The 60,948-nt window shown below is 33.8% G+C and overlaps 3 protein-coding genes, 2 long non-coding RNA genes and 1 pseudogene across 6 annotated transcripts; 5 read left to right on the forward strand and 1 right to left on the reverse strand.

Moving 5' to 3' along the window:
• Positions 1-1,798: 1,798 nt before the first annotated feature.
• Positions 1,799-2,769, forward strand: LOC145587538 (uncharacterized). The gene has a single exon (XM_081644272.1). It carries the CDS (start codon positions 2,006-2,008, stop codon positions 2,534-2,536), a length of 531 nt encoding a protein of 176 aa, XP_081500398.1. The 5' UTR covers positions 1,799-2,005; the 3' UTR covers positions 2,537-2,769.
• Positions 2,770-4,317: 1,548 nt separating this feature from the next.
• Positions 4,318-10,916, reverse strand: LOC145587539 (ABC transporter A family member 2-like). Its single transcript, XM_081644273.1, has 16 exons — positions 10,314-10,916; positions 8,915-9,146; positions 8,644-8,813; positions 8,353-8,538; positions 8,095-8,190; positions 7,804-8,004; positions 7,494-7,653; positions 7,120-7,346; positions 6,636-6,753; positions 6,472-6,548; positions 6,270-6,359; positions 5,960-6,103; positions 5,574-5,879; positions 5,417-5,497; positions 5,131-5,310; positions 4,318-5,014 (listed from the first exon to the last, which is right to left on the reverse strand). The coding sequence occupies exons 1-16, from the start codon at positions 10,680-10,682 to the stop codon at positions 4,745-4,747; spliced, it is 2,907 nt and encodes a 968-aa protein (XP_081500399.1). The 5' UTR covers positions 10,683-10,916; the 3' UTR covers positions 4,318-4,744.
• A 5,184-nt stretch (positions 10,917-16,100) lies between these two features.
• LOC145587540 (ABC transporter A family member 7-like) lies at positions 16,101-27,680 on the forward strand. Its single transcript, XM_081644274.1, has 18 exons — positions 16,101-16,489; positions 17,237-17,600; positions 17,693-17,769; positions 17,849-17,993; positions 19,790-19,909; positions 20,024-20,148; positions 20,575-20,733; positions 22,193-22,355; positions 22,464-22,589; positions 22,679-22,762; positions 23,702-24,069; positions 24,803-25,003; positions 25,583-25,692; positions 25,797-25,881; positions 25,966-26,094; positions 26,166-26,271; positions 26,411-26,499; positions 27,201-27,680. The coding sequence occupies exons 1-18, from the start codon at positions 16,412-16,414 to the stop codon at positions 27,498-27,500; spliced, it is 2,829 nt and encodes a 942-aa protein (XP_081500400.1). The 5' UTR covers positions 16,101-16,411; the 3' UTR covers positions 27,501-27,680.
• A 9,523-nt stretch (positions 27,681-37,203) lies between these two features.
• On the forward strand, positions 37,204-43,081 carry LOC145589466 (putative phosphoribosylformylglycinamidine synthase, chloroplastic/mitochondrial; annotated as a pseudogene). Its single transcript, XR_014101683.1, has 4 exons — positions 37,204-37,419; positions 37,520-37,575; positions 37,767-40,553; positions 41,151-43,081. The product of XR_014101683.1 is annotated as a putative phosphoribosylformylglycinamidine synthase, chloroplastic/mitochondrial (transcript).
• A 249-nt stretch (positions 43,082-43,330) lies between these two features.
• Positions 43,331-46,070, forward strand: LOC145587541 (uncharacterized). Its single transcript, XR_014101295.1, has 6 exons — positions 43,331-43,754; positions 44,463-44,522; positions 44,641-44,702; positions 45,554-45,645; positions 45,745-45,798; positions 45,996-46,070. It is a non-coding gene; the product is annotated as an uncharacterized LOC145587541 (long non-coding RNA).
• Positions 46,071-46,175: 105 nt separating this feature from the next.
• LOC145587542 (uncharacterized) lies at positions 46,176-49,375 on the forward strand. The gene is made up of 6 exons (XR_014101296.1): positions 46,176-46,232; positions 46,491-46,627; positions 46,725-46,856; positions 46,935-47,001; positions 47,887-48,284; positions 48,777-49,375. It is a non-coding gene; the product is annotated as an uncharacterized LOC145587542 (long non-coding RNA).
• Positions 49,376-60,948: the final 11,573 nt, after the last annotated feature.

Genomic DNA, 60,948 nt, shown 5'->3' on the forward strand with positions numbered 1-60,948 from the left:
CTTAAAAATGTACACAATTATAAATTATTTTTATAATATCCGTGCATCGCACGGGAGCTAATCTAGTTTATATTAATTGTGATATTTGTGCACAAAAATAAAGAAGGAAAATTTAAGAATTCCTTAATTGTAATTTTTTAAAAAATCATCTTAATTGTCATAATTTCATAGTTGTAGCTTAATTGAGGTTTCTTAACTGATGACAGATATATAAAGATTCAGTGTCAAATTTTAGCTCAGAAAAATTTGTGTGGACCCGAGATTTATACACACACAACTGACATTATATTGAACATAGTGATCCTTATTTTTAACATAGTAACCTTATTTTTAACATACCACCCTTTATTAAAACTTGAATAACGTTTAATATTATTGTGAACTTGAATACGATGTTATGACCCTAATTTTAACATAGTGACCTTTATTTTTCATATTGACCAGTATATAAAATATTTCATTAAAAAAATTAACTACTTATAGCCTTGCTATTATTTCAACATAGTGACCTTATTTTTATTAATAGTGACCTTTTTTTTATTAATTAAACAACCATAGTTTCTCTAATATTAGTGGTCCACGATAAATTAGTGTGAACCAGGTTCATTTAAGAATTTGTGATTTTAGCTTGTTAATATTAATTGTAATGTTATGACCCTAATTTTAACATAGTGACCTTTATTTTTCATATTGACCAGTATATAAAATATTTCATTAAAAAAATTAACTACTTATAGCCTTGCTATTATTTCAACATAGTGACCTTATTTTTATTAATAGTGACCTTTTTTTTATTAATTAAACAACCATAGTTTCTCTAATATTAGTGGTCCACGATAAATTAGTGTGAACCAGGTTCATTTAAGAATTTGTGATTTTAGCTTGTTAATATTAATTGTAATTTTTTTAGGGCAATATTAATTGTAATTGATTTGTCAATAATTATTTTATTTCCATTTGAACTGAATACAATCATTATTCATTTATCTTTTCATATGAGGTAAATTACAGTGTGTATTATTGCATGTTAAGGAAACACCATTAGTCCTTCCGTAAATAAATACTTTCTTGAAATAGAAAATTCTCATAAATATATTTATGATTTTTTCACAATAAAATATACGTACGAAGGGCCTATTCTGATTTAGTGAACTGAACTGAACTGAATATTTTATGAGAGAAGCAAATTAGGAACTGAACTGATTGAAGCTAAATTGAACTGAGTTGAAATTAAGCTGAAGAGAACAGGCCCGAAGTATCAAGGATATCTAGTAAAAGAAACTTGCTTTAGTGTTAACTACGGAGTTAAAAAAAAAAAAAAAAAAAAAAAGTGAGGGATACTTCTAGTGGTTAGAGCTTCCTTCCTGGTTTCAAAAAAACTAAGGATCTGTTTTCGATTTACTGAAAACAACTGAATAAAATTAATTTGGGTTGAACTGAACTGAAATGAATAGAGTTGAAATGAATTGTTTACGAGAGAAGGAAATTAGAAACCAAACTAAAATAAAGTGAACTAATTGAAGTTGAAATGAACTAAATTAAAATTAAGCGGAATAGAATAGACCTTATTTTTGATAACTTTATTTGCTGAATTGCTCATGAGTTTTTGTTGAGAGTTGACAAATCATGTGTACCCATAATTCCAATATTTTAACAGTAATTGTACAACCGATACATGCAAAATCACCCCAATTGAAAACCTCGTTGGTTTGCATCGAAAGAAAAGGCAAACAATATTATAAAAATCCCGAATTAAGCGCCGCAATTCTATTAGATTTTGGGGTCTCTTTTTTCTCTCTCTTCATCTTTAAACCCACCACCGACTTCAATTGCAGTTCAAATTCCCCCAGAAACTTCCTCTTCCTTCATCTTTCACTCTCACACTTTCCTTCTTCTTCAATTCATTGACTCTCTTTCTCTCTCCTATAACAACAACCAATCTTCACTCTCAGATCTACTTCATTCCTTTCAATTCATTCTTCCAGTTTTACACAGATCTACAACAATGGCGTTTCAATGGCGACCCCTCTTTTTCTCTCTCCTCTTTCTCTCTCTTCACACCCACTTCGCTCTTTCCTCAGATCCCCCTTCTCCTTCTCCTTCCCCTCAACTCGCTGATTCCGACATTCTCTCTCCTCCTTCGTCTTCTCCTTCACCCACCATCTCTCTTCCTCCATCTTCCAACATTGCTTCACCTTCACCATCTCCTGCAAACGACGTCGTTTCCGATAACATTTCGTCTTCACCATCCCCCTCGCCGGAAACCTCATCGGATTCTCTCTCCTCGCCGGAAACATCCCCATCCACGTCACCATCTCCGTCAACCGGTGCCGCAGATGACGTTGCGAAAGTACAGAGTGAAGAAGCGAAGGAATCCTCTTCCGGCGGAATGAACGGCGGTCATAAAGCCGGAGTAGTCGTCGGAGTAATGGTTGGAGTTGCGGCGGTTGGTTGCGCTGGGTGGATTTACAAGAAGCGTCAAGATAATATTCGAAGAACTCAATATGGGTACAATGCAAGAACTACCATGATCTAAGAAATAGTATGAATATTATTCTTTGGATTTGATATTTGAAATTTAATTGTTTTTTTTTTAATATTGTTGATTAATATACAGTAGTAGGAGATTTTTGTTGTTCGTAATAGTATAATTAGAAACATTTATTTGATTTTTGGATTTATTAAATAAATTGTATGTTTCTATGATTGGATTTGGATGAATTATTATTGAACAGGGAGTCAAATATTATTAGATTTTGTTCAGATTATAGTCAATGTAGTGTATCACTGAGTATCTGTTTTTTGGTTTTTAGAATTATTGAATTAATATTATACAAGTAATATTTTAAATACTGTTTCAATGTTTTTTTTTTTTTAATTCCAGTGACTATAAAAAGAAAAATAATTAAAACATGAACTTTAGGTCCTGTTTGGCAAAAGTAGCGGTAGCGGGTAGCTTTTAGCGGTCGAGTAGCGGGTAGCTGTTAAGGTATGAGTGTTTGGCAAAAATAGCTGTTGCAATACCAAAATATATTAAAATTCATATAAATATTATATAAAATTAATAAAAATTTACCAAACGCTACCCGCTACTTCTAAACGCTACTATTTTTAACGTTTGAGAAAAGCTGCCTAAACGCTACCTCTATCGCTAACCGCTACTAAAATCGCTACCTTGCCAAACACTCTCAAATTTTTTCTAGTAGTGTTTTGACTGGTCAAAATGCTACCCGCTACCTCAAACGCTACTACCAAACAGGGCCTTAGAGACGAAGGTTTAACGAGAAATATTAGCGGATTCATATGAACATGTGAATTCATCCTTATCTTATTCGTTAAGTATTTCGTGAAGTGTAAAAGAAGTTTTGCCTGCAGTGTTTTTTTTTTATTTTTTTATTTTTTAATTTTTTTTAACTCCAGTATTTTTGATGGGGTTAAAAATAGAACCATAGAAGTAATGAACAAGGATTTTTGAATCACATGAAATATAAACATTCTCCGAAAAAAAAAAAAAAAAAAAAAAAAACAAAAAACCCTAAGAGATGGTTTATATAGTTAAGTGTAATTTTCAATCCTTTAAATTCGTTAAAAAAAAAAAAATCCTTTAAAAATCACCAATGTATCAATGACAGTTAAAAAGAGAGAATCATGATCAGTTAAAAAGATGGCAGTCTTGGAGAGAAAGGTAATAAAGTTTGATAATCAGATTTAATCACACATTTCCTTCATCATTTCTAGTTTAGCTCCAACTCTCCAAGGCCTACCCAACCGCCGTCACCACTCCCACAGAAGGTGCATTCCACACCTAAGTTGCTGTAAAACGCTCCAACACATGGCGTCTATCATATACGAGTATGCACTGACTACATTTGTTGTAATGAATCAATCAAGGGAAGAACATGGTCCATGACTTCCGGAGATCAGAGTTTCTTTGAAATCATCAAGATTAGCACTTTTAGCAGCATCCACCAAATTCTTGCATCCACATTCTCTTTGAAGGTCTCGTACAGCTGGGCCAAAATATAAGGCATGGTTCACTGTTTCCGGCGTATTTGAACACCAAGGACAATCGTCACATTCCATCAGGCGGCGCAGCTTGAGTAATGCACGAACAGGTAGAGATCCTGTATACACTTGCCAAAGAAAGTGACTTGACATTGACTTTAATTTGCTCAAACCCCCATGACAAATCCAAGAACAACAGACTACTTTGTACTGTCCAATGACAAATCCAAGTATTTATAACAGCCTACTCTGTACTCTTCGTTGTCAAATCAGAAATAAGGCTACAGATGATATGCAGAAGCTTTTTGTTGCTGGGTTCAAATAAGAAGCTATTATGCAAAATCACAATGTATAGCTAAAGTGGTGCCTAATGCCTAGGTATAAGGCCATAGGAGATGATCAATTCGCAAGCAACAAGGCATGGCCGTCGCTATGCATCTAACAGGTTAAAAAAGCTTAATCATAAAGCAAAACTCAGCACTAGCAGCAAAACTCTTACTTCGGTTTCTAGAAAACCAAACTTTTATATCAGTACAAGCTACTGTATTGGAGACTTTATGTACAATGTATTACAATCCAATAATCCAACTGGGGGGTAGTTTAAGTGGACACAAACATATCGTAAGGTCAAAATTTGTTAATCCACATTCTCATATACAGAAGTGTGTATGTGTAAAAAGAATGCATACTTAGCTTAATCACAGTATATTATGTAAGCACCACAATGTATGCGACTATTTTATCTTTGGAATGTTGTTTCAGGAATCTGATCAGGATTAATAACATGACCATGTATTTTCCCCCTTCGACCCAAGACACCTTGGCGAGATGTAGTGTGTGGTGCTGTCGGTAGCTGTATATTTGAGGGTATGGGGACTTCGCGAGAGTGTCCTGATATGCACAAAGCACCATAATCGTCTTGTTCCCAGTACACTTCTACCATCACACCTCTGGGATTTTCTGCTGATTCTGTTTCTGGTATCCCCACATATCGAGCCCCAACAGGTATCTGTTATATATGAAGCGAAAGGGTAAATAAGGTTAGGGGTCAGATTAAAAAAGCCTCTTTTGCTTCATATTATTAGATTTCCATGTGAATCAGACACAATTCGTTTATGGACATACCTCAACTGAAGTCTCGGATGTTGTCAGGTTTAAGGTGACCAATTTTCCCTCAGCAGCAGCACTTTCCATCTCTGCTTGTCTTGCAATATTTAAGAAAACTTCTTCCAGACTAGTAAGAGCAAGCTGGATATCAGCTATTTGAAATTCTGCTTCTCTTTCTTGTAGTTCTTCGAAAAACATCTGGTTAAATGAATAAATCAAAGGGGCATTAGCAACAAAGTAATTGCTGCAGCAACATTAGAAGAAGAAAGGAACTTGATGACTAAAAAGAAGAGAGGAATTTTACCGTCAATTGCTCCTCTTTTTTATGAGGAATTACAAAAGTCAGGAAGGATTTGCTCTCTTCTTTAGGCACTACACCCAGGTGCTGCAACAAAACAAGTAGAAATTTAGACACTAATAAGATCAACCATAGACAAGGAACTTTTGGATCTGTAACATACATCCTTAAAAAACCGCTTGACAGCCTCCTGGGAGTGATTCATATCACTAGAATCTCCTTCGATAGGGGTTCCATTAAGGTTCCCAACAAAGCTCACATTGGCTATGAAACCAGTTCCAAAGCGTGACTTCAATCTGATAGAAGTTCCAATGCATCGAAGTCTTCCTTTGGCCATGATTCCAATACGGTCACCCAGTATGTCAGCTTCTTCCATAGAGTGTGTAGTTAAAATAATGGCTCGCCCTCGTTTTGCATTTTCTATTATGTCCCACACATGCCTCCTGCTAATAGGATCCATACCAGTTGTCTGCATAAAAAAGAACTAATATATAGCTTATGTTTCATTCAAATATATGAATAACAAGTTCTGATGAATTGCATACATACAGGTTCATCCAGAATGATTAATTTAGGGTCACCAATAAGTGCGATTGCGACACTTAGACGGCGTTTCATTCCTCCACTGTAACTTGAAGCCCTCATTTTTGCAGCATTAGTTAGCCTCACTTCTGCTAACGAATCCTGAACAACCTGCATATCATATTTAAGTTGAAACTCTTATGAGTGAGTGACATCATTACCCTAATTAAGACCAAGGAATCAATCTTGGAGACTTATCATTGGCGGTGGATAGAATTTCATATCTAAAGTCTAGAGAAGTAAAGACAATGAAGTCAAGTTGGTTTGGCAAACATACCGTCAAAATTGTAGCACTGGGAAGACCTTTTATATTTGCAAAGAGGTTGAGGTGCTCTTGACCAGTCAATTCATCCCAAAGAATATCAAACTAGAATGCAAAAAAAGGGGGCAATCAGTTGCTTAACTAGAGCTTAATAGATTTTAGCTGTCATCCTGTTTGACTACTCAAATTGTAAAATCATACAGTATCAGAAGACTACCTGAGGACACACGCCTATTATTCTGCGAATATTAGACATGCCAACAGAGCTTCGAATGGAATTACCATGGATCAATGCTGTGGATCAACAATAATTGTGAGATTAATATAGTTATAGAAAAGAAATTTAAAACAGAAAGTACAGATTCTCAAACAAACTGTTACCATCTCCACTGGTCACTGGTGAAATTCCAGTCAAGCAATTGATAGCAGTAGTTTTACCAGCTCCATTGGGACCCAAAAGACAAAATAGCTGATCCTTAGCAAGATTCACCCATAAGCCCTGGAAAAATCGACATATAAGGTATTCTTGTTTTGTATACAAATATTTAAACAGCAAAATATTTTTATCAGCAGCAACTTGACAATTCATGGCCTCCTCATAAAATGACACTATGTAATTTGAACAAAATTATACGGAGTATTACTGTAAGGTTTTCAGACCAAGGAACACAATGGAAAAAGTTAAAATTAATAGAAATTTCAGCTCAAATTTCCTAGTTCTTTATGGGACACATTTCCCTATTTAAAGCAGGCAAACCTTAATGAGAATAATTAATATAGCATATGCTTTGTTTTGTCTTTTGTCCATTCTGATGTAGCATACTGGATTAGTTTTGTCTAACAAAGCAACTGCAAGATTGTTTACCCTGAGAGCATGGTAAGGAGGAGTCCTTTTGCATTTACAGCATCCAAGACTTGTTGATCCGGGATACACCTTTGCAAGGCCACGTATTTGGACTGCAACATTTGAATCAACAACACCTTCGTTTGCTTGCTGTTTAACATTGTTCTCCTCTTGAAGAACATCCTCATCATCAGGAGTTACATGCTCAAGCTGTGAGGACGAACTAAAGCAGGTACAGATGCCACCCTCTGATGCATCCATGTTAAGTGCAGTAATTAGTTTATTGAAAAAAGCTACTAGTCTGATATATTTTTATTTTTTTTAGAAAACTAGTATGATATATTAAATTAGGAGAACTTGAGAAAAGAGTAAAAGGAAAGGACATGACTTGCTACCTTGTGCCTTGCTTCCACCTTTGCCTGTCCAATATCCAGGATACAAGAAGTAGAACACTGATTTCCTTACTCCATAGGGGTTCGGAATAATATTGTCAAAGTAAAGAGCCAAAACAAACCACATAAAAAACGTCCCTGACAGCCATATGAAGACATCGTTCTGTCACGAGATGGCAGTACTTAATGATTAGCAGTCCACTAAGCAAGGATGGGAATATTTGAAAATGACAAAAAGGATAAGAATCACATTAAAGGATATAAAAGGGAGATAAATTTAATAGAATTTATAAATATGTAGGATAAAACTCACCATTGTTAAAATACATTCATCATCGTTAGGTGGACATTTTGTCCTTCCACTCCAGCTCATTCCAGGGTCTTGAGGTGTACTAGTTGCATCTGTGAGCATCTGGATACCCTTGGCTAGCAAATTTGGAGGGTAGAAGGACCATATGACTCTGTATGTTTGTGAGAACATTTTACTGTATGGGAACCCAAATGCTGTCACAATCTGCACAATATGAAATAACGTCAGTAAACAAGTCTATTGGTTTCCCTGGCTTTTAACCAAGAACTCTCAAAAGAAATTAGAGAAACTAGCCTGGGTGATTAAGCCGATAATAAAGTTGTAGAATCCTATATTTGTAGCTGAAGATGACCGGCTAATGAAGGCTGATAGCGCAAATGCAAAGGCAGTCTGAAGTAAGTTTAGCAAAGATCAGAGAAGAGGTCAGTGGATGAAAAAAAAAGTAGTATAACAGAATGACGCTACAGAGTTTTTGAACATTTTATATTATGTAATCCAAAATCAACTGTGAATTTAAAACTGGTCAATCAACAAAAGAAACAAAGAGCTTACCATGTTCAATTGGAAAAGAAAGAACACAAGGAATAAGATCGCAAAATTGTTGTGCAAGAAAAAATCAAACTGAAACATCATCCCAAATAGTACGATGAAAATTGATGAAACAACAACAAGAAGTCCCTCCCAAGCTAGCCATGACAGCCAGTACGCAGTATCATACAGACCCATCATACTCATCACCTGAAAAGGCACAAAATGTATTAGACATAGAATCTTCAGTGTACTGCAAAAATGTTCCTATAAAAATCTGTTTCATTTAAACTGCAGAAAATAAAGGGAAATAACCTCTCTAAGTTTTAATTCTTTCTCCATCACCAGGGAGCTCAATTGGAATACAAAACCAAACATGGCAACTGCAAGGAAAAAGACTGGACCGATAGTGGCAATGGTGGAGAAGGGGTCATCTGGAGGATGAGCAAATTCTGTCAAGCCTACTGTCCAGCTAAAGTTCGGATCTGCCCAAGCAAGAAATCCAGGAAAAAGGCAGCATTGGTTAAACATAAAAAGAATCAGAAAAGAGATAGGATCCTGAAGAGTATCAGAAAATAGAGGATACCTCCAATAAGAAACCTTGCTATCTCTCGTTCTGCAGCAATCTGAAGTGGAACCTGAAACTTGAAGGTAGGATCTTCATACCTCCCTCGTTTTTGTACTTGTGTAGAATTAGTTTGAACACCATAGCTTATTATGGTCGCATTTTGTTCTACAAAATGCAGTGCTCCTGGGCAGTACATTGGGTTGCTAAGAAGCCATGCATCAACCTCAGCTTCTGTTGCAAAGGACTTAACCTGCATAAGCAAGCGCGAATCAGAGACTTTATCATTGAGCATGAATGGGAAAGTTTTTTGATTTGCAAGTTTCATTTCTCTCTTCAGCTGTCCTTTTTCACTTCATTTAATTAATGTAAATTTCAGACTGCAGCATCCATGCTTTATAGCGGAAAAGTCATATGCCAATAAATTATACGAGTACTATCTTGAGCTTAGCATTTTGCTTCTGCTACATACTGCAGAAGCCTGTATTCCCATGTTATAATCTTTGATAATACTTTAGCTTAAGATCTCAGATAATTCAACCAGCAGTAATCATGATGCAAGTGCAACTGAATTCATAAGAAATAAAACAAGGCGAGCTCAATGTTACATTTCTTATGTTAAACAGCCACAGCAATGCCTCTACCAACTTGCAAGAAAAAGAAAAAAAAATCCCTTCTCTGATCAAATTGGTCTAGAAAATGCCAGTCAACCGATTCTTAAATCTTAATGCAGTCATATTGAGGGCCTATTGTCGATTAACTTATTATGATAAATTGATTGATTTTATTTAGCTCGAGTCAAGTAATTTCGAGTGCAATAAGGTTCAATGTTTTATATCATACTTCGTATCAATTAAATATTAATACGACGCTATTTGTTTATATCTATGAAGTATATTATTTTAAAAAGAATTATGATCAACAAGAGACCTTGAACACCTCATTCATTTCTTAAGTTACATCCACTTAACAATTTTAGATTTAATATCTTGAAAATTGGAACAAAAAAAAACTAAAAATAAAGAATGATTCATAAACAGTATCACAGTAGCATTGTGAAAGTGAGGAATAGATCAAGTAGTTGGAGCTTCCCTCCCGATTCCAGGTGATCCTGGGATCGATACTCATCACCATCCTTGTAGCTTTCTAAACACAAAAAAAATATACAGTAGCATTTTCTAAATTCTTATGCATAACCTTTAAAATTGTTAACCACCAAAGGTAAAAAAAATAAGGGCATGTATGACATTTTTTCACTCTATGCACAATGTAAGATGCAATGTATGTCATATTTTTACCAAATCAACACATCATCACGCCAAAATACGTAGAAGAACTACTCCTAACCTTCTACCAATTCAATAATCGGTTAAATTACACTATCAACGTAACTATCAATTCCGAAAAAAAAAACCCGTACCTTAGAAGGGGAAATAGGACGGCCAGGATTATTAGCCATGATTCTGGAAACAATACGTCTGACATTAGGACTTGAGTCACCGCTATAAACGAAGTCATAACAAGGGAGTTTGATGAAGAACTTGTCTTCACAAGGCGGAATCGGTGGCGAAACAAGGGGCTTCGGATCGAGAAGATTCTGGAAATTAGTGGTGTTCTTGAACTGGGCATCGAATGCTTTTTGGATACAGAACATCAAGAAGATGAAAACTAATGAAGAAAATAGTTGGAGAATTGTTGCCCATTTATGACGCCATGAAAGCAATGCGTTTTTACAGAATAATGATTTCAATTGCTGTAATAATAATGGAATCCCCTTTTGTAATTCCATTATTATTACTCCGTATTAGTAAAACGGGGTCGCGTTCGTGTTTGTGTTTTGTTTAGAGGATTTGGATTGGTGTAATTAGCAATGAAATGGAATCCCTTTGTAATTCCGTTGATACTGTTCTGTATTCGTTCTGTGTGGTAACAGAAATTTGATATTGGATTGTTTTGTTTGGATTGGTTGGGATTTTGAATAAGTTTGGGTTTTAACAAAAAAAAAAAATACAGATTCGGATTGACTTTTTGACTGTAGGAAAGGAACGGGGTACCATAGAAATTTCATAGGAAGGGAGTTGCGTGTTTTCCTTTGTTTTGTGAAGGCGCGTTGGAATGGCTATTTTTAAGGTTGTGAACTCTTTTTTCTTTTTGAAAATTTTGTCTAGAACTACTCTAAAGATAGGATAGGGTCATTTGTAAATAATTAACCCTTTTTTTGTTCTTTCTTTTTTTTTTTTTAAAAACTACCCATAAGTTACAAAACGTTTGGGTAGTACTATTTATTAACGTTTTTCGTCCAATTATGACGTTATTGGGTTTACTTTTTCCACTTAATTAACTCCCCTAATTACCTTCTCTCTCCTCCCTAATAAACTTCCCCTCCATTTTCACTCAAAAATCCAAAAGAACATACTCAATCAATTGAACACAAATTCTCAATCATTCAAGTAATGTTTCACACTTTCCTTTTAATTCATTGTTTATTGTATTTGTTTACAAGTTTTAATTGAACGCAATTATCATAATTAGGGTGTTAATTAGGGATTCATATTAGGGTTTATGGGCTCAAATAAATTTGGGGGTTTTAATTTCTAGGGTTTAGGGGTTCAATTGAGTTCTAGGTTTCGGTTATTTTGACTTTGAGATTGAATTCAATTGCATTTCAATTACTAATTGGTCATTGTAATTAGTAGGATGTCTAATTGGCCATTGTAATTGATAGGATGTCTAAATTTGGGGGTTTTAATTTCTAGGATTTAGGGGAAGTTAATTAGGGAAGAGAGAGAAGGTAATTAGGGGAGTTAATTAAGTGGAAAAAGTGAAAAAGTGGACCCCATTAACGTTCTTTTGGACGAAAAACGTTAATGTGTAGTGTTATCCAAATTTTTCTTAACTTCTGAGTAATTCTTAACAAATTAAAAAAAAAAAAAAAAACGATAGTTGTTCACAAATGACCCTATCTTTAGGGTAGTACTGGACAAAATTTCCTTTCTTTTTTTATGGTAAAGGTTGTAAACTCAAGAATAATGTTTTTATTTATATATTTTTTTTTTTTATTATTTTTTTTAATAAGATCAGGAATAATAATGTTGTAAGTATATACAATATATGTTTTCAATTGTGCATATTTGTGCCATTTGACTATATTTTATTAATGAAGTTTTTTATACAAGTGATTTTCAGTTGTGCAAATTGAGAATAAAAAAATCAATAGGTGTAAAAAATAAAGATGAATGACAATGTGTATAGAAGGAATATAAAATTGAAACGATAATATGTAGGGGTTTTGCCAAAATAAAATGTAGAATTGAATGAAGTATAACAAAATGAAGGATGTCAATAAGCCGATACGCTCGTGAACTAGCTCGATCAAAGTTTATTGATTAGTATATAAACGAGTTTGAACATTAATTCGATTGTTTCCCAAGAATGTTGGGTGAGCTGAATGGCTCATGAATTGACTGGTTCCAAGCAGATTATTTTAAACCTCGTTAAGTAAATTAATCAAGCTCGAACAACTACGTGCTCGACTTATTTAGGGCCTGTTATAATTACCCTATTTTCACTAATATATATTAGATCTAGATCTAATAAGTTCAATAAGTTTAGATATAAAAAGTTTTGTAAAAATAAGTTCTTGGTAGGGTTATTCAAGTTCAAAATACTACTAACATTGGTTTAATAAGCTCCAATAGATTTAGATTAGTTCATATAAATATAAGGAATAAAAGTTTCTTGAACAAACAACTACCAAAAGAATTGGCTCAACCTCTCAAGTGGTAATAAGCACCTTGATACCACTTAAGCTAAGGAAGGTCGATCATAGCTCAAGCTTCACCGCTGTATGCAGAAATTTTTGTTGGGAGACTTACCCACCATAAACTAGGTGTATACATATAACACGGGAGCTAAGCTTTGATAAACCAGATGGTTTTTCTAAAAAAAGGTGTTGAACAAACAAAAAAGGATAACTCTACTTATTAATAAACATGCATGTATGGTTAATTTGAACTTTTATCCCATTTATAATCAACTCCAAAACTAACAAAACCTAGCTAATGTAAAGAGTTAACTATATAGTTCTAACTTCCTATACTTCCCTTGTAATATTGAGCACCTCCCCTTCCCTTGTATTCCTATATTTTCCTTGTAATATATACTCTAGTATTTAGCTTACACGAGTACACCGCTACACCACCAAACATAGAAAGATATGCGCAACTTGAACCCTTCTAAAGAGGTGGATGGACATTAATACTAGTATTATCCTCATAACACTTTGAAGATTATCATTAAATTAAAGCAACCTATGCAACTTTGCATTGTTCGGAGCTTGAACTTGAGTTAGTTAGCTAATGGAATTTCTTCTAATTAAGACTCAAAAAAGTGAACAACTCTCTTTCCATTCTAAGTCCATTTATTAAATTCTTGATGTCGTCAATCAAATTATTTTCTTCTATTTCATGGAAAGAAGATTCATTATAAATTCGTTGCAAAATTTTGTGATACATGAGCAAGCAAAAGACCACGGACCTAATGTAATTTTAAATATATATTCAATAAATTTTTAATATTTATTTTAAAAAAAACTAGTCGAAAGACCTTATAATCATCATTATTCATTAGTTTGATTATATATATACAATATAATAGAACTTTAGAAGTTAAGCTAATGAAGAACATGAAATTTCGGGCTATGCTCATCATTCAGAATCATCATGCAACTTTGAGTAAAGTTTGATTTGTTTGAACAACATTAGCATTACACTTTAACATGTCACGTAACAAAATTGAGAGCAGGAAACTCCAACCCTGGAATATTCTCGCACATGTAACTGTCACAAAACTAACAACGAGGCTGAAAAGATACAATTTTTAATTAAATTAAGAAAGAAACTACTGTTTGTTGTTTTCTCAAATTAGAACGCATTTCAGAAAATAAATTAATTTGTAGTACGCGGAATTATTAAGCTGTGGAATAGCACTATCCTTCTTGTTCTCGTAAAGTCTTACACTCTTATGTAGTACGATTATATAATAATATTGAATTTTGGTCTAAGTCAAACTAAGATCTCAATTTAATAAAATACTAGTTGGTAGTACAAAGTTGTTCTCAAAAATAGTTGGAACTAAAATTTTAAATTTATAATTAAGGCCTGTGCTTAGATATGCTCATAAGCAAAGTTCATGTCATTACGCAATGACTTACGTAGTTGCATAGTCGTGTCATTTAAAATATATGTTTAATTAGATATTCATTGAATCGATTTAGTGAAATTTTATATGATACAACTATGCAACTTGTGTGTTGATGAAGGAATATGGTGTATCATCAAAGTTATTGGGAGTTCGATCCTCACCCCTACCCCCCACCCCAATTCTTGTGATAGAGTGGGAAGACTCTCTCGTATTATACCGATTAAATTTTTTTTTTTAAATTCATGCAATAAATCAATAATTTAAAATCATACGTCATAAACTCATGATACACTATTACATACATTGATATCTCCTTCATCAAATAGTATTTAGTTTAGTGGTGAAAATAAATTATATCTCATAACTTAATATTTTGGGATCAATCCCTATTACGAGCGCTTAATTTGGAGTAGTGATTCTTAATCCTCAAAGAACTTTATCTGCTTAATCCGATTTGAGTTGATTTGGGTAAAATTATGATATGCTTTAAAACTTTTTTTTGGAGATGATTTACTCGTTCTAAAGTTGTTAACATGTTTTAATTTCATGGTCAATGATCACGGAATTGTAATAATCTTTCTATCGTCATACTTAATCAGTGAGTTTGACTTCAACTTAAAAGGAAAGTTCCTTCGTTTCACATTCCTAAGTAATAAGATAACAAATTAATAAATCGTTAATAATTCGATAATAGGACAAAAAGAAGAAGCCCCGCCATTATTCAATACGAGTATTCGTTTGTGCAATGAAATGTTAACGTATGAATATAAATAAAGTGAACATGAATATATTAATAAAGTTAGTACGAGTACATTTAATTATATATTCATGTGAATCATGTCGTTTTACAATAATACAGCGCGTTTAAATTAATAATGTAGTATATTGATTCACACTATGAGTACTCTAATCAAATTCAACGTTTATTGGGTTGAAAAGATCGAGGAGGTATAGGTCAGAACAATGAACTATGAAGATTCATCTCAGAAATTAAGGATTTGTTCTCTTCGCCTTAATTTCAGTCTAGTTTAATTTAGTTCAGCTCCAATCAGTTCAGTTTATTTAAGTTCCTAATTTCCTTTTTTCATAAACAATTCAGTTCACCTTAGTTTAATTCAGTTCAGTTCCACCCAATTCAGTAAATCAGAACAGACCCTTAAACATGTTTCTTTCCTTATTATTATTATTATTATTATTATTATTATTATTATTATTATTATTATTATTTACAAGAGCAATGTCCAATTTTTAGTGACTATTGATTTTTAATTGTAACAATGAAAACCAAGGATATGAGAAATGAAGAGAACATAGCGTTATTAACATTAAAGAGTATGCATTTGCTACATCATTGGTTTTTTTAAATTGATTTTCTCTGTTACATCAAGCTGTTGAAAATTCCTAATTAAGTACTATATACGTAGTATATTGTACACTACGTATATATTAATGTAGTTGAGACTTGAGAATATCTTTTTTGTATGAAAGGGTGTGTGATTAAGTCTAATTACGATATTTTGCCCATAAAACTAGTGTGTGGCTCAAGCGATGCCTCGAGTTGCTAGTTTATACTTGTTTAAGTGTTTTAGGAACGTATTTTAATATATAAGTATAGATTGGACCATTAAACAAATACTTTTATATATATTTTATTTTCAATTAGTTGTGTAGTATGAAAACATAAATATCACATTGAATAATTCTCTTGAATCTTGATCAATGATGAATCAATATAACCTTTGGTTAAAGTTTTAAAAATGACACTTAATATATGAAATATAATCTTGTCTACATCATTTGCCTTTATGATTCTTTATATACCAAAAACATATGAAGTACAGATAAAATTTCGAGGTTGTTTTACATATATAGATGGGGATATAGATTGGTAGTAATGTAAAAAAAAAAAAAAGTCATTTTTTTAATAAGTTGGATGTAACTTTTTTTTTTTTTTTTTTTTTTTTTTTTTTGAAAGAGAGTTGGATGTGACTCCTTATTACAACTTATATAAGTAATTTACTTAGGATTTACCAAGGGGATGATGGGGTTGAATTTTGACTATTTCGAATCTAATGACAACGCATAAGCTGTACTCGTATTAGATTATAACACTAATGATATAAAATTAGAGTACAACTTCCGTGATTACAGAGGTAATCAGATGGAAATTTCAACGCAATTTACCCAAAAAAAAAAAAAAAAAAGTCTATCTTTTTCCATGAGGGTAAATTCGTACTTTAAAGAACAAAACCTCTCTTAAATTTAACGGTCAAACTCACAAACCCCGTTTGAATTTGTTTGTTTCAAAAAAATTCCATGGCAATTCCTTCACATGGGCGCGCCAGTTTTTCTACTCAGGCTAATGCTCTTCTCCGAAAAAACTTGGTTTTTCAGGTACCTTTTTTCTGCATTTTTATCTTTTTATTTTTTATTTTTTATTTTTTATTTTATTTTATTGGGTGCAATTAATTTAAACTTCTTTTTATGTTTTTTTTTTTTTTTTTGAAAATTCATTTTATGGGGTTTAGATGTATAGAACTTGGGTTTTTTTAATGGGGTTTGTGTAATATTATAATTCAAATGTTTATTTGTTGATTGTAGTGTTAATATTGTTGTAATTGGTGTTGTTCTTGCTTAGTGGGTTTGTGTAAATGTGTGATTTAAATTAAAGTAATTTGTCATGCCCTTTGTTTCGGGATTATTTCGTTGATAATGTGATTTAAACTAGCAATTTGATAACTTAATCCGGATGTTGGGAGTAAAATTTCTTGATGGTAGTCAAATGTGGCTTAAGTTGTGAATTTGGGGGTGTTTATATTGTGGGTGATCTTGGAATGTATGTTGATTGAGATTATTTTGTAAGAATTTTTTTAGTGTTAAATAAATAGAGTTGGTGGGTGATCTATGAATTCTAAGATATTGAGAAATTATATAAAACTTATTTTATATAAAGTAAGATATCAGTTATCTAGACATAAATATGCTTATTATTAGATTCTTACGTCTAGATGATCATCATTTTATCATATTGCTTAATTTAGATGTCAATTCAATTGAAATTGAGAAGGTTATAAGCTTATAACATTGTGATTAATTAAATTACTATGTTAACTCTGCTGTTGCCTGAACTATACATTGCAGAGACGAAATAAACGTTCGAATTGTTGTCTGATAATATTCCCAGTTTTACTTTGTGTTCTTCTTGCTGTCTTGCAACGAGCAATAGACAATGAATTGAGCAAAGATAAGTACAAATGTGGATGTGCTCAAGTTAATGGTAAAACTGAATGTGGGATTCAATATTCAACATTAGATCAAGCTTCTAGTTGTCCGATTCCTAATCCCCAAAAATGGCCTGCATTGCTTCAACTTCCTGATCCCCTGAGTCGCGCTGTGAGAACTGATGGTTTTACATTTCCAAACTTTCCTAGCGAGTCATGTAGACGGACAGGTAATTGTCCTGTCTCTGTACTTGTGACCGGGACTAATCGAACATTGGGGCAAGGTACATCTCTTCTCTGTGTATTTATACAAAGATTTTTCACTTTGGATGTTTCTTGGAAATTTGTTTAATTATGTGATTTTTAATCTTTCTAGGCATGGCCAGCAACCTGTTTCCAACTTCCCCTTTGAATTCCTCCAACCCTTTACTTAGTTTGGCCAACAATGTCTTGGTAAGTGTTTAGCCATCCACTTTGTCTTCACTAGTTGTTATGGAAAGATATGAAATCTTGACGCCTTCAACTGTTTCAGGGAACAATTTCGATGCCAGCAACAGAGAATTTTCTTGATCCTGCTTACTCCTCAGGCCTTCCTCTTTACTTTGTGAGACCATTCTGCCAGTCCAACTCATCGTTGTCTTTACCCGAAGAGGTTATATCATCATCTATGCAGCAAGGTATAACTAGATTTCTGGCTTTCCATAGCTTAGTTTTCTATGAGCAGTGAATAAATTCAGATTAACTTATCTGCATGTTATATTCACTTATGAGCTTATTATACTACCTCCGGTTCAAGTTACTTGCAACTTTTGCCATTTTGGGTTGGTTCACATTACTTGCAACTTTCCATTTTCATTCTTTAGTATGTTTTTGGTTGGTAATTGACCAATATACCCTTACTTTTTTTTAAACAACCTTATTAAATTACAAATCTGATTTCATTAGATTAAACCCCAAGCTTAATTAATTAAACCCTCATCCCCTTTAATTTTTTCTCTCCTCCTCCAACCCCATTTTCATGGTGGCTTCGTGGTGTTAAGAGCGGCGGGGGTGCAGATCGGCGGCGTCATGGGTTTGATTCATGGGTCGGGTTTCGTGGTTTCAGATCGGCGGGTTTCGTGGGTAGGTTTCGTTGATTTGGTGGGTTATTGGGTTGGTGATTTGGTGGGTCGGCGGTGCTGGGTTCGTGGTTGCAGATCGGCGGCGTTGTGGTGCTGGGTTTCGTGGTTGCAGATCGGTGGCGTCATGGTGCTGGGTTCGTGGGGGGCTAGGTTCGTGGGTTGCTGGGTGCGTGGGGTGGTGGTGGTGCGTCGGCGGTGCTGGGTGGTGGTGGGTGGTTTCGGTGATGCTGGGTGGTGGTGGTGGTAAGTGGTTTGGGTGATGCTTGGTGGTGTCGGTGGTGGTGGGTTATTTAATTTAATTAAGGTTGAATTTGTTTTTTCTTTTTTTTTGGGGTTGGATTAATAGTTAAGCATATACCCTTATTTTTTCATAATAATGTTTTCAATATTTTGCCTCGGCTTTCACAAACCCTTCCAAAGTTGCAAGTAACTTGAACCGGAGATAGTATTAACTTATCCGAAGTTCTGAACATTATGTTCAGCAGTGAATAAGTTTAGATAAGTTCAGATTAACTTATTACATTAACCATTAATGTATCTTATTATGCATTTATAAAAAATTTAAAAGTTACATATTAGTAAAGTACACATTGAGGCCAATCTAACAACATCATGCACAAGTAAATTATAACTCGTGAATACATCACACATACAAGTAATAGTTAAAGTAACTTATGTGAATGGTGTAGAAAGTTAAAAGGATTGTCTAAAAAAATGGAGGAAGTACTAATTAACCATGTAAGTAGCTTAGTCAGCGTTTAACCCTTAAGATTCGGCAATCAACAGTATATAATAGAAGAAATTATTAAAAATAAAATAGAAATAAGCTACTAATAGAGTGATAATCATATAAATTGAATAGCTTAGTTAAATAATTGGATCTTGCATGAAAAATCTTTAACCCATTAGTCAATACCACAGTGGCAACCTTTATTTTACAATATACAAGTAACAACATTTCTATATGTCCTAAAATTTTTCTTTATGAATTCTGGATGTCAAATCTTTTAATAAAGTTTCTAAGATTATCTAACTTCAAACATGTATTCATTTGTATGAGAATAAACTGTGTCCCGCCTTTTCTCTTCTACCCTACTTTGTGTGTGTATGTGCCGTGCATGAATGTGTATACACAAGAAGGTTTTCTTGTCAAATTGACTGTCCATATTGCATCTCAAAAGATATGTCCTTTCATCCTTTTGTACTTGTCTTTGTGAGTTTATTTGTGATAATCTTTTATCTGTCTATATCTTTATATTAGTTTAGAATTCCTGAGAAGGATTCTCTTTCTCTCTCCCATGTACTACCTTATGTGTTGTTGCTCTAATGATCTTATTGATTCTCTTATATAGATGTACAATGTGCTCAAGGTCTTCATCTATGGCGCAATAGTTCATCTGATGTTAATGATGAGTTGTACAAGGGTTACCGTAAAGGTAACCCAGAAAGGAAGATAAATGAATATGTGTCTGGTAAGTCCTTAGCAATTTTTTAACTAAGTTTGTAGAATCACTTCTTTTCCCATATACAATTTTCTAAATTCACTTCTAAATATTTATTTTATTTTATTTTTTTCCTTTTAACAGCATATGATTTTCTCAACTCAAACATGAACAACTTCAATGTGAGCATATGGTACAATTCAACATACAAAAATGACAGTGGATTTTCTACAATTGGATTGCTACGTGTACCACGTTCAGTCAATCAGGTAGTTTTCTAGCTCCTTGCTTATCTTTTAGGCTCAGCAGTCATTGAGATTTTCCTTTTGTTTGTTTTCCTCATTTGGTTTTATTATTTATATTAATGTTCTAGCTTGTTGGCTCATTTATTTCCTGCCCTCTCTTGTATATGTGCTCTTCCCTCAATTGTGGTGATTTGAAATATCTCTATCATAGTGCACTTTAGCAATTGTACATTTGTACCAAAGGTTGGCGTTTCAACCCAAATGGTAGTAGATGCTTTGGTGCAATTGCTCATTGTCACCTAAAATCAGATTTGGAAGTCAAAGTGGGAACAAATTTTTTGCTCTGCTAGGAGCTTTATGCACTAATCTTTATCCCTATGCTATGATTTTCTATGCTTTTATGTCCATTTGTATGTTTATTCAGTATAAACATTCAATCTTATATTACAGGTGTCTAATGCCTACCTTCAAAGTCTGTTCGGACCTGGTACCAAAATGCTTCTTGAGTATGTCAAGGAAATGCCAAAGCCTGGAAGTCAGCTTAGAGTTGACCTTTCGTCTCTCCTTAGTGCGCAATTTTTCACATATGTCATTATAGCATTATTTCCTGTAAGTATGTTTTATCTTTCAAATGTTTTTTATCTTATAAAAGCACCATATATTGGATTTTCCCTTTATTTTTTTTGCAGCCATAGCTCTATTATATATTATGAAACTTAGCAATTGGACTTTAATGTCTGATACTAAGTCCAGTTGAATGTACAATATACATAAGTTGTCATCAGCAGCTTATGTTGGATACTTTGTAATGAGAGTTTATTATCTTATTGAGGGAAGTGAATAAAATTCAGAAGTTATTGGGGCACCCATCAGCAACATCTTACTCATTTTATGAAAGTTTAGCTAATAAAATCAATCCTATCATCCACCTTTACCATTATGCAATCTGTTTATAATGCAAGTAGCATTATTGTCGTGTTAGCATGAAGATCCTTGTATTTTATTCCCTCTGTCCCATTATTAAGTGCCTACTTCCTTAATTGGGTGTCTTAGAATTAAGTGTCTATTACTAAAAGTAACACATAATTTTATCATTACAAATCTACTTCTTTACCTTTCCCATATGAAAAAGCCCAACATTTTCCCAAATTTCAGTATCATTAAAAACCATTTAATTTGATCTTTTCAATGTAAAATAACTCAATTAACTGTATGATTTACTATGTACTTTTTTACTTTTCCCATATAAAATTCTCTTCATTTCAAGAATGTTACATACTCTCTCCATCCACCCTTAATTCCCATAAAATTCAAGAAACAAGCACTTAAAAATGGGAGTATTATTTATTTATTTAATTATTTAATTTTTTTATTTTTTTTTTGGAGATAGTAAATTTTAGTTTTGATGCCAATCTCAGTTTTAAAAGGCAATGCTTTGCTTTGGTTATTAAGGTATCTAAATGAAGGATTTTAAGTGTGATCAAGCTTATATGGAAAGACTCAAAGTTACCTTAGTCAAGTCAAAAGACATGCTAAATGGTCTAAGTTGATTATAATTTCCTTTTAAATGGTCAGTACAAGCATATTCTTGGTTCTCTTGACAAATTGAATGTGAATGAACACCTTAAAGGGTGTACACAATTATGTACTTAAAAGAAGAAGAGGATAGGATTTAACTGGAGCTCATTGTGGAACCTACAATACTTACATAACCTCCACTCCCTTCTACTTTTTGGTTAGAGGTGATAATGCCAAAACCACCTCTTCATTCCCCAACTTCTTATAAATAGGATAGAACAGGAAAAAGAAAATTAAAGTAGAGGCAGTCATTTGTTGCGCAGTCAAATATTTCCTCCAACATGTCTTGAATTATAAATTATCTATCACATTTCTTAAATCCTTACAAAGTATTCAGGTGCCTCAAAATTTAAGTTGTAGGCTATTTGTGTATGCAGTTGACATAATCATTATGTCACGGTGTTTGCCTATTTTACTGAGAAATTCACATAAATTTTTTTAAAAATTTAATTTATTTCTTATGTATTTTGTATTTTGTGTTTTGATGCAGGTTGTGCTAACTGCTCTGGTTTATGAAAAACAACAACGATTGCGTATTATGATGAAAATGCATGGGCTTGGTGATGGTCCATATTGGACAATTTCCTATGCTTACTTTCTAGCTTTATCTGTGATCTACATGATATGTTTTGTGGTACTCGGAACACTTATTGGTAAATAAAACCAAACATAAGTACTACTTTGTATTTCTTTTACCCTTTAACATACAACAAGTGTTTTACTATGTATATCTCTCATGCCTTGTATTGTATTCTCTGCAGGACTAAAAATCTTCACATTAAATGATTACAGCATCCAATTTGTATTCTATTTCATCTATATGAATTTGCAGATTTCAATGGCTTTTCTTGTAGCACCCTTGTTCTCAAATGTTTTGTCTGCAAGAGGTGTGAATTTTATCCTATTACTGCCTTCTTACACTGAAGTAGTCTGCTAAACTGTCATGATTCTAATATGTTGTCTCAATTTCTTTCAGCTGTAGGTTATTTACTGACGTTTGGTACTGGGCTGTTGGGAGGATTCCTATTTCAAAATTTCATTGAAGATACCTCTTTTCCAAGTACGTTGTCACTAATGTCTATTTTCTATTATTCTACATATTTGTTTTGGTCATTCATACATGTCATTGTTCTTAATAATTGATGCAAATTTGTCAATCGGTGAAAAGTATATACTCTTTAGCATTGCCATTTCCCTCTGCCCTTAGGGGGTTAATGCAAGTATACAACATTTAGGGGGTTTTATGTACAATAATTTATGCTACAATAATAATCAAGTACATTTATAGGATATAATGGTATATGTGACGGATTTAGTAGATTTTCGTGTGTCATACGCACTAGATGAAACTTCATCATTTACAGCCAATTTCATAGAAAGAGGTTTCTTATACAAACTCAATATAGTGATTTAAAATCTTTGACGAACTGATTCTGGCTTTACAAATAACCCTTACTGTTTTATGGTATCCATTTTAAATTTAGTATTTTCAATGTCAAAATTAAATGAGCTGTCATAAGAATTTTACGAAATGTGAAGCAAGCATTGCACGAATTTAGATCTATCTTTATACCTCATCGTTTCATAATAATTGATGCATTTCATTTAGGGGCTTTTGTCAACGCATAACTTCAAATAATAATATCTTCAATTATGTACCACCAAAAATTATAAAAATTTGAAACTTGTGAAGTACTTGAGACAAATCATACAAGACCCCACTCGGCTATATTTTTTCTTAAAAGTAGTCACAAAATGAAGTCAAAGTAACTCCTGTAAATGTGGCAAAAGTCAAACTGTGTCAACTAAAATGAAATAGAGGAAGTATATGATAGCACTTAGTTGCATAACAAGCAATGGATTGGTAGGTATCTAACGCAAATTATGCATGGGCTTGACTTGCTATATTCTTAATTGGACTTGGGAAATCCATCAATTTCTAGGTCAGTTGATATAATGAATTCATGTGGTTCTTATCTGTTTTGGATTTTTATTGTAGGAGGATGGATTATTGTTATGGAGCTATATCCTGGATTCTCTTTGTATCGAGGTTTATATGAGCTCGGGCAATATTCTTATCTTGGGAATCAAATGAGCACCCATGGTATGCGGTGGGAAAACTTGGGTGACAGCAGGAATGGGATGAAAGAGATTATGGTCATCATGTTCATTGAGTGGTTGATCATGCTTCCTATTGCATACTACATTGATCAAGTTATATCATCCGGAAGTGGTGGGAAGAGAAATCCTCTATTATTCTTCCGCAGCTTGCTAAGAAAGTCAAATTCTATTTCACGAAAGCGTAGTTTACACAAACAAGGATCAAAAGTCTTTGTGGAGATGGAGAAAGCTGATGTTGTGCAAGAGGTATTTCTTTGGTAACAATTGTATACATATTTGTTTGTACTTTGTAATCTTCATTTAAAGTAACAAGTGTTTTAAAATTGGGAATGAACATATCATACTATCTTTGGAATTATATCCCGATTTTACATGCAAATGCATGCTTTTTTTAAGTCTCATTGTATTGGTCAATATTCATTTGGAAGCCACTGCAAACTGTAACGTAGAACATTATGTTTTCTTTGGGTGGTCATTACCTAAGCATAAGTTATATTTGGGCGGTATGTTTTCTTTGCCTCTGAAAAAGGGCTAAAAAGATGGTAGTGTTGTGCAAATTTCCTGTGTCAATGCTCTTCTAACCAACTCTTAAGCTCTTTTAGTGCATGTGGCCTCCTAGGCGCTTCATGACTATCTAGGACTTCCACACTAGTTGTCAGTGTGATGAAACACTCAGATGCAGATGGTCAACATCATAACTTTAGTCTCATAAAAGTTCATAGAGCCTTGCATTTAACCTGAGTGTCAGACAGATAGCCTGCACTTTGTGCACTTGTACTAAACTTAGATAAGATAATAGAACCATTCTTAGATTTTTTTTTTCCTTATATAGTAAAATCTCTCTCTATTCCCCCCCCCCCCCTCTTTTTTTTTGATAAGGTAGGGACTCCTATAATATAGATATGTTTTTAGTTGCCGCTTGAATTTTTTTACTGTACAATAACTACGACATTGTTAACATCTCTGCATTCTTGAACAGAGGGAGAGGGTGGATCAACTGTTATCAGAATCAAGTTCAAGCACTTCCATAATTTGCAGCAGCCTGAGAAAGATCTATCCTGGTAGGGATGGGAACCCCCCAAAGCTTGCAGTCAAAGGATTATCTCTCGCTGTGCCTCGTGGTGAGTGCTTTGGGATGCTAGGCCCAAATGGGGCTGGGAAAACCTCCTTCATCAGCATGGTGAGAACATTGTTCCCTTTGCTTGCTACATATGTGCATGACTTCAAAAGTACTACCTTCATATCTTTAAGTATTCCCTTTTGGGTTGATTCTTTTAAGTTTGCTCTATTCCATACGAGGGGACCACAACTTTACTCTTACATACAATACGTTTGGTCCCACCAAATTTTCTGTCTCATCAAACTTATTAACGTAATTACTCCCCAATGGGGGCAAGAGGGAGTATGATTTTGAACACATGTATGATCATTAAGTAATTTGAAGCAAAGTGAAATTTAAAAGAACTAGTGTTGATAATTCAAGCACTCTCTTATTAATTTCAAGGGAAAACATAGTGAACTAGTGATCTTACTTATTTTCAACTATTTGCTCTAGAATCCAGCAAACTAATACGGAATGTGAGATTTGTTTTGGTGATGACTAAAAATAACAAGTATTAAAACATAGTCAATGGAAAAATATTAGGAACATTCTTTGAATAAAAACCAGATGAAATATTTATGGATAGGGAGTGTAATGTTTAATTGTTATTGCAAAATGGAAAAATAGACGATCAATGTCTTCTTTTTTCTCCTGTAGATGATTGGACTCACAGAGCCAACATCTGGAGCAGCATTTATTGAGGGTTCAGACATCCGTTCTCAAATGAATGATATATACACCAGCATGGGTGTTTGCCCACAACATGAGTATGTTTCCTGTCTTTTATCCTAGTAAAATGAGTGAAATTTTCATTTAAGTTCCACTTGTTTACACGTTTGTGCTAATGCTTTTTTACTCTTCCTTTACCCAGCCTGCTCTGGGAGACCCTAACAGGAAGAGAGCATCTAATCTTTTATGGCAGACTTAAGAACCTTAAAGGTTCTGCCTTAACACGGGTAAGTTTAATATACAGTGTCATTGCAAGGACAAGATAAGGATCTGAAAAATCAGGAGGAATGTAATTTCTATGTTTACTGCAGGCAGTTGATGAATCTTTAAAAAGCGTCAATTTATATTATGGTGGCGTTGCTGACAAATTTGCTGGAAAGTATAGTGGAGGAATGAAAAGGAGACTTAGTGTTGCTATTTCCTTGATTGGTGACCCTAAGGTTTGTCCCATGACTTTGCTGCTTGTAACTTTTTGGACTTTGGATATTCTAATTGATTTTTCTTATTAAAGGTTGTTTACATGGATGAACCAAGTACTGGATTAGATCCTGCTTCAAGAAATAATCTTTGGAATGTCGTGAAGCAAGCTAAACAAGACAGAGCGATTATTCTCACAAGTACCCATTCTATATTTCTATACGTTTATAAAGACTTATTATTGAGTTAAATGTGACTCATAATATACTTTATGGTTATATTTCTCAATGTGATCCCTAATATCTTTTCTCTTTGTCTCCCTTATTTTGCTTCTTTCAGCCCATTCTATGGAAGAGGCAGAAGTTCTGTGTGACCGGATAGGCATTTTTGTTGATGGCAGCTTGCAATGTATAGGAGGGCCAAAGCAGGTAATTTCTATTTCTGATTATCGCAGATATAGAAGATAGTATTCTAACATAGTCTATGCTACCCAAATTGTCAGTCTAGCATGTTATGTGCTAACACCTTCGACTATTTGCTAGCAAGTCAGCCATTGTGCACTACTCACCAAAGTATTCCTGTTAAGTCGAGTGAGATTTTCTCCTCACTTGACACTTCTCCCATGCCTGACTATAAACACGCAAGCACACATATTGTGCTGATGTAGCACTACACTTAGTGGAGCACAATCCTTATGCCTAGCTCCAAGGGTTAGGATCAAACTAGTAAAATTAAATCAAACAGATTGAATAGAGTTTATCCCTGCTTAAGATTGAGGAAGCCTCAGTTAATCTCTGGGATAAACAAAATCATATGGCATTTTGATACATAAATCAACAACTTTATTTAGTCAACATCACTATGGGACTCACTTTTATTGAAAAAGTTGTTGATTTATTTACAAAATTGCCATATGATAAACAAATTTTGTGTATCTCAGAGATTAATTTGTATTTACCCCTTAAGATTTAGATCAGTTGCATGTTTTTGAATCGTAAAAACATAGGATTGTCAAATTTGGGTAGGAATTCTAACAACCATTGCATGGATACACATACACCATCTTAATAAAGTAACCTTGCTTTTCTCTGCTATACATAACTAGTGTTTTGTTTTTGTATAATGGCAGCTTAAAGGAAGATATGGAGGGTCCTTTGTATTCACAATGACAACTTCTGCAGAGCATGATACAGAAGTGGAAACAATGGTGATGAGCCTCTCGCCAAATGCCCAAAAGATATACCACATATCAGGAACACAAAAGTTTGAGATCCCAAAACATGAAATCCGGATTTCTGATGTTTTCAAGGCAGTCGAGAACTTTAAGAAGAGATTCACAGTCCAAGCATGGGGACTTGCTGACACCACTTTGGAGGATGTATTCATCAAGGTTGCTCGTGAGGCTCAATCTTCGGATGTTCTCTTATAATCATATAGATTTGTACTTATAAGTTCCATATTTAGTTTAGGTTCTGGTAGATTAAATATAAACTATCAAAGCATTGTCGTGCCACGTGTTGCTGCGTGCCTGTGTTTATGTCTTGTGTAATGTAGTTGTGTAATAACTTTGTGTATAAAATGAGTTATACAATCATTTACTTACAAGAGCTTGTACAGTAATAATAATTCTTGGTAACATTTTCTTTGATTCTTTGCGAACTCTACCATACTATATTTACATCAAAGTCACGCAGTAAATTATTTTGCCTAATCAATCCATTACTCCATTGTCTAGTGATATTATAGTATACAAATTTCAAATTCATATATTCTTGCAATTCCAAATAATTTCTGAGATGCCTAGCTAGACCTGCACACCAGAAAATGGCGAGGAAGAAATTTCTTATTAATTCATTATTTATAGATGGCCCTAAATCCTAAATTCCTAATCCTTTAAAGTGAGAAAAATACCACATTATTCACTATTATGGACAATATTTTACTCTTTAATTGGATCTTGTACTAAATTGGATAATGTACTAAATTCTCATTCTTCATGAAGTAGGCCCTATATCGTACTATGGAAGGGATATGTGTTTGTTTTATTTGTACTTATTATTTATTAAGAAAATTTGACCTTTTAACACTACAAAATTGACATTTTTTTTATTTATTTTTATTTTTTTAACACCATAAAAAACAAAAATTATTATTTTAACATCACAAAAAAACAAAAAAAGGGATTTCACCACCACTTAACAGATTCCATTAAGTGTCAGCAAACTATTAATCCAAAAAACAAGAAAAAAAATAATAATAAGACACGCAAAACAAGACATTTACATTTTTTATTTGCCAATAGACCCATAAAGAGCCAAAATAACTCCCCAAATTTAACCGAACACTTTTCAAGGTTGAAAAATAACTAGTGGTGAAAGCTTAATTTACAATACGGATTATAGCCCAAACTGAATTTAATTCGGTTTTGTATTTCTCAAACTAAATTCGTAAATCCAAACCGTTCTAATACGGTTTTCAAAATCAAACCCAAACCGAATTGAAATTTATTTGCATAATAAATGGCAGCAAGAAAATCTGCATTATCAGCATTGAAAAGCAAGTTTGAACAGCATGTTAGCATCGTTAAAGCAGGTAGAACAGCTACGAAACACCATTGTAACAACTAACAACTTTAACAGCAAGGCAGTAGCATCAGCAATGATCAAAGACTACCTGTTCATATCTACTGAACTGAGCTGAACTGAAGTGAACTGAACTAATTGGAGCTGAACTGGATATTTTATGAGAGAAGGAAATTAGGAGCTGAACTGAACTGAAATTAAACTGTAGGTCCTAAGAATTGAATGATTAGCAAGGCAACACCATCAGCAAGGAGCAAGCACTAAAGGTCGTGAATGAGCAAAGACGTTAGATGAGAGAGGAACTAAAAGGGGAAAAGGAGAATTATGATTTTTTTAAGATTTATAGAGCTGGGCCTGGGGATATATTGGGCTAGGCTTATGTAATTTGATTTTCGGTTTTTTAAAAACCCCAAATCGCAATCCATATATAAATTTTTACAAAGCAATTTGAACCGATTTTTTTTTTTTTAGTTAGGTTATGTTTTAATCTGAATTCTATCACTCCTAAAATTAACAACACATAAATTGAGCTTTTTTTTTTTTTTTTTTTTTTTTTAATAGACATAATCACATAAACCGAGATATTTCATGACATGCAAAACAAGGCATTCACAGTATTTTATTTTTTTTTATTGATTCGAGCTCAGTTTGGATTCTTAATGGCCAAAATGACTCCAAGATTGTAACAGAATATTTTTCGACACGCAAATTGAGAAAAATATTATCTTTTTTTGTTTTTTTGGACCAATAGCTTGCTAACACATATATATTGTGAGTCCCACTAACGGATTTTTGAATGGAATTTGTTAAGCACTTAGTGATGGTGAAATCCATTTGTTTGGTTTTATTGTGGTGTTAAAATAAAACTTTTGATTTTTATATTTTTATAAAAAAAAAAATACATGATTGGTCTTTTTTTGTTGTTTTAATTTTACAGGGACTGACCCAGCAATTGCACCAAGGCATAACATATATGTATGTAGGGGTGCTAATCGAGTGAGTCAATCATGAGCAGGGGTTACTCGGCTTGTGCTCGTTAAGTTTCAGGTCGAGATGAGTCGATTACAAGCTGCTCGTTTAAAGGTTTTGATCTCTTGAATTTCAAACACTTGTTGATTATATTTTCTTCTCTTTATATAATTTTTTTTAAAAGATACTCTCTGTGTTTTTAAATACTTGTTCCATTTCTTTTGGGCACGTATGCCGATGCTAATTTTTTTATCAATAATATCTTTAATTATCAAAGTAAAAATTCTAGTAATTGAAAATTAATAATCTATTTATTGTGACGATACCAACAAGTACCCACAAGACTATTTTTTCTTATGTATAAATCACAAAAATTAGTCAAAGTTAGACAAATGAATAGTGCAAAAATTAGAAATAGAGCAAGTATTTAAAAACAGAGGGAGTAGAAGAAAGTAAATATACAATTTTTACAATTTGAAAGATAAAATAAAGTAAATAGACAATTTCTACAAATTTTTATTTTAAAAGATAGAAGAAAGTAAAAATACAATTTCTACACTTATCGAGTTTCAAGTGAACATGAGCCAATTCGAGTTTAATTTTGACTGAGCTTTGACCGAGTCGAGTTCGATTTACTTGAGATGCTTTGCTCAATTAGTACCCATATGGTCATATTAACTACTCCATCTGTTTCGTATTAATCACAACACTAGGTGTTCACAAATTAAGTTTAAGAAAATTTATAGGGTGGGGTCCAAAATAAGATTTTTTATATGAAAAAAGATATATGGCATATAAGAAGCTAAGAATGGAAAGAATTGACAATAAATTTATTACATCAATTTACTCGTGAATTGTCGATAAATTCCCAACTTAATACTAAAAAAGAAAGTACATTAAATGCTCATATGCAACCCTAATATAGCATTATCCTTTTTTTAGAATATAAAATATTGTTAGTAAGAGAAAGAAATAATAATAAAAAAAAAAGCAAGTGGAGTTGGTAAGAAATATAAATAATAAAATATATGTTAAAGTGAGGTTAGTGGGAGAGATAAATTATAAAATAATAGTGGGTCCTTTTCAAATATAAAAGTGTTGCGATTAATACGAAATAGAGGGAGTATTGCATAACCGAAGTTTTATCCCAAAATGGGCCGACTTTGTTTCCAAAACCCGGACCATGATCGGGTCAGACTGAGTCTCGGGTAAATAATTGACATTGCTACCGTGTCAATAACATTTCTCCCACGTAAGGCAAAACCAAGGGGGGCTGGCGTGGTCCATGGGCCATGGCCTCCCCACCCCCCCACCCCCCCTCCCTTTTTTTCTTTTTTAGAAAGGTCTTCCCTTGGTTTGGGTTATGTATTAGATAATGCAATTCTGTATGTTGCATGTATTAGGGTCGTCTCCGGCAATTCGATGGCTCTATTCTAGCTATAAAAATTGGGCCCTTAAATTTTAAAGGACTATTTTTAAAAGGTTTTTGGATGAATTTTTAAAGGGAATTTAATTTTATTTTGGAAATTAAAAGGCAAAATCAAAGATTTAGGATGATTTTTTGGGTTTAAATTTGAAAATGGTGGTCTTTTAGTTTTACGGGGAAGAAGGTGAAAAGGTAAGGTTAAGTTTTTTTTTTAATAGAGTCGCGCTTTTTTTAAAAAAAATTAGTTCAAAGCCTCTAGTGGGGATCGAATCCCTAACCTCAAGGTTGAAAGGTACAATCCTTATCACTAGACCAAGCTTAGCGGAGTATAATACTCCGTAAGATTATAACATAACTTTAGGCATTAAATTCGCTTTTCATATCTTTCTACATTTTTGTAGACAAGCCATTATTATTTTTATAATTCTTGATCTTATTATTTTTGTTATGAAATAGGGTTATGTATGTCCATTATGTCTTTGAAACTCTCTAGTTTTATTAGTTTCCTTGTAACCCCCTTAGGCCTTTACTTCCTTTGTAACCCCCCTTTTGTCTTTACTTCTTTAATCCTTCACATAATGATGACTTTACACTTTCTTTGAGAAGTTACTACTTACTACTCACATGTATATCTATATATGTATGGGCATGACCTAATGAATAAGAGACATGACAATGAAGATTACTTCTACATCTTTCTTTTATTCTTCCTTTAATTTCATGTATTTTATAAAACGTTAGCAGCACCATACCCTAGCCAATTGAGCAGCCATAGCCGATTTAGCAATTGATAGAATGAAGAGCGACTACTAATAGAGAAATGATGAGTTAATCAGACTCGCATACATCACCATGAAGCCCTAACCGAGTGTGTAATTAATTACCAAGGAAATGCTCATATAGCGTTAATCACAATATGATCACTCTACACGTCCGATTAAAAATTATATTTGAAATATTTGAAATATTTGAAAGGTACGCATATAATTTGTATATTTCTTAATAGTAATTCATTAAATTGATGTAGGTAGATAATTACACGTTGAATTTTTATGACTGACAATGATTTTTATACTCCATATTGTTTTATCTAATTCACCATGTTAAGTCAACATTATTATTAATCATGTATTTGTATACCTTGAACTAGATTTGGTTGAATTATTGGGTTATGCGGCACTATGATTTTTTTTTTTTTTTTTTTCCTTTGGCATGCCTAAGGTGTATGTCAATTATTATATGATTGATATGATATGGTTTACTCACATATTATTGTTCATGGGCTTGTTATTGATTTGGTTAAATTTGATTGATCGAATTGTTTTAGTCAATGGTTTTTACATTATCATTTTGTTTCTCATGAATTCAATAATAAAATATAATATATAAAATCCAAGTGGCTTACTTTTGTTTTGGATGATGATAATGGTTGGCGTAAAGAGTTGTTTGTTGGTAGAATTCTAAGATATATTGAATTGGGTGCAAGGGGATAATATTTGCACTAACATTCGTCTAAGCTATATTCTATTTTTGGTTGATCGGTTGAGACTAATTTATTTTGTCATATTCTTATAAGTCCATATACTCTATACAATTGTTACATCTATTGATTAGAAGTCAATATTTAGTAATACATGCATAGATTGTTTAAACTATATATATGATCTTAGTTTCTTATTTTGCTTGAAGTAGCTTGTGTATATGTTATCGAGTATATTTTCAGGTTACAAATTTAGTTAATTACTTGATCCTTCTTGGTATTGTTAAAATCAACCCTAATATTTGATATGAGACATCATTCAATACTATGGTGAGTTTATGATTAATGTTCGTGGCTTAATCTATACGAAGAATGATCTACTTGTAATCCTTTGAAGCTCTTATAAGTACTTTCACTTTTATGATTGAGATTATTTATACATACATGATGTCATATTTTTATGGGCTTGTTTGACCTCAATTCATGCTAGCTAGCACTTGTTTGCAGATGAATTTGACAACAAGTAATGTACTACTAATATACTAATTGGCTATTGTCGAAAAAAAAAATATACTAATTGCAAACTCCTTTCCTAATTGCAAACAAGTAATGTACTACTAATATTCTCCCCCTGATGAATGCATAACTTTAGAATGATACCATCCTGAAGATCGATATGAATAAATGTCATTACCTATATACTAGCTATAAATGTACATATTAAGTTGATGTCCTAGAAGGATAAGATCAGTTGCTATTGAAACTAGCACACTTGAAGTGTGGTAATCCAAAGGGTTACAATGATAAGGATCTTTGGAAGAGGAAATGAGCAATAATTGACAATGACAAATTTGAGAAAGTGATACAGTTTGATGATCTCCTGAAGAGATCATTTCTAGTACATTGAAATATGTTAAGATTATATAAAATACTCCAAAAGAGTATAAAATGTTGTCCAACAAAATTAGCATGTATCAAGATTACAATCAATTGAGCATTAGTTAATTATCTTGCCAATTGTAGAAAGAAACACATTGGTGTACTTATATCACATCTTACTCATGGCCATGCATAAAGTATCTCTAATAAGGTGATCACCAGTATTATAAAACTGACCATAATTTAAATACTAAACGAAAAGTGATTGGATGTGATTATTAAAAATTAGGCCATCCGGGGTTTAATAAATTCTCGTTATGGAAATTTGAAGCTTAATTTGATATGAAAGAAATAATGTGCTCACTCTCTCTCATGTTGAATATATGAAATAAATTGAATGGCAAGACATAACATACCATTGAGATTGAGCTATATTTGGATTGTGATTTTAAATAGTTTGTGTTAAAAGAAAAGTTCAAGAGATAATATAATTGGTGACCAGAAGTTCACTAGAATAATTTATATGTTTACAAATATTAGGTGACTAGACGCTCTCCAAGTACAAGTTATATGTGGAAGTTTTAAGTGACTACTATCATACTATGAATGTTTCTAGTGATCCCAAATATCACCACCTAGTGGAATTACAAGAAAGTTTATGTTTCTATAACAATTCTCTTGATTGGGCCTATTGTATGTCAGCACATAAGAAAGACAATAAGAAAATAGACAACTGCACAATTCATAATCTCCCTATATATCAATATTGATTTCTAGAAGAGAACAAAATTTCATTATTCTCCAGAAGAGATCAAAATTTGTTGAATATATATGGTTATCCTACGAGATGAAATTTGTTGCACACGAAATTATATTTTAAGTTGGTGAAGAATTGCCCCAATATTTGAGATATTTTACCAACTTAGGGAGAAGAATTGAAGTAAGTTGGTAAAATTATAAAATTATAATCAGTTGATCCCTCTAATGATACTTTGTAAAGTTACATGCCAACTTATTATATATAGTGATAACGATATTATGTGCATACATTAAGATAGATCTTGCCAAGTTTTCTTTAAATCACTACACCTAAAGTGTAGATTGTATGATCGGTTCCAATATAAATATGTAATATATGGCAAGATAGTGCAGTTGATACTTTTAAAGTACAATTATAATATATTAATAGCTGAGAAATACCCTTGATAGGTGGTACAGATATCTGAATTATAATACTAGATGACCTATTATGTAAGAAAAATTATAATGGTACCAATGAGAAATGTATTCAGATATCATTGTCAAAATAGCATGCAAATTAAAATTGTATCTTGAGGAATTACACGATACTGGTATATGATGGAACCGATAAATAATATGCATATGCAGAAGGAATGGACTTGTGAATAAGGGGTCAGAAATATATGTCCATTTTGATGTCGACATGAAACTAAGATAATAATCAAAAGCTTATCATGGATAAGAAGTCCAACGAAATATGAATGCTAATGATCAAAAGTTTATCATGGACTAGTAGTCCAATTAAAAAATGGATTTTTGAAATCCACACTGTACAGTGTTTGAATTTTTTGAGTCTTTAATTTAATTTATGTGCATGTTCGAGTTTTAGATTTATGCATTTTTCATTGTATGTGTAGGATGTAGTTTGATGCATTATTCATCACATATATAGTTTGTTTTATATTTTATCATGAATTCTACATTTCAATTGCATGCATTAGTTCTATACAACAATTGTGTTATATGTGAATGTTTGTGGTATGACGAGTTTATAATTCGATCCAACGAAAATTATGATGAAGGCTTACATGCAAGAAGAAACTTATACTTCGATTGGCTTATAATTGTGATGAAAGTTTATATGATGACGATCCAATAGCATGTTATGAATCATGCATGAAAAGTTCTCGAAGAACTTACATACAACATACTCAAATATCTAGCCCTTCAAATTCTATATTCTGAAAAATGACAATGTTAATATTGTTATTCATCACATACTCAAATATCTAGCCCTTCAAATTCTATATTCTGAAATGTAGAATTTATGTGCATGTTCGAGTTTTAGATTTATGCATTTTTCATTTTATGTGTAGGATGTAGTTTGATGCATTATTCATCACATATATAGTTTGTTTTATATTTTATCATGAATTCTACATTTCATATTGCATGCATTAGTTCTATATAACAATTGTGTTATATGTGAATGTTTGTGGTATGACGAGTTTATACTTCGATCCAACGAAAATTATGATGAAGGCTTACATGCAAGAAGAAACTTATACTTCGATTGGCTTATAATTGTGATGAAAGTTTATATGATGACGATCCAATAGCATGTTATGAATCATGCATGAAAAGTTCCCGAAGAACTTACATACAACATACTCAAATATCTTGCCCTTCAAATTCTATATTTTGAAAAATGACAATGTTAATATTGTTATCAAACTCATGAAGAGTATTGGTGACTAAGTTATTGAGATATCAACTTGAAATTTAACCATGTGAGAGTTAATCGATTTTGTACACATTGGAGAACTCTCGTATAAAATGCAAAATGTTTAAACAAGAATAATAATGAGATATATAACAATAAGAATAATCTTTTTTATGGTCCAGAAGAACCATGAGTAAAGTATATAGTAATTACTTATGTTATTAATAATTCATATAAGCTTAGATAATGTTATCAAGATATCACGAGTTGCCATAAATTATTATATATTTGATTATCAATAGCTACTTTTACGACCTCCAGAAGTAGGTATAATTTTGATGGTAAGGCAACTTGAAACAAAAATGTCATATAAGATAGCGGTAAACGCAACATAAATGTTGTTCTCACAAGTGTGGAGCAATGAAGATGCCTCACAGTGAAGATTAGATGATTCAAGTCCGATTATATCATGGAGGATCAATTATCAAAGAATGTTATTTAGCTACAAGTGTGAAATTACTAAGGCATTGGATTCATTACATTGGAAGATCTCAAGTTATGCATTCATCAGGGGGAGAAAATACGCGCTGCACTCTTTTTCCCTTAACCATGGTTTTGTCTCACATAGGGTTTTCTTGGTAAGGTTTTTAACGAGGCAGCATGTCAAGGCGTATTACGTTCTTTTTCTTTCACTAGGGTTTTGTCCCACAGGGTTTTTCCTAGTAAGGTTTTAACGAGGTACGATCTTCAATAATGGACATCCAAGGAGGAGTGTTATGAAATAGAGTTATGTATGTCCATTATGTCTTTGTAACTCCCTAGTTGTATTAGTTTCCTTGTAACCCCTTTAAGCCTTTACTTCCTTTGTAACCCCCCTTTTGTCTTTACTTCTTTAATCCTTCACGTAATGATGACTTTACACTTTATTTGAGATGTTACTACTTACTACTCACATGTAGAGGTGTCAAAAACACACCCGACCCGACCCGACCCAATCCGAAAAATATCCGATTCAGATTTGGACTCGCGTGGGCATAACAATCTAGTATGACTTAACTTTAAAAATTTACCTGACCCGACCATATCAAACCCAATCCGATCATCCGAATTGACACCCCTACTCACATGTATATATATATATATATATATATATATGTGTGTGTGTGTGTGTGTGTGTGTGTATGGACATGACTTAATGAATAAGAGACATGACAATGAAGATTACTCTCTGCATCTTTCTTTTGTTCTTTTTCGTGTATTTTATAACAATTTTTTCATATTTCAACATTACAATTGTATACGAGATACAAAGACAAACTAAAATTGCTAAATTTGGCCCTCCTATTGAAAAAAAAAAAAATTCTGATCCTGCCTACATTTGGACTTTGGAGCTTCTCACGTTCACTCTGCCTCGCCGCACCCCTCCCCCCTTTCTCTCTCCTCCATTGCTGTCAACTCTCACTTCTCCATTCAACCACCTTCCGAGCTTTCTTTCTTCCATTGAACCACCTTCTAGTGTTAATCGTCAATTCAATTGTAATTACTAATGTATGATGGATTATACTGTGCAATTTCTTTGTTAGAATTTTTCTGTTCATGTTCTTAAGCTTGAAGAATTTAATAGAGTTTTCGTTTTATTTTTTCACAGTAATGGCAGCTCGGTCTGATTTTATCGGTTCTAAATTACTCAACTCAGAATTGAAGGTATTGAATTTTATTTATTTTTCATTGATTATGTTTAATATACTTGGCTAGAAGTATTATACAAGGCCGTTTATTGGAAAATTTGCATGATTTTGGCTCGAATTGAATTGTTTAAGTGTCGTACCCATGTCCGAGTTATTCTGGGGTGTTTTGTTGTGTAATTTTAGTCATGTCTGGTTTATTATATACAGGGTTGTGTACAACGTAAATTATTTCTGTCTCGAAACTCGATTAGTACTCGTAGCCATTTGGGTGTCGGGCTAGGTCGATTGCCAAGTTTGCACACTCGTATTGTTGGGTTGAGAAGTTCAGGATTGGGGAAGGTGAAGGCTATTGTTTCAGGAGATGTGAGTGTCACATTAGGTGATGAAGTACAGCTGTCAGTAGACAAGGTTATACATTTCTTCCGTGTTCCGTTGATTCAGGATAGTGCAGCTGATGAGCTACTGAGGACAGTTCAGACGAAGATATCAAATGAGATTGTTGGTTTGAAAACAGAACAGTGTTTCAACATTGGGGTGGATACCGAGCTTTCTGGTGAAAAACTTTTGGCACTTCGGTGGCTTTTGGGTGAGACTTATGAACCTGAAAATTTAGGGACCGAGAGCTTTCTTGATAAGGAGGTAATGGAAGGTTGTACTGTTGTAGTTGTTGAGGTGGGACCTAGATTATCCTTTACAACAGCATGGTCCACTAATGCTGTATCTATTTGTCGATCATGTGGTCTCACTGAAGTAAATCGTCTGGAACGTTCCAGGAGGTATCTTTTGTTTTCTAAGAATCCATTGCAGGAGCAACAGATAAATGACTTTGCTGCCATAGTTCATGATCGAATGACTGAATGTGTGTATACTGAAAAACTTACAAGCTTCAAGACGAGTTTGGTTCCAGAGGAAGTTCTGTTTGTTCCAGTGATGGAGCAGGGTAGGAAGGCCCTTGAAGATATTAATGCAAAAATGGGTTTGGCATTTGATGAACAAGATCTTCAATACTATACTTGGCTTTTCAAGGAAGATATTAAGCGAAACCCAACTAATGTTGAATTGTTTGATATTGCACAATCTAATAGTGAGCACAGTAGGCATTGGTTTTTTACTGGTAAATTAGTCATTGATGGGAAACCTGTTGAAAAAACTCTTATGCAAATTGTCAAGAGTACGCTAAAGGCAAATCCTAACAATTCAGTGATTGGGTTCAAGGATAATTCTAGTGCAATAAGAGGGTTTTTGGTGAATCAGTTGCACCCTCTTCTTCCCGGTTTAACCTGTCCATTAGATGTGCAGATGCGTGATCTTGACATTCTTTTTACTGCTGAAACCCACAATTTCCCATGTGCTGTGGCACCTTACCCTGGTGCTGAAACAGGTGCTGGTGGCAGGATTAGGGACACACATGCAACTGGACGAGGGTCATTTGTTGTTGCTGCTACAGCTGGTTATTGTGTTGGAAACTTGAATATGGAAGAATCTTATGCTCCCTGGGAAGATGTATCTTTTACCTATCCATCAAATCTGGCTTCTCCTTTGCGGATTCTTATTGATGCAAGCAACGGTGCTTCGGATTATGGGAACAAATTTGGGGAGCCCTTGATTCAGGGTTATACTAGGACCTTTGGAATGAGGCTTCCAAATGGTGAGAGACGAGAATGGTTGAAGCCAATTATGTTTAGTGCTGGAATTGGGCAGATTGATCACACCCATATAACAAAGGGAGAGCCTGAAATTGGCATGTTAGTTGTAAAGATTGGCGGCCCTGCATATCGCATTGGAATGGGAGGAGGTGCTGCTTCTAGTATGGTGAGTGGCCAGAATGATGCTGAACTTGACTTTAATGCTGTACAACGGGGAGATGCTGAGATGTCACAAAAATTGTATCGTGTTGTACGTGCTTGTATTGAAATGGGTGACAAAAACCCTATTATTAGCATCCACGATCAAGGTGCTGGTGGTAATTGCAACGTTGTCAAGGAGATAATATATCCAAAGGGTGCTCAGATTGATATCAGGGCTATAGTAGTTGGTGATCACACAATGTCAATATTAGAGATATGGGGGGCAGAGTACCAGGAGCAAGATGCCATACTGGTGAAGGCTGAGAGTCGTAGCATGTTACAATCAATTTGTGATAGAGAGAGGTTATCAATGGCCATAATTGGAACAATAAATGGTGAAGGGCGTGTTGTTTTGGTAGACAGTGCTGCTGTTGAGAAATCCCGTCGTGATGGAGTGCCTCCTCCTTCTCCCGCTGTTGATCTCGAGCTTGAAAAAGTTCTTGGTGACATGCCCCAGAAAACCTTCGAGTTCCAGCGTATGACTCATCCTCAAGAGCCACTTGATATAGCTCCAGGAACAACGGTGATGGATTCCCTAAAAAGGGTGTTAATGCTCCCATCTGTGTGCTCAAAACGCTTCCTTACCACTAAGGTGGATAGGTGTGTCACTGGCCTTGTGGCACAGCAGCAGACTGTGGGCCCCTTGCAAATTACTCTAGCTGATGTTGCAGTTATTGCTCAGAGCTACACCAACTTCACTGGGGGTGCATGTGCTATTGGCGAGCAGCCTATTAAGGGTTTGTTGGATCCTAAAGCAATGGCCAGGTTAGCTGTTGGTGAAGCACTCACAAATCTCATCTGGGCAAAAATTACCTCTCTTTCTGATGTTAAAGCCAGTGGCAACTGGATGTATGCTGCCAAGCTTGAAGGGGAAGGTGCAGACATGTATGATGCTGCCACAGCCCTTTCCGAAGCCATGATTGAACTGGGCATTGCTATAGATGGGGGAAAGGACAGTCTTTCCATGGCTGCAAATGCTGGTGGTGAGGTTGTCAAAGCTCCGGGAAACCTCGTAATCAGTGCTTATGTTACTACTCCTGATATAACAAAAACAGTCACTCCAGATTTAAAGCTCAGAGATGGAGTTTTGATTCATGTTGATTTAGCCAAGGGAAAGCGACGCCTAGGGGGTTCTGCACTTGCTCAGGTTTCTTTCTTTCTTTTCGGGACTCTATTGGAAATTTTTCTCCGTGCTTTCCTACTATGGTAGTTTTTAGCTCATGGCATATGTTTTCCCTATCTCTATTCTTGGTTAAACATTTAGTTATATACCACTGATACTCTTGTATAAAACTTTAGTCACTTTTTCTTTTGTCTTTTGGCTTATTTCAGCAGATTTCATATTATAAAGATATAAGGATGTATGTTTGTTATCCAGTACCTCATTTATTTGCCATGCATGAAGCTGCTAATATTTACTGGACTAGCAGGTGAAGTCTATAGTGCTGTATCCTAAAAATGTTAGGAATTATTGATTGAATCCTTGTGAGGATACCTTGTTTTGCTTTTAATTTTACCTTGGATATGTTATTAAGGTGCTAGAGAAATGTTGTGTAGTAAATTAGTTGAAGTGTGCCATAACGTTTAGGCATTTTTCTTGTTATGTGAACATTGTTGTGTGACAGTGACGGGTGTTTCACGTCTTAAAAAAGCTGATTGCGTCTCTGATTGTGGCCACAAAGAATAGTTTGATCCTTTTGTTTATATTCCTGATTCTCTTGCTTTGGCTTCTGTTTTCTTGTAGGCATTTGATCAAATTGGTAGTGTGTCTCCTGATCTTGATGATGTCTCCTACTTCAAGAGAGCATTCAATGCAGTTCAAGAGCTAATTGAAGATGATCTCATTTCTGCTGGTCATGATATTAGTGACGGTGGGTTACTTGTCAGTATCTTGGAGATGGCTTTTGCAGGCAACTATGGGCTTTCCTTAGAACTAACATCTGGAGGTCATAGCCTATTTGAAACTCTTTTTGCTGAGGAGCTAGGTTTAGTTCTTGAAGTTGACAAAAATGCATTGAAATCGGTAATGGAGAAACTGAATACTGCTGGCATTTCGTCGGAGATCATTGGACAAGTCACTGCGGGGAGGACTATTGATTTGAAGGTTGACGGTGTTGCTCATTTGAATGAAGATATGACTCACCTGAGGGACATATGGGAGGAAACAAGTTTTAACCTAGAGAAATTCCAGAGGTTGGCCTCTTGTGTAGATTTGGAGAAAGAAGGTTTGAAGCACAGACAAGAACCTTCTTGGTCATTGTCCTTTACTCCTGCCTGTACAGATGATAAATACATGCTTGCAACCTCGAAACCAAAGGTGGCCATCCTCCGTGAGGAAGGTAGCAATGGTGATAGAGAAATGTCTGCAGCATTCTATGCTGCTGGTTTTGAGCCATGGGATGTTGCTATGTCAGACCTGCTCAGTGGAGCTATCTCTTTGAAAGAGTTTCGTGGAATTGCATTTGTTGGAGGCTTTAGTTATGCTGATGTTCTTGATTCAGCAAAGGGTTGGTCAGCTTCAATTAGATTCAACCAACCTCTTTTAGATCAATTTCAAGAATTCTATCATCGACCTGACACTTTCAGTCTTGGGGTTTGTAATGGGTGCCAGCTCATGGCTTTACTTGGCTGGATACCAGGCCCCGATGTTGGTGGTGTACACGGGAATGGCGGTGACACTGCACAGCCTAGGTTCATCCACAATGAATCAGGGCGATTTGAATGTCGTTTTACAAGCGTGACAATTGGAGAATCTCCTGCTATAATGTTCAAAGGGATGACAGGAAGTACACTAGGTGTATGGGCGGCTCATGGTGAGGGAAGGGCTTATTTCCCAAATGCTGATGTTCTCAACAGTGTTCTGGGTTCTGATTTAGCCCCCTTGAGGTACTGTGATGACAACGGGAAACCAACAGAGACCTACCCATTTAACCTCAATGGCTCACCTCTTGGGATTGCGGCTATTTGCTCTCCTGATGGAAGGCATCTTGCTATGATGCCTCACCCTGAGCGCTGCTTCTTAATGTGGCAATATCCCTGGTACCCAAAGCATTGGGATGTCAACGATAGGGGGCCGAGCCCATGGCTGCGCTTGTTCCAAAATGCCAGGGAATGGTGTTCTTGATTGGCAGTTTTATCTTTTGTGGTAGCTTTTAAGATTTTCAGCTATATTTAGCTCGCATCCAGAAGGTTAATAGTGGGCAAAAATGGTGTCAGTCCTTCGCTTTCTCCAATGAGAGTCATGGAGCTTTTTGTGGGTTGGAATTAAAGTATGCAGTTTACGCTGGATGTATGATTTTCAACTTGTTCTGAGGATTAAACTACCATTGAATCCGAGTTACCTTAAAAACTTGAAATATTTTGCAAAAGCATAATCACCTAGAGGAATAATATTCATGTATTTGTAATCACATTTCAGCCTTGTATTTCCCTCCCTCCAAAGTCTCACAAAGGAATTTCAGTGAGACATTTTCTCCTTTAAAACATTGATGTATGTTCTGACTGCTATACCTTGCTACAAAGTTGAGATGGTAAGTTTTGAGTACTGGCTGTTTCAGATTTCTCTGTGTCTTTTGAAATAGTTTGAAATTGCTATAGTTCATCCAGATACACATCTTTGATACTCAAAGTTTGTCCACTTCTGGTGGCTATGTGCAGGACAGATAATAAGGTAGTAACAAGCGACAATCTCTTGATAGATATTTCACTCATTTGATTTGTGATTCAACAATGGGAAGCTCTTTTTTTTTTTTTTTTTTTTTTTTTTAATATGTTCATCATCAACTCAAAAAGGGTGAATAAGTGTTACTGTTACCGTGAATAGTGATTTGGCGCCATTACCTTACTCTTTCATTGTATTTGCGAATCTGCCATTCCTTTCATTATTTGCTGCTTCTTTTATTTTTATTTTTATTTTTTATTTATTTTTTGAAGGAAATTAAACTGAAAGGGAACGAGAGAGGAGGTGAGACAATGTTCCTTGATTTTTTTTGGGTGGGATTTAATTCTATATATAAGGTCTGATTTAATTTGGAGGAGGTATATGCCGATTTTTGCTTCAATTTATTTTTGATTTTTGTTGATCATTTATGTTTTTTTTGCTTTGCTTGCATGTTAGTTGATGTTGTTTGTTTGAATTTGATTTAGATAATGAGTTATATAAAACTTGATCGGGTACATACTCTTAGGATTAATTGGATTGGGATGATGTGTAGAAAGTAAAGCGGACGGCTTTCGATCGGTCCTCGATTGGATATGGTGGTTCATGCATGTCTGCGGATACAATTGAAGTTACGGGTTGATGTAAGGGAAAATGATAGTGGTCAAATATAATCTGTATAATATGCAGGTACTAATTGTCACATTTCTCCTCTTTTTCTCTCATTTCCTGACATATATTTATTTGGATTTTCTTCATTTTCCATCAATTAGAGCTCTTTCTTAGGGTAAGTATCTGATTTTATTTAGTTCATGAGTTTAATTTGATTTTATGAGATCTATTTCGTTTTAAAAATGGTTTATTTGGTTGGTATTACTGGAAAGGAGCATGAACAAGTAATTTAGGAATTTACTCAAATTTCAGTTTATTACTACTCAATTATTGATTTCGTTGCTCATTTTATTTATTACATTGAACTGTGGGAGTTAGAGTGTTCAGAGATAATACACCTTTACTTTTGTCTTTTGGACCATTGTCACCGATCTTTGACCTTGTTGCAAAGTTTGCAACTGGATTTTCGGTCAATTATATTGTTGATTTTTCTAGGTTGTCATTTTTGACTTAGAATTTTGTCTTGGTGATCTGGGTCTTAATGTTTTAGCTTAATTTTATCTAGGTTGTCGATTTTGAGCTGGAATTTTTCTTGCCTCAGAACTGCTTGTACTCTTCATATAATTCAGAGACATGTAAGGAGACTTACATGGCAAAGGCCCATTCCAAAATCCTTTATCCTTTATAGTGTTGTACCCAATTGTGCGAATTTAGCGAATCAGTGTTCGATTATTCGTGCTCTTTCAAATGTGAGATGCATTGATTTGGAATTATGGGTTGTTGTAGGTTGAGGCATGTATCAGTGTTGGATTACTACAAGCATCAATGGGAGATGCGATGCTTTCGGTAAGTATTTCTCCTCTATTTCAGTCCATGCTCCTTCAAATTCATCCTCTTTCATTTTGATTTTTCGACTGAGATCACATTATGATGCACTTCTTTCTTTCTCCTCCATTTATACAAGCACTCTGAATTTTCCATTGATGCGACTTCTGAGCTTCCTTCACCATTGAAGCAGCTTATGAGGTCAGGCCTTTTTTGGGATTGGAAATTTTTTTTTTTTTTTTTTTTTTTTTTTTTTTATAATTAATCTCGGATTTTACTTTTTATTTTTGAGTGTAATTGGGGTTATTTTGATCTGATTTTCATCTTAGATAAATTTGATGGGTTACTGATTTGGGTTTATTATCTTCTGATTTTGTGATTTAATGTTAATTTTAATGATTGTTTGGTTTAATGGTCTGATTCAGTTTGGTCAATAAGTCACTAATTTTGACTAATTCTGATCTTTCCAATTTGCTAATTGAGTGGAATATTAGCTAATTTGAGTTAGAATCTTGTCTTTGTTATTGAATTATGTTGGAGCACCGACACTGTGAAATGATGTCTCTTTGATCCAAAAGATTTGATCTGGTTAACTATTATCATTATATGGTTGATTAAAGAATCATTTATGGCCAATTCTCCATGTACACCACTAGATCCGTTTGTGAGGCTGCTATTTCACATTTTGATGGAATTTTCTGCCAAAAAAGTTAGATGTGATAGAAAATTCCAAGTCTTTTTTTGCTTCTGTAGATGGTTGTGGTGATGTTTTTATCGAGTTTGCTGCTGCAATTTTCGATGATTCTTGGCTTGTTAATAATGAGATGACTTGAGTTATGATGCATCTTTGATTTGTTTATTGGTTTGCATTTAGTATGAGTTGGTGTTCTGGATTTATACTTGATCTAGCACGTAGTTCTGTATTAATTTTTTTTTGCACTGGTTAAGCTTACTTCTTGTTTTATGAAGAGTGTTGAAGTTTATATCTTCGGGAATTTTTAGACTAGCATTGATTATAAATTAACGGCCCTATTTTCCATGTTGTATTTCAGAATATGCATCATGGGTACCCTACTGATACATATGTGAGGTTTCTCAGAGCTAGCCAGCTAGGGACTGGAATGTCGAGAAGGCACACAAAATGGTAATCAAGATTGATTTCAGTTGAACCTCTGCCATACATTCTTGATTTCTTTAGACTACACAAATTGAAGTTTTATCTGACATTAGTGAGTTTCTGCAGGTGATTGACAGCTTAAATTGGAGGGTGCAAAATGATATTGACAATATACTAACAGTAAGTGCAACTAATGATCGCTACTTTAGTTACAGTCCGGAGACATTTCATACAATTCACAGGTCATGATGTATATTATCACTTTATCAGTTATCACTAGCGTCTTCTAGGAAGTTTGAGTCTTTAGGTGGGTGGATTATCATAAGGAGCCTGAATTTAAGATATAACATTCTAATCCAGTGATTTCATTTCTCCAGAAAACTATTGTTCCTGCTGTGCTTTATCAAAAAGTGCATGACTCTCAGATTGTAGGTCTTTCAGTTTACTCAAAAGAGGTAACACTACCTTCATCTATTTCCTCTGGGTGCATTTGGCTTCCAGTACTGCTCAATTCAGAATTACAATTGTTTCAACTTAAGGTGTTTTTTGTGTTAATCAAGGTATGCCTGTTATTGCTGTTGGTGTTGGGCATAGTACATATGACAAAGCAATCCGTAAGTTAATCACTAATATATATATTTGTCGTTTTTCCTTCCTAATTTCATTTGATCATTCTTTAAGATCCACTTATCATTCGAATGAAATCATTAACATATAAAACATAAATTATTAGCCTGTAAAAAGGAAAAAGAAGGCGATGAGAAACGAATGTCTCGAGAAGAAATGCTCTTGGAAGCTGCCGAAATATATTTTATCTTTTTATTTTCTCGCAAGTGTGGGTGGCTTCTCATATTTGTCTATTCTTTATGCAGCTTGGTGGGTTGAACTCCATGTTGACTGTTGAGCATACTCCTTCTATACTCTGATTTCCAAAGTGCCCACAAAAATTCTTAGGATGGATATATCTCACAGATCACCAAGGCATTCTGGTGTGCCATCAATTTCTGCCGTAACTTTCTACACTCACCTTTACTCATCATTTCTAAAAAAATGACAAGGAAAATTTGCTATCAACATTACCTGATGTTAGTTCTTATGCTCTTTAGGTTGTTAACTCTTAAGAAATGGCCGCTGATTTCACGATACAGGGCATCAGTAAGGAATCAGTCTCCTAAGGTCGAAATGGTTGACAAGTTTTTCAAACCTATGTCTGACACTGAAGATGAAGTTATCATGAGGTATGTTTGAGGAAGATGTTACTTGTGTAAATGCTGTATTATGCTTAACCAGCTCTAATATGGGTCATATTTCATCAGGGAGCCTTTGCTTGATTTCTATGTCTGGGAAAAGAAAGCATGAACATATTACGAGTATCATATTTAGGTACGGGTTTTTTTTTTTTTTTTATTAGTATTTAAGATCTCTGCATTATTTTATTCTTGTTTTTTTAGTTCTATGCTAAATTTAATTGCCCTATGTTAGCTCTTAAGGTTTGTTCTTTTGTTCTGTATCTCTTAGGGATGGAGTTAGCGATTCTTGAACATTGAGTTAGACAAAATCATTGAGGTTTGCCCGTGATTATTAAGCTAATCTTTTTAATCCTCTCTATTTTGGAGAGTCCAGGAAAAAACTTTACATCTCTACCCCATTAATCTTTTTATCCATCCCTCAGCAGCATTCTGTCTTATTTTTGGAGTGGTTTGCGGATGTCGGAGTGATTAACATCTCAGTTCGTTGTAAGTGCCTAAGTATGCGAGATCATTCTGATATAATATATATCTTATAGGTGTTTAATTTCAATGTTGATAAATCTCTGAAGTTCAGTTAAGCATGAGTGTATAAAGGACCACATGTTATACAATTTGGTTAATGGTAATTGGTATATCAATTTGGTTGTTCTGTGTAAAGGCATAGTTACTATATCATACTTGAGCATCTTATTCGATCACTCTCTGTCTGAAATTTTTAAAAGCTCACTTTCAGCTTTTCAAGATTAATTGGAACTTATATTGTGCTTCACATGTTTTGGGTAATTAGTGTTTCCACAAGAAGGCTTTGAAAAATTCAGGTATTGCATATGAGATTGACAAAAATCATAAGAAATTAAAGCAGGAATACAATCTAGCTGAAAGCCTGAGGTTCACTACTTGTGTATTGGTAAATGCTTAATTTTGAAATTTTGAGGCTTCACTCCACCCATGTGAAAGTAAACACAATCCCAGCTTGATTTCTGAATTGTTTAGTAGTACTAATTTAGGCTTGCCTCAGAACTGCTTGTCGGCAGATGATCACGAGCAATCAGATCCTGAGTAGGCTCGGCATAGTTGATGATCAAGGGCTGAGACCAGGTGACATTGTCCGAATTTTTAAGAGAGGAAAAAAAAAATGCTTCGTTGAAGTATCTGTCAATGAAGAATTGTAGGGGAGTTAAGGGAGAGTTGGTTTTACAGGCGATTGTGGAGGCTTTACAGGTGAATCCTTGGATTTAGGAGATTGATCTTGAGGATACACTGTTGCATAAGGCAGGAATGGCTGAAGGGATATATCCGAAACTGGGTCAGAATGCAAAGTCTGAACCTGATATGGATTTTTTTAAGGACATGCCGATGAGGCGATGATTATACCAAAGAACTGTCAAGTCTTCGTCTGTGGGCAAGGATACGCAGGTAAACTCCTAAACTAAAGTCACCTTAATTTTGCTCTTCTTTTATTTTTAGTCATTGTTCTTATCTGCACTACTTATATTTTTAGTCATTGTTCTTATCTGCACTACTTATATTAAAACAAGAGCAATTAGTTCCATTTCTGAAGGTTACATGCACAAATAAATGTAATAGTCACAAATAAATGTAACAGTCATGAACTCATGATTATATATAAATTGTCCATTAATTTAGAGATTACTAACATAAAACAACCATAAATTACAGGTGCTTAAAAAAAAGGCTATACATTTTCAGAAAGCCATCCATAATTCAATAGACTATAAATAGACATTACAAAATACCTTCATGGCTTCTTTCTTATATGCAGGATTTTAATTTCTTAAGAGGTTTTCTTATGAATAAATCATGGGTTAGTCGCTTAGTCTTATGTATACCTGACATAATGAAGATGGGGGAAAATATATGTTAAGCTAATTGCATTTAGTATTGCAGGTAAAAGTTCACTTTGCAACTTAAATCTCCTACAATTTTTCACCAACCAAACTACCTTATGTAGACCAAGTCTGAACTTTGGTGAACCCGTTTGAACAAGCAATCAAATCGGAAGGGATGAAAATCAGGTGTTTCAAAGATGAAGACACAAAGATTACTATATGGAATGCTGGTCAGCAAGAACTGTATTCTCTGCATGACCTGATGTTCCCAGGGCATGTGAGTGCGTCATTTTTCTTAGTTTTGGTAGGTATGTTCAGAAAACCGAGCAACAAAAAGATCAAAGATCCGGCTGAAATTGAAGAAGACTTGCAGTACTGGCTCAGATTCACCGTCTCCAAGTCAAGGAGAGCAGTCCAACAATGCATGCTTCCGAATGTGACCATATTCTAACACACTTTATCCAACTGTTTCCGGCTGAAAGACAAATTCAATGCTTCCGAATGTGACCATAGTTCTAACACTTTATCGTCTCTTCTCCGACTGAAAGACAAATTCAATGGTTTCCTTGAGCTTTATCCAACTGTTTTTATAGCGGTTTATATGAAATTCCCTTTGCAGTTTAGGTGAATACCACTTTATCAAACTTTAATACTTGTAGTTTCATTTGGCTAAATAAATTCATAGTTTACTTTGAAAGTTCCTTTTGTATATTTTCCCATTCTTTTGCTAATTTCAAAACCTTTTTTATTTTCACAATAGCAATAATTTGTAGCAATAACTATAGTGATTAGTCGATTACTATTACACATTGGGAGGGGACTGGAACCTAACCACTCAAAACTGATCCCCGAATCCGGATTAGCTCAAAGGGTGAACCGGGTGAAACACAAAAAAAAAAAAAAAAAAAACTATTACACATTTGCTGATATTTACCTTTAATTTCTCTGCCTTCCAACACTATGCTCAGATTTCATTTCACATCATCACATTTTATAATAGCTTAGTAAAAGCATTTCTAATTTTCTATTCACAATAAAGTAAAAGATCAAACTTTCTCATTGCATAATTTCTATCAAACAAATTAATTTTGCCAAAATATATAACTTCTAATTTTTTGCTAACATAAATTACAATGGATGGTAATTGAGGCAAGAGAAAGTGGAAAAAAATACCCTTTTTCGCTGGTTGGAGTTTCATTGAAAAAAAAAAAGAGACTGTGATTTACTTCATCCATCTAAGTTACAAAATTAAGTGTTCTGGAATTTTTTGATATCTTTTAACTCTAAACCTATCTACATAGGTTCAATTTCATTACTAGATTGACGCAAAATTATACCCTCCTTACACTACATTTTTTTTTTTTTTTTTTTTTGAATGTGTATATCTACTAATTACATTCGACACATTACTAATTTAAAACCACATGATTATAGTTTAGGAGGAAATATTACATTTACCAAACTAATCAGAAAAACATATACACATTACCAAAGGATTATTTATAAGATTGTCTAACATAAATAACATTATAATAACACAAATCAACTTTAAAATAACTCAATGAAGTAACAACAGCAAATATGGAATCTTGAAATTCCACCCAAAATTAAAATCTTTTTATGGCAACTCTTTTTGAAGAGTCTCCCTACTCGACAAACCTTAGTTTCTAGAAATATTAATGTCCCTTCTTGTTGTCCGTTTTGTATGTAGTACGCATTCTGAATCTCAACGACACTTATTTCTTGCTGAAGGGAATCATATTGCTAGTCGAACTTACAATTTAGGCTCTTGCCCAGCTTTTCTTTTTGAAGCCGTTGCCCTTCGTAGTGGTCTCCTCCTGGCTAGGGAGCATAACATCACCCATATTTTTATTGAAGGTGATAATCTTACTGTTATTAATTTTGCAGGGTCACCATAACTGCTCGTGTAAACTCCAATTGTTGATGGATGATGTCAAAAACATTTTGGATCCTTTCTCGGCCTTCAAATCTCAGCATATCTACCATGTCTTGGATGTTCCACTTTGACGCACCAGGATATAGAACCATTACCGGATAGCAAATTTTCTTTTTTTATTTTTTTATTTTTAGATATATTAGGACACGGTCTTGCGACAAGACACTCCTAATCTCTCCATGTATCTTACTTCATAAAAAAAATTAATTCTTTTGTTCAATGTAGTAGTTCACAAGCAATCAATCTTGTCTCATTTACATATTTGACCATTTTCTGTTGAGGTAGAAAGAGTATCAGACTTGAATTTAAGAATGTAAACCCACATCAATAGTGATTTCAAAGATAACCTTGTATTCTTGTTTGGGAGATAGAGCTTGTTTCATGAATACATCCTTGTCAAAGTTGTCAAAATCTTCACCTAAGCCCCTTCTATCAATCTTGCCTCATTTGAGCTACTCATCAGATGAAGGTAGTTGTAAATCTCAGTTGGTTTGTCAACCAATTCAATTTGTAGCTAGGCTATTGGAGTAGAGGCAACAAATGGGCTAGATCGATATTGTTGCAGGAATTTTAGAGCAAAGGTTTTTGCTTTAAAAAACATTTAATTTGAAAAATCTGCCATGCGTCATGCTACTGGCATTTCTCTAATGATAGAATAGTAGTACAAGAAGTTAGGCGCAGGCTAGCATCGACTTCATCGTCAACTTTAGCCGCTAGCATCAACTTTATCGCCAATTTCAAATTATGATAAATGATATAAACATATCTATTGGTTGTTAAAGAGACTATTTGTAGCAGGATTTACATCGATCTGTTCTGTTGAAAAAATAAGATACTTAAATCTTGATGCATTTGTGTGTTTTTGAGCTTTATTACCGCTTAAAGGTAAAAAATATCTGAGTTAAATACACGTAATATAACCCTATATGATAAAGATATTAGACGTATGGAATGATTAATTCCAATTTATAAAGCATGTGGATGTAGTAGCAATTAATTCAGAAATAGTCAATTGAAAAGCTATAGTCATGAGTAGGTTCCATAAGTCCAAGCCTAAACAAGGTAAGCCAAAAAGATGATTTTCGTTGTTCTGGTGGTCCCAGTCTCATCCGTATAAAAATTAGGAATTACCCAGAAAAGGGAATGATAAGAACACTGATTCCAGGTTACTTTGAGGCCTGAGAAAACTCAAGGTGCTTAGTGCTTTGATAGCGAGCCAGCATCTCCAATCATACTGAAGGCTAAGTGCTTCCAGGTAGCGGCAGGCTCCAATCGAAAGCTAGAAAGACATAAAACTAGAAAGAAAAAACTCAATTTATTTAAAATTGCTAGTATTTATTTAATTGAAGTGTTGAGTTCAATGACTAATTCATTCCTTTTATAGGCTCTAAAAGTATATAGCCATTAATTTTTGATGTAGTGTAGACCCTTTACAGTAAGTATGCTTCTACACTTTGTGAAAATTGCATGCTTATATATCAATTTCTGATTAAAGCATTCAAATTACAATAAGTCTCATAGCATAGTTCAATGTTTGACTAAAGCACCTTTTTCAGCACATTAACTATGAAAGTAATGCAATATATGATTAAAGTTTCCTTTTCTTAAAGCTGTAAAGTATAGGATTCAGCTTATAATTAAAGCTTGACAGATTATAAACACCAAAGAAAACCAGAACTATTGCAATAGGAAGGCTAATGATATCAATTGAGCTACCCTTAGTGAAATTCCAGTAGATTTTTTTTTTTTTTTTTTTTGATGCAATGAAATTTCAGTAGATTAATTTACACCATTATCAATTGATTTAGGTATAACTTTGAACGGCTTTTAACTATATTGAGCTCTTTTAAATGATATTAAAGCTCTAAGAAAACAAGTGGCCTAATATAAATGCACATTGAATTCTATATATCTATACTAAAATAAAGGGCACTTATATGCAAAACTAACACTTGGCATTCTGTCATTCAATGTTTTCCCGGTCATTTACAAACTCCATATAAAGAAATTTTTTATTGTATCTTTTAATTATATATTGTAATATATTTGACACCATTTATTCCATTTTATTATTGTTTTTTATCTTAAAATAATATCTTTCACATGTTTTGACTTATTTCACTAAGTAGATTAATCTATTATATTTGGTTAAAAAAATACTTTGGTATATGATAGCAATATTTCGACTTATAACAGTACAAAGTAGTACAGGATTTTTGACCCATTAAATTATGGGTTTCTAACTCATCTATATATTGCACATTAAATATTTTGCATCTAGGAGAATAATTCCACAATAACGTCAATATGATTTTTTGAAGAAAATATGGAAACTTAAGTCATGTATTGGATATTAAATTTTTTTGCATCTAGGCGAATTATTTATTGAAGGAAATATGAAAAGTCACATATATGAAAATGACAATATAATTTTAATAATTCCAAAATAAAGAAAATCTATCAATAGTCTATAACATATACTTTGTAGTACGTATGTGGTACTATAGTATGTCTTTATTATTTAATTATAAATTTATTAATAATAATTATAGATTAAGGATAAAAACAAGATAAAAACAATAACATATTCATTTTTAAATCTCAATTCAATACTAAGAGATTTCAAAGAGAAAATACTTACCTTACTAAGAATTAGATCGGTATTTTCATTACACATATAAATGGGAAATGAAATAATAGGTTGTACTAGAACAGATACGGAATCGAGTACGGACACAAAACGGATACACAAGGTCGCTTAGAAAATAAAGGATACGGGTACGACTAATTAAGTATGATATAATATATTATGTAAAAACATACTTCCTCTGTTCTTTTTTACTTGACTTGTTTCTTTTATCACGCTTGCCAACGTAGAACTTTAACGATGAATAACTTTAATTCTTCATAAGTAAAAATTATAAAAGTTGTATATTATGATAATACTTATTGAAACGAATTCAAAAAGATATCATATGAGTATATTTTTCCTTACATATCATTCACAAAAGACGGTCAAAGGAGAGGTGGTGAATAGTATAAAAGTCAAAGCGGGTCAAGTAAAAAAGAACTGATGAAGTATTTTATAAAATCTTCAATAGCATTTGATAAATTTTTCTTTATATGATGTACATTTTAAAAAGACAAAAAATTCATTCAAAAATTCATCAAATTTATTAAATTTAATGCAAAGTCTTAAAAAAAAATAATTTTTAAATATAATAAAACTATATATCAATGTACTTAATACCCATAAGGACACGGGTGCGTATTGCGTGTTCTACACAGGTACGATAATCATTAAAAGTACCAATGGGTAATGAAATACTAGGTTGCACAGAACGGGTACGGGATTGAGTACGAACACGAAATAGGTATGCAGTACGATTAATTGAAAATAGAGGATACGGGTAAGGCTAATTAAGTATGGTATAATATATTCGTTAAATAGAATTTTTATAATATTATATTATTGTTTGAAATTTTTTACTTTATACAAAGTACTGTATATTTTAAGAAGACAACTAAAATTATTCAAAAATTCATCAAATTTGTTAAATGTTAAGTAAAGTCTAAAAAAAATAATTTTAAAATATAATAAAACTATATATCAATGTACTTAGTACCCCTAAGGACACAGGTGCATATTGCGTGTTCGGTATAGGTACGATAATCATTAGAAGTGCCAATGGAAAATGAAATAATAGGTTGCATTAGAATGGGTACAGGATTGAGTACGAACACGAAACAGGTATGCAATACGGTTGATTGGAAAATAGAGGATACGCGTAAGGATAATTAAGTATGGTATAATATATTCTTTAAATAAAAATTTTATAATATTTATAGTATTATTTGAAAAGTTATACTTTATACGAAGTATATTTTAAGAAGACAAAAAAAAACATTCAAAAATTTGTAAATGTCATTAACATTTTTTTTAATCAATTTCTAAACTTTTTTATTCAACATTGAATTATATTTACGACAGGATATTGTGATAAAATGAGTACACGTTATTGTAATGAATAATAAATTAATGTAAAAAGTATTTCACTATTATGCATTAAGCTAACCTTAGTTGATTTTGTGAGATTTGATACTTAGAGCTTTTAAAACCGTGCAATTGCACGGGTACTATACTAGTATCAGCTACAACTAAAGTTTTTAAACCCTTTTGTTCTAAACTTGACTAATCACACAAAATATTAATTTTAATGACATCTTTCACAGTGATAAACTTGTCGGTGATCACTTCACTACTGCTAAAGGAAGATAAAACTAAGTAAGATTTCCTAATTATCATAATTTTAGCCTTTAGATATACATCTCAAAGTATTCTTTAATGAACACTGTCTGATTATAGATGCAAGCACATTGTCTGATCATAATTTAACAGCACAAGTCTGAATTATAAAGTGCCAAGATAATCTCAAAGTCTGAATCTTCTCATTCAACCTCAATCAAATATTTATATACAATCACATAGAAACTTAATCAACGTAGGATTCTAATTAATCTATCTTAGGGAAATTCTATTCTACCTAAAGATAATATAATCACATAGATATATCAAATACATTCCCAAGATACTATCTTATCTTAACATCCCCCCCTCAAGTTGGAGCATGAAGATCTCGAATGCCCAACTTGGCAAGTAACGTTTCGAACTGAGCCTTTCCCAAGGCTTTGGTAAAAATGTCTACAAGCTGCTCCTTCGTAGGAACATACGAAGGTGAAATCAGTCCCTCCTGAATTGCATCTCTTACAAAATGCAAATCAATTTCAATATGTTTCGTCCTCTCATGGAATACTGGATTTTTAGCAATGTTCAAAGCTGACTGACTATCACAAAATAAATTCATACCCTGCGGATGTTGTACACCCAAAGCTCTTAGTAGTTGTTTCAACCACTTTAATTCACATGTCACAGTTGCCATCGACCTATATTCCGCTGCCGCAGATGATGTAGCAACAGTGGTTGTTTCTTGGTCCGCCAAGACACCGGTGAAAGACCAAGCAATACAAACCAACCTGTCAAAGACCTCCTAGTCAAAGGGCAACTAGCCTAATCCGAGTCACACCAACATTCAAGTCTTAATTCACTATCCGATCGAAGAAGTATTCCTTGTCCTGGATGTTTCTTCAAATAACGCACCACTCTACGCGCGGCCTCCCAATGTGCTTCCTTCGGATTCTGCATAAACTGAGATAAAATATGAACAGGATATGCTAGATCCGGCCTAGTTACACACAAATAAATCAGACGGCCAACAAGTCGTCTATATTTCTCCACATCCTCCTATACTCTGCCTTCCGCAAGAGCTAATTTATGATTTTGTTCCATCGGGAAATCTGCAGGCTTAGCTCCCAATAATCCAGTTTCAGAAATAATATCCAACGAATATTTCCGTTGACAAATATAAATTCCCTGCTTACTTCTTGCCACCTCAAGTCCTAGGAATTATTTTAAAACTCCCAAGTCTTTCATTTTAAAACAATCTCCCAAGTATACCTTAAATTTTGATAAGGCTACTTTATTGTTTCCTGCAACAATAGTCACCAACATATATCAACACATTCAACTGCAAATTATCTTTGGTCAATGTGAACAGAGAATAATCTGAGTAGGATTACTTAAATCCGTACTTCTTCAAAGCTGCAGTCAATTTTGCAAACCAACATCTGGGAGCCCGTTTCAAGCTATACAATGATTTTTTCATCCTGCACACATAATCAGAGTTATTTTTATTGAAACCTGGAGGAATTTTCATGTAAATTTCTTCATCCAAGTCTCCATGTAAAAGTGCATTGTGCAAATCCATCTGATGTACTTCCCAATTCTTCACTGCTGCTACTGCTAGGAATGTTCGAACTGTAGTCATCTTTGCAACTGGCACAAATGTTTCATTGTAATCAAGGCCTTCCACCTGATGATTGCCTAATATCACTAATCGTGCTTTTAATCTCAGTAAATTCCCATGCTCATCACGCTTCTCCGTGTACACCCACTTGCTTCCTAAAGCTTTCTTCCCGGGTGGAAGCTTCTCAAGGACCCATGTACCTTGCTCTTCTAATGCTCTAATTTCTGCGGCCATTGCATCTCGCCAACCTTCGTATCTCATTGCTTCTTTAAAAGTTTTGGGCTCGTGCCCTGCTGTTATAGCTGCAATATACTTTTTATGTTTCTCATAAAAGCGTGAGCAATCAACAAAATATGTGAGAGGATAAGGAGTACCTGAGGAAGATGATAATGTAGATGATTTGCTTGATGATGGACTGTATTTCCCTATAGTATGTGTCACAAAATCTCGATATTTGGTGTTCGGGATTTTTGGTCTTTTCCCTTTCCCGAACCCATCTTCTTCTCCCTCATTCTCATACCTGGTCTGCTGAGGTTCGGCACTCCCCCTGCACCCTCTAGCATTGCCGCTTCTCCCTCAATGTCATTCCCAGCACTCGTTGTTGCTGCAGTAGGCTGGGGAGTGCACTGCTGCTGGTCGTCTCAGCACCCAGCACCCGCTGGATTCCAAGTGTGGTGGTCAGTGGCTGGGAAAGCCTCGATGTGGGGCTGCAATGCATCCCACTCCTCATCTTCACCTCCAACATCACTCAATCCCCGTATTCTCAAGTCCTCTGTCAAGGCTGCCTTGGATGCCTCATCAAACGGAAAAGTAGTCTCAAAAAATCGCAGAAATTTTGTCAAGAACTACCAATTAAAGCACGTGTTTTGAAAACAAGTACCTATTAAAAATTTCTTTTAAAAGAACTACCACAAAATTGTAAAAAGTTTAAGTAGCACTACCACTCTAATAATTCCATCTAGAATATTCGGCATCTAGGTTCCACTTTTTACCTTTACCTCATAAAATCACCATCTAAATTGAGTAAATTACCTTTTATAAAGGTAATAGTGATAAAAAGTGAGACTCAAATGCCAAAAATTTTAGCCAAAATTGTTAGAGTGGTAGTGCTACTTAAACCTTTTACAACTTTATGGTAGTTCTTTTAAAAAAAAATTTAATAGGTAGTTGTTTTCAAAACACATGCTTTAATTGGTAATTGTTGACAAAATTTCCTATTATTTATATAGTTTTTTTGTTTTTTTTTAATAATAAAATTCTTATTTTTTTCGGAATCTAACGGGGTTCAGTTGGACCCCCTGAACCTCCGTTGGATCCGCCACTGTTGATAGCATGTCGATGAGATCAAAAAAGGAAAACCAGGTCTATTTCCAACACCTAGGATTTCTCTTGGTGTAGGACTAGATGCACTCCCTCCATAATCCCGCATATCAACTCTTGCTTCAAGGGATGAAAACCATTCATTCATTGAAGAAGAAAAAATTCTAACAACAAATCTACGATATTCCCAGCATAGTAAATAATAATAACTTCACCATCAACTAAGTTGTTATCCTTAACAAATTGTTCCCAACCAATATCAAGAATCATATTACACATTCTGTCATATGTGTATTTCAGAAACTACGAGTTAAGATCAAATACGCTCCCTGAACTAACGTATTTGTGGCATTTTAGTCCCTCAACTATTGAGTGAGGCAAATTGGTCCCTCAACCACCAAGGAGTACTATTTCCGGCCAAATAGTTTAGGGACCTTGCCTAGTCATCAATAGTTTAGGGACCTGCAATGCATACTTGGCAATAGTTTAGGGACTTTGCATGTTTTTTTTTTTTTTTTTTGCCTGCTGAGTCATCAATAGTTTAGGGACTTCCATAAAAAAATGCTTAGAATTACATGGAAAAAAAGCTGAAAAACTAAATCAGTCAATAGTTTAAGGATTTGCATTTAATGTATCAACATATTTGTACAGTAAATTATCCAAAAATTCATCAGTAAAATAAATAGCAATTATAAATAAAAATAATTTGTTGCTGTATGTTCTTCAGATTGTTGTTGATCATCCAAAAAGTTCATATGCTCAAAAAATTTCTCGAACGAACTCAAACACCAAGTACCTACACATATAATTATATCAATTAGGAACCGTAATATTAATAGCATGAATTTTTTGAATTTTTTAAAGATAATTTTTAACAGCATAGCCAGAGATTCAGGAACTTCCTGAATTTATAATTCAACTCAACTTCAATCACCGAACAACTTAACAGAAAGAATAAGGAAACATAACAGAAACAGTTACAAGGTAGTTATAACTGATTTTCCTCTCAAAAAATAATTTATAAGAGTTGATTAAAAATCAACTAGCTTATACGCTTATCACAGCCCCAAACTAGATTTAAGGTAAAAAATAATCCTGATGTTATTGCGTTATCCTTAGTGCCGGCTAGAACCAAGATCTTGTACACATCTGATCTGCTCCTCATTATACAAACCATCCTCCCAAAAGTTCATACGATCGTCAATAACATCATAAATAAGCATAATTAAAATTAATCAACTATTAAAAAAAAAAATTTGGCCTCAAACTCTTAAAAAATTCAAACCATACCTCACAAAATTTTATAAGATAGTCAAGAACATCATATATAAGCATAATTTAAATAAATTAATAGCAAAAATTTCACATCACAACTCTATAAAATATAAACCCTAACTCAATTTTCGTAAATCAAAAGGGGCATAAACTGAAGAAAGATTAAAATAGGATGAAATTGAGGATAAATTTACCTTCACTTGATGTTATCTTCGTAGATTTTCCTCTCCTTTGATCAGATGATAGTCCCAAATCCCACCATAAGTTACAATGGAGGTCGTTCTTTTTTTTTTTTTTTTTTTAAGGAAGAAATTGTTTCAAAGTTCAATACTCCCAAAAGTCCCAACTTCCCAAATACTATCCCCTGCTTCTCTCGTGAAAAAAAAATCAATAGTCTTTTATTATTTTTTTTATTTATATATATATTTTAAAAAGTCATTATTAATTAAATATTGCCATGTTGGCAAAAAAAAAATTGCCACATAATTTCAAATAGTCCCTAAACTATTGATGACTAGGCAAGGTCCCTAAACTATTGGCCGAAAATAGTACTCCTTGCTGGTTGAGGGACCAATTTGCCTCACTCATTAGTTGAGGGACTAAAATGCTACAAATACGTTAGTTTAGGGACCATATTTGATCTTAACTCCAGAAACTACACCTTGCAAATCCTACTATTACTACCATGAATAACTTCTACAAGACTATGGACACCGCTCATGTAATATCCCGTATTTTTATACGTATTTTAATTTAAATAAGTATTTTGTGAAGTATTTAAATAATTTGAAATGAATTATTTATGACATTTAATTATTTATTTTAATAATGTTGGAAATACTTTATAAAAGGAAAATTTTAAAGTCAGAATCAAAAACAAGTTTGAATAGGAAAGGGATTAGTACGGGTAGGAAGGGAATTTAAGTATAGGAGGGATTCTAGAGAAAAAAGGGTATAAATATTCAACACATGGGCAAATTGAACTTTGCTCAAAGTGGAGAATATCGAAGGTAATTTTTCTCCCTTCTCTCTTATTTTCCTTTCCATTTTTTTTTATAATTCCCTTCCCCTTATTTCATGACACATGGCCGGCCACCACCATCACTCACCGCCGGCCGACCATCGCAGCCACCAGCGCGCACGCCAGCAACCGCGATGACACCGGCGGGCGCGGCAGCAGCCCAGCTGCGTGTCGTGGTGGCTGTGAGCTGCGTGCAGCTTCAAAAAAAATTTCCTTTTTAAAATTCTTTTGCTTAATCCTAAAACTAACCTTTAATTAATTAATGTTTTTGAATATTTGTGATGATTTTATGATGATTGATTATAAATGTTATGCAAATAAATTTTCAAATTTGATTTTTAATTAAAAAGCCCCAAATTGAAAACCCTAGGTTTCTAAGTTATTGCATATTAAAGGAATTTGATTATGGGTGGTTTAAATCTTTGATATGGGTGTTTTAAAACATATTTACAGCAAGTTTTTTTTAATGATTTAATAAAGCTGAAAATTTATTTAGTAAGTCATAATTGAGTTTCTTGAAGGGATTTTTGATTACCCATTAATTGGGATTAAAGTAAGAGGTTTTAAATTAATTCTCAGCATGTTTTAAGTAAACTATGAGTGATTTAAGGAGGGTATATATTGCTGGAAATTTGTGTGGAATAGATTTTAATGCCTCTTTATCATTTTAAATTGTAGGAGATTTCCAAGTGAGTGATTTCGTATAATCGTGGCGTTTTTAAGATCGTATTCAAGGTACGTTCGTGTACTTGATGTTTATTTGATGATGTAGGAACATGGTAGGCTTTGAATA

Source organism: Chenopodium album, chromosome 17, assembly GCF_948465745.1.
Source record: "Chenopodium album chromosome 17, dcCheAlbu1.1, whole genome shotgun sequence".
Taxonomy (NCBI): Eukaryota; Viridiplantae; Streptophyta; class Magnoliopsida; order Caryophyllales; family Amaranthaceae; genus Chenopodium; species Chenopodium album.

What these genes read in the sequence shown, in the direction of transcription:
- LOC145587538 (XM_081644272.1), top strand. Translation starts at nt 2,006, where the DNA reads ATGGCGTTTCAATGGCGACCCCTCTTTTTCTCTCTCCTCTTTCTCTCT.
- LOC145587539 (XM_081644273.1), bottom strand. Translation starts at nt 10,682, where the DNA reads ATGGAATTACAAAAGGGGATTCCATTATTATTACAGCAATTGAAATCA. An exon ending in CCAGTGCTACAATTTTGACG is followed by an intron (nt 6,104 to 6,269) that starts GTATGTTTGCCA and finishes TATGATATGCAG; the next exon opens with GTTGTTCAGGATTCGTTAGC. An exon ending in AAAAAGAGGAGCAATTGACG is followed by an intron (nt 5,311 to 5,416) that starts GTAAAATTCCTC and finishes TCATTTAACCAG; the next exon opens with ATGTTTTTCGAAGAACTACA.
- LOC145587540 (XM_081644274.1), top strand. Translation starts at nt 16,412, where the DNA reads ATGGCAATTCCTTCACATGGGCGCGCCAGTTTTTCTACTCAGGCTAAT. An exon ending in GGTGTTTGCCCACAACATGA is followed by an intron (nt 25,693 to 25,796) that starts GTATGTTTCCTG and finishes TCCTTTACCCAG; the next exon opens with CCTGCTCTGGGAGACCCTAA. An exon ending in AAGGTTCTGCCTTAACACGG is followed by an intron (nt 25,882 to 25,965) that starts GTAAGTTTAATA and finishes TGTTTACTGCAG; the next exon opens with GCAGTTGATGAATCTTTAAA.